Genomic DNA, 72,089 nt, shown 5'->3' on the forward strand with positions numbered 1-72,089 from the left:
GCTTTGAGATGAAGCTGCAGTGACCTAGGGGAAATACAGGGTGGGAAAAGGAGCTTGGCCTGTAATGGAGCATGAGAAATAAGTCATGTGAATTCTGACATAATAGGATTTGAAGTGTTCAAGGAGAACACATTTCTGAATAGATGATTATGCTCCATAGTCATTCTGTCTGGGAGACAGGATCCACTGGCATGACAAAGGCAAGGGAATGGGACATTTACACCCAGAGACAGGCAGTGCTGAGTCTCTAACAGTGAAACTTGTCGCAGCAGGTTGGCGCGTGTTTTGTTCCAAAGGGCATCCATAGCAAACTTTAAGAAAGAAAGAACAAGTTCATGGTGTGCAAGAAAAAAAAGAAAACCAATGCTGCAAATAGCACTGATGTTGAGCCTACTTTTCATATCTGTTATCAGTTCTTAGGGAAAAAGGGGACTTGCAGACAGTAAGAGAGTAGTTGATTGGCTGGCTGCTTCTCCCAGGTCCTTCTCCAGCTACAGAACATATTGATTCAATGTACTTATGCACTGGATAGGGTGTTGAAACATTAACTCCCTTTTTCTCTCCTTCCATCTGATTTTCTTACTTTAATCCTATGTAGCAATTGCATAGATTTATTAGCATGTTTATGATGCTGCAAGCGTATGACAAAAAATATCTCATCTAAGTTAATAAGGTAGGCTAACAGCTTGGTTTATGATTACTTCTATTAAATTGATATCAGTGATGTCCATCTTTATTTTCTCTGTACAACAGAATGAAACTGTAGTGCCATTTGCCACATGTTAAAACCAGAGATACACGCCCAGTATATAAAGAGTGTGTGCAGCAGAAGAGTAACTTGCATTATGTTTAGCTACATAATATAGAGACAGAGATGTGCAGGAATAAAAGGTTGAGGCATGCTGGTTGGCCACCTTCATTACATAAAAAACCTAAAGAAAGCAACCAAACGAACCTTCCACCTAAACATCTTAAGGCTTCTTTTTAAGACTCAAGATAGACTCTAAGATCTAAGACAGTTCTTTCTCAGGCGATGTAAATGACTCTTTTTGTCAGGGAAAATCATGTCTTACTAGAGGAGGGGAAAAATGGTATAAAGTATTTAGGTAAGTAGGGGGCTTGGGGGATGTAACAGCTCTTTTGAATACTGACACTAGTGCAGGGTTCTGTATTTGCTGTAACAGGGCTACTCAATGTGCATGACTTAGGTTAACAACTTGTCCAGAGCAATGTCACTATCCTATGAAACATGCAGAATATTTTTCTCCTGTTCCAAAGGGAAAAATAGTTTCTGAAAGTTCCTGTAGGCATTCTCATGTCACCAGCACAATGCTTATTTTTTGAAATTTTTGAAATGAAGCCAAGACAGGCATTTCGCTTTGTGAAGTACCTTTCCTGACCACAATGTCTAGGACATCTAGGCTGTCTAGCACCCAGTCCGTGGTTTATCTATGACCCTATACAATAAGTTTTCTTCATGGGGTGGTTCAAAGAGTATTAAACCAGAAAGAAACAACTCTGATGGATGTTTCATAACAGAAACTAAAAGACATTTCAAATCTAGTTTTGTTTAAAGTAGCACATACCTCAAAAAAATTCCAATCCTGTCAACCAAGCTGTGTGTAGATCATTGGTAAAAATATTGGATGACAGCCTCTTTATTGTGCAGATTGTAACTAGTTTGTGAGTAAACCCGGAGTATGTCAGGTGCATTGCCACAGATGGGAAATAAGGGATAACTTGTGGCATGTTTTGCACCAAAAAAACCCAGCCCAAAACAAGAAAAAAACCCAGAAGCTAACTCAAAATTTTCTGAACATGTTTTGATGAGAACCTCCCTTGTGTCTGCTTGGCATGGAGCTCAGAGTATTTGTCTCATTGAACACCAGAAATGGTTTGTCCTTTACTTGCAAGATTAAGTGGTCACCAAGCTAAAGGGCACAGATTCCAAAACGTATTCTTCAAGTATCACACAGTGAAGTTCAAGCCTGTGGGAAGCCTACCATGTGATGGCATGGAGACAGGTCCCCTGAGGGCTGGGAAACGAAGCCATGGGAGGAGAACAGGAAGTTAGGAGAGAAGGCAAGTTTTTTTTAAGACAACGAGCCAGGGTAGATCAACTAAGTATGAGCAAAATAAACTTCTACATAGTAAGTTAATTTGCTGTACTACTGTCATATGCAGAAAGCATTACTCGATGTGTTTTAGCCTGCACTGTACGGTTATCATAAGAAAAGTCTGCCATCTTGTGGGAAAATGCGGAAAATGCCTTCACATATATTTTGCCTACATTATGCCAAACGAAGGGCAGGTGCCTCCGTTAACAAGTATTTGGGGGGGGGGGATATTCAGGAGGTCTTTATCCAAAGGGAAGTCGCCAGCCTGAACACTTAATAGTGAAGTCAAAACCTCCAACTGACATGTTCAGTTTTCTGATCTAAAGACCTACATGGGCTTTGTAGTTCTCAGACTGATAAACTCAACCAAGAGATTTATTACTGGAAAATGCCAGACTGGCAGACTTCACCCAGCCAGCTGTGGGCTTCTACAGCAGGCTAACTCGTATCCAGAATAGGTGAGCATAGCCCAGCTAATTCATACCATCCTAATCTGTGAGACTTCAAAGGAAAGAATGTGCAGGTAGATCAAAAGAGATGGAAACAAAAATGAAAGGAAAAAGAGAAAATCAGAAATACTTGCAGAACAAAACTTGTACCACCAGGGCCTCAGTCTCTGTGATTCTTGGCAAAGAGTAAGCCAGCAAGACTCCATATCCAAGAGAATGCAGTTACATTAGCAGTGTAAAAAGAAAACTAGACAATAGCAACAAATGTCTTAGAGATAAAATGCTGTACAGCTAATCCTTGGTTTATTTATATAGTTTGGAAAAGTGATGCTTTTCAAACAGACATTTGGATGTGAGTAGTACTGGGCTGCTGTTGCTCAGGAGTCCTGCTGCAAGAGGCATCACGAGGCAGGGAAGATGAGAGAAGAGTAACATGCATGTGTGAGGTCAGGGCATAAAGGCAGAGAAGAAAGGTGAGGAAAGTTGTCCTCTACAAAAAGAAAGAACAGGTAGTAGCAATTGTGCAGGAAAAAGGTTGTGCTGCAGCCTTTCCCTCCCCAGTGGGTGGAGATAGGGCTTTCTCTTCTGGTGAAGCCTGCCCATGGCCCTGCTGGTGCAGAGGGAGAAGGCCACCTCTTAACCCCTCTGCTCACAGCTGGTTCAATAATTGCTGCACACAGTTTCTAAACTGTGAGCTTAATGAGCTCTGTATAGCCCAAGCTGTTCAAGCTTCACAGCTGGGTTTAGCCTTTGACAGGAAGAAGTGTCAGATGTGTCTTATTAGCTGGTCTGCTTTCCCATGGTCAACCATGTAAATAACACAAAATATGGAAGAAAATTCTACTGACTTGAGTACAAAAGAAAAAAACAAAACAAACAGAAACACAGGTTAGGACAAGATGCATTGCCATAAAATCATATTTGGGACACACATGCTTTAAATTTAAAAATGACTGAGAGATGCTAGACAGTGGAAGGAAAAAGGATATTAAAAAAAAAGACTGTTGGAAGTCTTAATAAGCAACAAAAAAGGAAGTCTGAAAACTTTTCTTTTTTTGATGCTTGGAAACCTTCCTTTGTTATTAACAGTCCCTTCAGATATAACAGTGTCCAATGCAGCAGGGAGATAATTTTTAGTTTAATTTGTTACTTTTACATTCTGAATGTTAGTTACAAAATAAAGAGAAGGTCAAGCATAAAAACAAACAGCAAGTCCATGTGATATGTCCAGAGTGTTGGCACAACCTACTTTGAGTGAGAATAGGTCCATAGAGTGGGGCAAGATTCACACCACTGAACTTTAAGCTCAGATACCAAAGTATGGAGCTTGGTTGCATGCTGTTCCCTGGAAGTTTTTAAAGAGAGAAGGACTCCAGAGAGAGATGTTAAGGACTTCTGTTCTATGTCTGAAGTTTGGCAAGTTGAATCAGGACTTTGCTGTGGCCGTATTCACACTAGGGATGTTTGGTTCAGGACACTAGACTGTATCTACTCTAAAGTAAAACTGCACATAGTATAGTTAGACTGCCCCAGCAATGTTTTCTTCAACCTATTGATCTGCCCTGATTGTGTCAAAGTGTTGTTTGGGTAAACATCAGCATGTGTTTGCTGATGCAGCACTCAGCAGAGAAGGTCAGCCTGGACAGAGTGCTGAGTAGACACAGTGACACTGTCCCCAGGCTAACTCATGCAGAGATAGCTCAGAAAATATATTCTGCAGAGAATCTCCTTTGCCCGGGACTGCTAGGAAGAGCAGGGAATGCCAAATATCAGTCACACTGTTCCCTCAAGTTAGCCAAAGCAGTTGTCCAACACTCTGCCTTGTGGCATGCAGGCTTACCCACTGCCTGATGTGCAGGAAAAGCAGGGCCGGTGTTGGCATCAAGGCAACGCACAGCTCCAGCCTTAATCCTCAGGGCAACCGTGAATGCTGTTGCTTTTGCTGATGTAGGAGAATGTCAGCCTCTAGCGGCAACAAATCCATTGCAGCAGAGTGCAGTAGGGCTTTGGTAAAGCAGACGGAAGGCAAAATGAGCCACAAAGGTGGGACCTGGCCTGAATATTGAGAAGAGAGAGAGAGAAGTAGCAAGGAGTCAGCATCAGCCTGATGTTCTTGTAGGCCTTTTTGCATGTAAAGATGGATTATGTAAACATATGCAGATCACATCATCCATTGGTGAGCTTTACTTGGGAAGGCTCAGGCTTTTAGTTTTATTAATTGAGGCTTCCTATGATGACAGCATCAAGTCCAGTGAAGGAAAGGGGACTGCATTTGAATAAAGGTTTAAACAGGCCAGTGGCAACTTCATATTCCTGCTACTGAATAGCCTCTTTGTCAATTCAGCACAGATGTTTGATTGTACCCTGGTTTATTGGTTTTTTTATGGACAGCTGAACTGGTGTCATATAAAAAATTTGCAATAACATTCTTGCATATTTACTTTAAATTTCTCCCAGTTAGTTTTGACCTTTGTAAAGATATAGCTTATATGTGAGTTTTGACTAAGGAACGTTTTTAGTTCCTGTAGTCCCTGACTAGGACAGGACATTGTGATCATTCACTGGACTTAGGGAGCCCATGACAAGTTGTAGAAGTGCTGGGACAAGACAGAAAGCTCCTTGGAGGAAAAAGGATACTTACAGGATGGGAACCCATCTTTCCTTTCATTAGCATAATCTGTCATGGGCCAGTAGGTGATGTGCACTGGCTACACTACATACCTCTTTTTCTTCTTTGTTTCTCCTGGCAATAGACATTTGACTGGCCCCTTTCCCAGTTCAAGCTATTCAACTTGAGACAGCTCCAAACCGCAAAATTGGATCCAAGTTTAATTTCCCAAAGCTTGGGACAGGGTTTTAATCCCATATCTATTTAGAAAGTTGCTTCTTATAACACAATAATTTCTTTCAAATATCTAGAATATACGAAATGTTGTTGACAAGTCCACATACGACATTATTTCAATTATTTTTATTTGGGTTTTTTTTTTTTTTTTCAGTTTAGCTCTGACTCCCAAGAAGAACTGACATATAACTCCACTGATACTTACCTCCTCTGACTTTCAGCTGGATTTATTTCTTAATTTCCTCAGGAGCCGTGGAAACTCCCAGCCGTATGACTTTTAACAGGCTCACTTTTAAGGCAGATCATTTCTCCTCCCTGCTCCATCTCTCTAGGAAATCTCCCCTCTACTCTTTCTAGTGACAAATTCTGCCGGCATACCAGGTAACTTAAAAAAAAAAAAACCCAAAACAATTGCAGCTCTTGCACATGGGGTGAACTGTATTTTCTCCTTGCACACCCATGCAATGAGGTGGAGAAGGGAGGATATGAGGACCTCCTCATAGCCTTGTTTGGTGCAGGGAAGCCAATTAAGGTCCCAGAGAGTGGGTAAAGGTATGTTACTTATCACCTTGGGCCAGTATGAAGGAAAGAAGTTATTGTATGGTTTAAAACCAGTCCTGGAGATTTTAGATCAGAACTCCAAAACCCTGACTGGCATTCTGTCATAATTTTTATTATTTTCCAGAAAGAAAAAAGTAGGTGACCTTATTTCATCTCCTAAAACTTTTTGCAAGCCACAGCACATTGTGTAAGAAAGCTTTTCCCTGCTCTGCACTGATGACGGCATCTGTTTTCTGAACCTGGATCTAGTTGGTGCTAGGCTGTGTTACGGATGAATTGCACAGGCAGTTTTCTGTCTCTGTCCTTAAAACCACACTGTTTTAAAGAAGTATCCCACAGTATTTTTTTTGGCTGGAGTTTGCCAGACTGTCTTGAGACTTTAGTTTTGCCAGATATTGCTATCATGATCAGTAAAATTTTTCACCGCACTTATTTCCCTCCATGAAGAAAGCAAGCTCAGGTTCCATGCCTTTCTAAAGACTAAATGTTATGTAGGATTTGTGCTGAAAAATCTATGCTGGATTTATATGGCATATGGACACTTATGATGCCACATATCCACACCTAAACTTTTGTGCTACTTAGTGCTGTTTTGTGCCATTACCAAGACCTTCTCAGAGACTGTAGATTATAGTATTTCCTTTATGTTCCCCTATCAAGAGATACACTCCCTGATAAATTTCTTGCTTGCTGACTAGACCATTTTCCTCTGGATCCATGTTTCTTCCATGTGCTGGTTCTTTGAGCCATATCCATCTATAGATGAGTAGAGGAAAGAAAAATAGCTGCACATCAGTACTGCAACTGTTCCCCTACAAAGTCCTAAAATGATTAAAGCTAATGGGAGAGCACTCCACCCGCTTTGTGTCATCACCCCAGTGAATATGGGATGCTTTTAAGTTCCCCCTTCCCATTTCCATAGCCTTTGTTAGAGGCTGAGGTTTGGCCAGGAGCTGGCATCTCAGGTATGTGTGAGCCCTGAGCCTCTTTGAGGGAGCCAGCAAAGAAAATGCTGGAGAAGCAGCTAAGAAGAAACTACTAGAGGCATTCCTCTGAGGCACATGCTGTGAAACTCTAAGAAACAGGGACACAAACAGGGAAAATCTGTGACCAGACACTTAGCAAGGTCACTGATGAACAACTGTCCTTTAAAACCAGGTCGATCCCATTATAGCTCCTCATTCGTTATTCTTTCCATGCTTCCTGAGTGTTCAGGTCAGTCTGACTTATAAAAATAAATGCATTCAACTGTGCCTTTGGTATCACATATTCAGGAAGGAGAGAAGAAGTGTTGTAAAAATCCTCTTGCTAACTAATAACGAGAGTCAGAATGACTGAACCTCAACAGCCAGTCCAGATCAGGAGCTGGGGTAGGAGATGAATCTGCCAGAAAGTTGCAAATAAGCGACATATTTAAACCAGAATTTACTTCAGTGGGAGTCTGGCCCAAGGAAGAATTTCTGGATTTGGCCCAAGCAATATAAATAATGCAAGACAGCTTGGTCAGTTTCTCAACTTTTAACTGGACAATCTCTTTAGATTTAAGGCAAATTTATCAAAAAGCCTTTCTCTCTCTGCTGAGAAGCCAGGCATTGGGAAATGGGACTGTGAAAAAACACTTTGGGGATGTCCTCTCATCAAAATGATCAGTGATGTGATTCTGATTAGCAAATCTCTAACAGACACTAGAAGCAGTGTCCATCCTTGCCCATACCTACAATTTGTTTAGACAAGACTGAGCCACCTGCTCTTCTAGCTGGCTCTGCTTTGAGCATGTTGAACTGAGTTATCTCCACTGATCACCAACATTATTTTTTTCTGCGATTCTATGAATCTAGTGCTATAAGAAGGCTCTAGTACACTTCTAGTCATTCTTTAAATGTTATTAATTAATTTAAAAGATGACATCCACACCATTTCAGAGCCTGTTCCAATACTTATGAATTAAGAAATTTCTGATGAATTTCTGAGTAAGACAGTGCAGGGAAGTACCTACTCAAACTTCAGTGGGATGAAAGAATAGGACAAGTTTATAGGATAGTAAATACCAGTTACACATAACTTTTAATTTAACTAACACGGCCACATATAAAGCATGTAGTTTAAACAATATGGTCACATTTAAAGGCCTTTCTTATTCTTGCCTGGCTTCAGCTCTTCTGTGTAGTTTTTTCAGTTCTAAGAAACAGATGATAATGATTTTCCTATTGCTTACTGACTTGACTCACTGTCCCTTTCACCAAAAGTGAGACAAGCAGTGATAAAAATTATGTTGGTCATGTAGAGATGACATTGTATCTTCTCACCCTAAGACACCCCTAAGCAAGTGTCCTGATCTTATAAATGTTCCTTAGTGTCTACATGTTTGTAATTCCCCAATTTCAGTTGCAATGTCATTGTGCTGGATGTTCGGTCTGCAGGATCAAAGACTTGGTACAGTCATGAGTTGTATGACAAATGAGAATGAGTTTCAAAACTGTTTACATGACTTCAGGCTGAACTTGCTAAGTTATTTAGTTATCTAAACATGGAGAGGATGACAAAAGAAAATTTTTGAAAACCCCTCTACTGGTTGGGAACAAGAACACAAGTTTTTGAATGTCCAAGTCCACAAAAGGATGTTGACATGTAAAGTGAAATTTAGGTACCTAAGTCTAAACTTAAGGTACATACTGCACAGTACATTTACTTTTTTCTGTTGAAAGTGTACTTTTGCTTGAAGTAACTGAACTATCCCAGGACTAAAGAAAAGCGGCACATGTGATTTGCTCACTGAGTTAAAGGGGGCAAAGAGCATCCACAGAGAAAAAAAATGGATTTCCTGCCTAAAAGAGCAAATGCTGAGTCCTTTTGGTTACTTTTTAAAGGAATGACTGCATCATCAAATTTGCCTTGGGACCACTGTAAAAGTATAAGCACTCAGCCAGAAGAGATAAGGCTCCAGTTTCTAATCCCAGGGTTATTTCTACTTCTTTTAACAGATTAAAATAATGATGCTGAACCCTCGGCTTTTGGCTGGGTGAGCCAAGTCAAGGCTCTTCTGCCTGTGTGAGGAGAAGGGCACATGCGTTGATCTTCCTGTGTCACCGGACTGCTGTTGTGCCTGGGGCATGATGGGGCTTTGCATCCAGGCCTGGAATAAGTATCCAGCTCATAGGCAATAGACTCGACTCTTCCCAGAAGCGTTGCTCTTTGACATGCATGCAATAAATCAGCAGTCCTCACTCTGGGGATTTATTTATGACAATGTTTACAAGCGTATTTTTATTAGGTTTACGGTTAATTATTTATTGGTTTTCTATTTAGTTCCTGAGGGGGTGAAGTTGTTTGTTTTCTCACAGCTTGGTGTCACTCAGAAACTACTACTGTTGAAATCCTTATTAAAAGTCTTTTCATATCCTTCTCTCTTTGTTTACAACTATGCTAACTGTAGCAGTTAATAAGCCAGTACCTACTTAATGTTAAGGGCTGCTTTTTATTGTTGTTTTTTAAGCTACAGCCAGGTTAGCAACCCACATTTAATATCCAGTCTCTATTGTCCTGATCTTGGTAGGCACAGAGAGTGAGAAACACCTGCCTCAGAGAACTCAGGTCTTTCATATTATTTACAGACCTACACAGACTTGGTAATGAGCAGTTGTAACAGTGAGGGGAAGCTGGGGTTTTTTTTGGTAATTGTTGGTGAGGTGCTATAAAGAAAGGACTAAGGGCTCATTATCAGTGAGCATTCACAAGGCAGGCTGCTGAGAAATGTGTGTGGGTTAGGGATTTTTTTGTTTATTTGTTTTCAAGAGGAAGCAGATGTAATGTTCAAATATTAATTTCCAGCCTAATCTGTGCCTGGCAGAGAGGTTTCAGGACTCTGACCTGGCTTATTGCCCTGCTAGATGAAGCCTCACTGTTGCCCCTGTTCCCAGGAGCAGCAGCGAGAGCCACCCTACACACACCCTGACAGGGTGGTGCTGCCGTCCTGCACGGCTGAAAGCACCATAACGGCACCGAGCATGGCGGCTTCAGAACAGGGGACTCTTGGGACAGAGGTCCTTCGAGGTGGCACATCAAATCCTGTTAATGCTGCTTCTTGAGGAGCAGAGGCAGCTAAGCTCTCCTGTCCTGCTGCAATTTAGACCAGTAATCATACACTGCAGGTGGGAGGGATGCTTTTTTAATCATGTGAAAATCCAACAGTAGGAAGGGAAAATGTGAGAAAGAATAATCCTCTGCTAAGGAGCTTGCATTTAAATACAAGCACATTGTTTCCAGATTTAAAGAGATCAGTGCAATGTAACATGGATACTGGGCTGTTTGACTCTGGCCTTCCCAGCTCACCGTTCCTAGCCATCACCTAACTGAAATGACCATGCATAGAGGAGAGGCACCACAATTTTCTTTTGCTCTCTGACAGGTCTGTGCATTGCAGTCCTTGTATTATCGTCTGCAGTTATCTCAGCAGGTCCAGCGCAGGCGGAGCAATGCATTTCTCTTCCCTCCAAGAGCACTGAGAGACCTTTTCAGTAGGCAAATATCTTCCCCAAACAAAAATGTTTAGAATGAATCCCTTAAAACTAGTCAGTCTATATGCTTAGCTGATACCTGAGGACTTGCAACTTCCTGCTTTTTGGAGAACTCAGCTCCTGCAGCCTAGCTCTGGGTCCCAACAGACCACTGCAAATCCTGTGCCCTCCTCACCATGGTCGAAAGACTCTTCAGCTTCATGCCCTTTTTTTGATTATTGACTTCAGTACTGGCAGAGCAGATGTCTCGCTGTGGTTTGGTACCTGAAAATAGACTACCATCCTGCAATTATCCATACACAATCCCTCCACCAAGTTGCTCAGAGAGAACTTTTCTGTAGCATCACATTTTTCCAGCTTATGCCTGTCTTATTGTCCCTTAAGGCAGAACGGCATATTCACACAGAAGTTTTTCAGTTGTTGACAACTGTTGCACACTATTAAAAGTTCTCACACTCGGGTTACTCCATAGTGACACCATGTCTTTCACAGTAAAAGCAGATATATATGCTTTTATAAACAGATCTCATCAGTCTGTTGACTACAAGTATTGTCCTGTTTAGGGAGTGGCCCTGCTTAGGTAAGAGCTTCTGTCACACATACTATCCAAGAAGCTAATCTTATGTGAAGTATCAAGTACCATTTGTATGTGAAACAAAGCATTCCTTTCAGCATGTGAAAATGAGAATATTTATGTGTTCAGTGTCATTTACAGCCCTATGGAAAAAGTAAAATCTTGCAAGAGTGTTCTCCATCTCTCCCCTCAATGTACATGTACATGCTATTATTTTGTATCTTTTTCTATGAAATAGTTATGAGCTATGTTTTCTGGATTGGTTGGCTCAGACAAAATAAACAATCATGTTAAGTTCCTGTTCAAGTGTCTTTCCAGCATTTATTTTTCAGATACTGGGCTTTCGGATTTTTTTTTTGCTCTGTAACAGGTGGAGTCAGTGCTCTGTAGTTAGCTCCCCATAAAGTTAGTGTGAATTGGATTACAACCCAGTAAAATACGGCAATTTTTATTAACAGTACTTCAATTAAAAGAGTGACTAGGTTCACTACTTTATAAGCTTTTGTAACTTAATTACCAGCATGTGTATCAGCAGCACCTGAATATGATCCCACATCCTCAAGCAGGTGAAGAAGTCCTAGGCAAAAGCTCCTCTGAGCTCAGTCCTCCACCTGAGGTTAGGTGCAAATTAGTATTGCAGCAAAGACAAGCTCTCCATGAGATACCAGTGCAATAAAGCTTGTCCAGCTCATTAATTTTGGTGTATTTGTCTGTGTCAGACAACAAGGCACTGACTATGACCTAACAAATAAATAAATACTAAATGAGTAAGTACTTTCTTATATAGTAATACATGCATATTTAGCAATATAGCAATTTATATAACAATTACTGCTTCTATATGTATAAAATAAATTATTAAGTACTAAAAGGTAACAACAGAGATTAGGCTTCAATTCTTTCATGTACAGAATGGAGATGTTATATCTAGTTTCATGTAAAAAGCTCATGTTGGACTTCCCAGTGTAAAAGTCAAAAGGTAATTGCAGAGTAGCACTGTATGTATGCTTGTATAACTACTTAATATCAAGGACTTGTAAAGAATACAGTTATTTCAAGCTTTGTACTGCTTTAGTTTCAGTGCTCTTTGAAGGGGACAGGCACAATATGTAAGCATTTTAATAACCACTTCAAGATCACAAGAAGGGGTGTCCGATATTATTGTTACAATTGGATTTACAGATGCTTGACAGCACATAGCACATGTTATATCTTCTTTAATTTCGACGTTTCATTTACCAAAACAAGAGTTTTACGAGAATTTGATACTGTTGTCATTGACCTTTCCTCCTGAAAAAATTTACTACCGTGTTCACCTTCACTATTCCTTTCAGTGGCTCTTATATATAAGGAAAAATAAATCTTTTATTTATGCTCTTTATATACTAATCTGTTTTCCTGTTACGTTTTGACCTAATAAAAGGCTTTTAAAAATGATCAGTAAACTATGCGTATGAAATGTACCATCTGGTTGCAGAAACAAACCTGGAATGAAGATGAGTTATAAAAGAAGAAAAAAATATTATATTTTTTTAAAACAAAGCAAACAAAAAATAGATATTTTGTTTTGAATTCTACCACATCAAATATGAAAACAGCAGGCCTGGGGCAGGAGTAGCTGCTTTCCATTAACCAACAGAAAAGAGGGAGAACTGGAGAAGTCACTACAATAATGAAAGACAAACAGCCATCTCCCTGACACAGGAACAGCATTTTCAGATTATTTGCAATACTGCATCTGTGTTTTGTTCTAAATTTGTGGTGCAATTTGTGTCAGCAAAATTTTCCAACTAATATACCTTCTTAAGACAGCATTGTCTAGGAACTTGCATCACTTCAAGAAGAAATAAGATGGTTTTCAACAAATGGTTTACAGGCTAAAATAAAAGTAGTTTTGAGGATAAAATTACACTTAAGGCTTAAGGTGATCTCATGAATTATCATCACTGAGATCAGATGCTCTCCCTTCCTTTCCTGTGCCTCCTAAACTGCACCCCTCAGTCTCAGCTTCACAATCTCAGCCCCATGCCACACCAGGCAAAGTTGCACGTCTGCTGGTGATGCAGAGGACCAGACATCTCATTTGGCTCAGCAAAAGGTCCAGTAGGCTCCAGAAGTGGAAGGTCACTCACTTGGAAGCAGTGGTAGTAGGAGTTGGTTGTCCCCCATTTAAGCCAGGAGTGAACTGTTGGACTGACACAGCTCTTTGTATGGTATAACTTATGCTCGGGGTTACAATGCAGGAAATACTTAACCCTACTGTGATTCAAAGTTCATCTGAAAACAAACAAGCCCTCTGATTTAAAAAATAAATAAATCACTTAATCCCAGGCTACGAACTGTGGCAGTGATGGGAATATTCTCTCCTTGTTTTTGCCTTTATGTTTCTTTTACATCACTGTATAAGAACTATTAGGCTATCAACATGACTGTATGTGACAGGCACGCAACAAAAATCATCTTGGAACACAGAAGGACTATAGAGAAAAAATGGCCTCTCTGAAACTGGCTGTTACATCCTGGGTTGTTGTCCAATTCTGTGGCACCTGAGACACTCCTTAAGAGGGTCGACTCTTAATGCTTTAGCATAACCTACTCCTATTGCAGTCTGAGAGCTCTGAAAATGCCCTTCACCCCTGTGTGCTCAGCAATTACTACTATCACTAAAAGGCAGCCGTCCCTGATGTGAAACAGTAAGGCCATGTGTGCCATAAAAAAAAAGATCTGTTGAGTGTTTGGAAGGGACAGGAAAGGTTTTCTGTTGTGTAATAGTCTTACACAGTGCAGTTAGCCTAGAAATGACTGTAATTGAAAGCAACTGATTGATCCTGTGAAAATTATTAAAAACTTTTGTGCTTACCATTGCCTTATGAATACTGTCATGCACTGTCACGAGTAGAATGCCTTTAAATAGCTCATGAGATTTCCTGTATTTGTGGTTATTTCCCATATTTCAGAAGCCATGTTTCCCATGTTGCAGAAGGATTCTTCTCAGAAGCACGTGAATAATTAGCTATTCAAGGTGTATCTTGATAAAAGTGGCATTTGTCGTACAGAAAGTATTTATCTAGGAAATGTAGTAATTTGTTCCTTGTGCTCATGCAATTCCTCTATAATACAAAAGTGTGTACAATCAAAAGACTTACCAACTACATCCACAGCTAAAAAGTCAGAAAAATGGATGCATAACCTGACAGTTTAGACCTTCTAAGTTGTGCCTCTCTGCAACCCTCACCTAAAGAAATGAAGCTGTAGAATCGTAGAAAAATTCAGGCTGGAAGGAACCTTGGGAGACCATCTAGTCCAATCTCTTGCTTAAAACAGGGGTACCTTCAAAGTTAATTCCAAAGCCTTGTCTAGTTATGTTTTAAATATCACCACAGATGGATAGTCTCCAGCCTTTCTGGACACCTCTGCACAATCCTTGGGTGTAAATCTTTTTCCTCCTTTCTTACCAGAATTTTCCTTGCTGCAATTTGTGTCTATAGGCGTTTTGTGGCCTCTCACTGAGCATCTCTAAGAGGCTGGCTCCATCTTCCCCACAGCCTCCCTCTAGGTGAGGGAAGACCCATTTAGATTTCTCTGGATCCCTATTTAGGTTTCTCTTCTGCAGGTTGAGCAAGCCCGGTTTCCCCAGCCTTTCCTCATGTCTCATGTCCTTCAGCCCCCTGACCCTCCTCTGGATTCTCGCCAGTTTACTGCTTTCTTTTGTACCAGCATGCCCTGAAATTGGGCACAGATTAAATGTTGCCCTACTGGTACTGAGAAGGGAGTAACCACTTTCCTCTACTTGCTAGCTACTGCTAATGCAGACCAATAGTGTATCTGATGTTTTTCTTTCAGATCATCTAAACTGGAGATTTCCTATTTGTGTTGAAAGCTGGTATTTCAGGCTTCTTTATACTGCCATGAAGAGTGCAGAAATGGTGTGAAATGGTTTTGGTTTATTTTCACATTAAGGAAAGCTGGATTCTCAGGAGAACATTAGACTCTGGTGGCTTGTGGATTAGGGAAAGGCTTTAAACATCTCAGATATAACTATTGGACCTGACACCAAGAAGTATCTGCTGCCATAGATCTTGTAAAAGGGAAAAAAAAAAAGGCACCTTGGAAGGAAGGGGAAGTTATATATGTGGTTTGAAAGGTGTCATTCAGCCACTGGGAATGCTGTTTGATTCAAAACAATCTCCTCCCCTAGGATGCTGGCCAGTCAAGCTGTTCCGTGCAGGGGTGAGTGTGTCTCTGGATCCTGACACAAACCCCCTTGCCGGGAAACCAAAGAATATAACGAGTCCCTAAGTGTTAAAATTTCTCTTCACCCATTCTTTGGCCCGTAAGTGATTTTTCTTTTACTGGGAACTGTATCTAAATGCCACTACTCACCAGGAAGGATGAGCTAACAAATGGAGAGAGTAACATGAGGCTTGGTCTTCAGCCCAGCATAACAAAAATCTCATCAATACAATGTCCCTTTTTCCTAGCTCAGAAGTGAACCATCTCATTTTTTACACAGGCAGGTTTACTGCTTCTTACAAAGTATTTCAGGGCCTCAAAGGCAGTAATAATGTAGTTTCAGAATGACTCTTATGATGTAAATCAATACTGGAGCATCTGTTCAACTGAGGCACAAAAGGATTAATCCTTGTCTTCCTCTTACATACCAGTATGCCACATTTTCCATACTCTACTGTGCCTGCAAATCTTCCTGCCAAGGCTGTTTTCCATAGTGGTCGTAGCCCTGTGGCTGTATTCATCCTGTCTTGCTGAAGAGTCCCAGGATAAGGTAGGGCAACATGTCTGATGTTATGTCTGTGGTCCCAGTCCAGAGCCTTGATCACCACAAAATAACTAGTCCCCCAACTTGATAGGTAACCTCAGTACAGTTTATCTGTGTTAAATGTACAACTTCTTCACTGAGGATAGATTGCTACTAAGTTTCCTTATCAAATTTTTTGGCTTTCAATTTAACTTTTTACTTACTGCAAAACACTAAATTACCACAGAAGTCCTAGAATACCAGAAATGCATGGTAAATTATCTCTCTGCTTAAATGGTGTTAGTAATTACAATGCAAAAATTAAAAGAAAATGCACAATTTCCTTTTAATGCACAATTATGAGAGCAGTTAATTAACTTGAGAGATTAAACATAAGGCATTTACAAATTAAACAGTGTATGTGGAACGGAGAACAGCACCGAGTGCCATGCTTGCTGCCATTTCTGTACTGAACCATTTCTAAGCTTAACTTGCCTGTATTTGGCTCAGCAATCAAAGCAAACATTAAAACACTTGACAGCTAATTTACCCAATAAACCAACATGAATTCAGTCTCTTGCTTACTTACAGGAGCTCATGATTAAGACAACCCCCATAGCAGTTGCTTCCTGGAACAGCTCTGGGAGTCTTCGTTGAGATGTACCTTTTCTAGGGAACCTTAACAATCTAGGGTTAAAGATATAGGGCAAAAGTGAGAATGCTCTTTTTAAAAAGAGTATGTGATTGTTTATCATTTATTCTTTCCTGGGTGGCTTCAGATTAAAGCATTGCAGTCTTGATAATGAGACACAGTTTTATGAAGTGAATTAATCTCATCTGCAACATCTGAAAGTACAGTAGTTGCGGTTAAAGCCTGGTTTGCTTTGCATAGCCATAAAAACAGGACAAACTTGGTATAAGATATTATTCATATACAGTGGCAGAGCCAAAAGCACAGAATACGAAGTACTGTGAACTCAGCAGGTTTTGTGGTATTAAGTTCATCCATTCATTGTGCTGCTGTGAAGGGTACCTTACCTACGCCTGTTTGCTCATATGACTGTGGTCTTTGTTTTAGCGTCTTCAGATTTTCACTTCAAACTAACACTCGCAGGGCTATGCCAGTTCCATTTCAGCAGCCATTTTTTCTCATTTTCAGAAAGGTTGAAAGCTTTTTCATGGTGACACCTGTTTGGGTTGTATGAGACTCAACATGGCTAGAGATATTCTGGTAGATTATCCTATTATCTTTAGAGGTGCTTCATTTTGGCAAGAACTTCTAGTTACCTGGAGGACGTACAGGGTGGCTGTAACAACTGCAACAAATTTTAGAAAAAAATTAGAAGAAACTTGACAAATTCACCATAAATTTGCGTAATTTTATCAAGACCAGACAGCTTCCCAAAGATATAAGTCAACCACATCTTTGCTCAATGGAGCAGACATGGACATGACTGGATATAAATTCATGACTGGTGCTTTGCCATAGCTCAGCTTTCATGACTTTCACGGTTCCCTTCAATGTTTTGTTAAAATGATTAAATTCCAGCAGAAAGATGGCCATTATAGCACTTTTACTTCTGGTCCTCATCCAGAGGTGTCTTCTCCAGCAGCTCAGTAGTTTGTCAGCATCTGTGGAGAGGTGCAGGGACCAGTGGGGAATACAGCAGCAATGTTATGTGGCTGGGAGTGCTTGCACACTGGCATTTCACACTGGCACACTGGCTGTACCTGGAACACTCAATAGTTGGTCACATGGCAGTGTGGAGGGCATCCTAGAACATGTGGTGTTGCAGCAACAGGTGTGTCTGATCCAACTGCAAAGTGCCATTAGTCAGCTGGAAATGCAATACTGGTCAAGTAAGAATGGAAACACTTGAGTATTATTTAAAGTTCAGTTTTCTTTGTAATGACTTGCTTTTTAGCTATTTTTTTTTAGATGATGTTTATTATTTCAGAACACATTAAAGCTTCAAAAGCCTTAACAATTCTCATCTGTAGCCAAATACACACTTTGTTTTTCTGTTTTCATCCAACCACAAGGAATGCAGGGTAATTTCTTGTCTCCTTGAAGTGTTTATAAAAGAAATCACACAAATCTACAAATTTAGCAGAACAGATTTTTTGTGGTCCAAATGTCCAGAATATAGATCATGTTTAATGACTAAGAAAGTATTTCAGATTAAGTAATTTAATATTTTAGTTATGGTATTTATTAGAAATACTTTTTTTTTAAAGTTTTTTTTTGTTTGTTTTCAGAAAGCATGTTCATGGTGGCACCCAAAATAATAGCTCAAATAGCTTTTCTTCTTTTCTCTTTTTTTTACCATGGCTTCAAACTGATGTCTTAAACCTTAGTTAAACTTTGAAATAAGAAAAACACAGCTTGTTCCTCCTGTTTCAAGAAAAAGCTAGAAAAAGTCTTGGTACCAAAACTGAAACAAGCTTTAAGGAAGTCCTAAAGTCTGGCACTATCAGAAGGTGGGAAATGCAGCGTTCAAACGTGATGTGAACCTCAGCTCTACCTGTGCTTAAATTCAAAGTCCAACCTCTTTCTTCAGTTTCATCAGGCTTTAAAAATTTCAGAAATAAAAGGACAAAATGTTCATGATTTTTTTCTCCATTTTTCCACAATTGGAAAGCAGATCTCTTTCTGGCAGAGCAGAGAGTTCACTGACTAGACGCAGCTGTGCAGTGCTCCGTGGCTCTCAGCCCTGTGCCAGGGTGGTAGACCCACAGCAACCAGGCAGACCCCCCTCGGCCAGCTGGGACATCTGCCCACCTGTGGGCAAGGTCCAGTCCATGCCTCAGATCATTCCTTGGATACAGGCAGCACAAGTCCTAGGAGAGAGGGGAAGAGGTTGCAAAGGCTGGGGTTTCCTGCGTGAGGTTTCTTCCTCCTCTAGTGTCACAAGATTCAGGTTTCCACTGACCAAGGTCAGACCTGACATCTTAGAAGCAGCTACTGAAGGTGGTACTCAGGTAGCAATACCTGCATTTCACCCTTTTTTTGCTGGCAGCCATCCGTCCCAGAGAGGCATTCAGGAAGTATTTTCTCAGTGTGGTGCCTTCTCACTTGAGTAACATTATTTTCTTTCTACCTCACAACTTGAGATTTTACAAATTTTTCATAATGTACATTAATTTCTTATTTCTTAACCTTTTTCAGTGCTTCTCCAAATAATTGATCTGTATTCAGCAAATATTTTATTTCTTCTGATTATATGTAGCCCTCACATATTTACAGAGACTGTTAGAAGGGCTTTTACTCTGTAGGCAGAAATTTAGTCTTGCAATCAGTCATATGTTGAAATTTTTCTTTCAGAAAGCAGGAATTCTTTGACTGCAATTGGGGCGGGGAAGGCATTTTAAGTACAAAAATATTTAGGTAAAAAAAAAAAATCAACTACTGGCTTAAAAATATGCTTCTCAAATGTATTACAGAGGTGTTTTCCCTGTCATGTCTTTGAAACATGCTTTATAACCATCTACATAGAAATAGCTCCAGGCCTAGGCTAATGGTTGTAAGGTTCTAAAGAATACGAGACTAATTTTCTAAAGACAGTTTAAACCAAGTGAAATTCATATCAAAACAGCAATTCATATCAAACAGGAACATACCTTCCTGGATAGCACAGACACCAAACATCAATGGTCTAATTTTCTCACCACAAACTGCTAATTAAAAAAAGAAAACTATGTAATGCTCCCTTGTTAAGAACAAACAGTTAATTTAAATAGGATTCATACCTTTCACGACGAGTTTGAGATCCTGAAAATTTAATTTCTGTGTGGGAGGAAGAAGTGTGGGGTTTTTTTCCTTGTCTAAAAACAAGTTTCCTCATTTTAAAAAAGGGGCCTCCAAACCATACTGGAGATTCCACATGTGCCTTGTGTTCCCTTTCCAGATATTGCTGTGGCTGTAGACCACCAGTGCACAGCCAGCTTCTTCAGAGAGCTTCTGTTTCTCCAGTACAGACTGTTTCTGTCACTGAGGGATTACACCTCTGTTTCCACCACTGCCTACCTCAGTTGCACCGGTCAAGATGGGCCATGGTGTACCCACACAGCAAACGCTGACTGGTTTGTTTTGACCCCTGGGTGTGCAATTCTGTGTTAGCCTAATACAGGTGTCAGCACCCCTCAGCAGCACCTGTGGTCCTAACTCTGTGTCTCTCAGAGGTGGGTGGTCTAGAGCACTTTCCCAGCTGGTTGCAGGAAAACTATTCTGCCCTCTGTGGGGACAGGAGTGGAAAGTGAACTGTTGAGAAGAGACTTGAGGGGCTGCAGATGTCCTTCTGCACCCATGTAGGTTGGTCTGTCCCCTCAGAGCAAGGAGAGGGGATGCCAAGCCCAGACAGGTCCCAGGGTATGACCACCAGGCATAGAAATCTGATAATCCAGGTCAGAGGCTGCTCCGTATTGAAGCCTGCTTTAACTGTGCAGGGGAGACTTTGGGCTAAGACACAGCCAGAAGCCAAATAAAACAGCTTTTTCCTTTCCCTGTCACGATGGTGAAAACTAATTTTTAAAGTATGTGCTCATTATGAGGCTGCCCAAGAGCCCATTGGGCGTCTTCCTAATTAATTCAATAACCTTGGGTGGGGTCTTGGATATTTTGGTTACCTTTTTCTGCCAATGGGGTCAGCTGCTTCCTCTGTGGTGATGTGTGTGCACATGGGAGAGAGAGTGAGCACTGAGAAGGCGTTGGCATGTACATCTTCACTGCCTCTCCTGGAATTCAGTAGTGCCCCAGCAGTCTATTTAACAAGCCACAGGGAAACACAGAGAGTAGGCACTTGCAGATATTATAATTAGGAGTAAACTAATGAGAGCATTTGGACAAGGAGGGAGGTAGAGTAAGCAACCACAGGTAAACTGCTCAAAGCCACAAACTTGGCATACAGCACATGGCTCCCAAATCTCCTCTGCTCCTGCCATTGCCCCTACCCCAGAGGTTGATACCAGGAGGAAGCAAGACACTGACTGGGTCACTGTAAGAGGAGACTGTGTGACAAGTAGATAGAGAGAGGTAAGAACATGGGAAGAGCAGCCGTAGCTGCTGGAGAGAATATAAATCCTTCCTGCTTTGTGGCTGCTAGTGGGTCAACACACTGGGGGGAGCAGCATCTGAATGTCCCATCTCCTTTCCTGCAGTCAAACACCAAACATGAAGTTCCTCCCCATTCAGCTATCCATAAAGACCTAACAGCTCTGTTGGAAATATTATTCTGTGATTAAGATGGGACTCCTGAACTGTGTTCGGGCACCTCGCCTGAGAGGGTGTTTCAGGACCAAGCCCTAGTTTACTAAGAGAAAATTAGAATAACGTCAGAGCTATTATCTCCCTGGGACACATGCTCGAACCCATTTATCTGCTAAGTTTCTTTCTGCTTTCCAACTAAAGACAGCAGGACATCCACATCCCCAGAGGGAGGGGGTGGAGGCAATAAAAGAGGTTATTGTCACAGGGGCAGTAACCTGCAAAATCTGCAAAGCTGCCTTCATCTTTTCTCTTTGCTGTCCAATGCTTCAGAAACTTAGCTCAGCTGTTGGTGTTTTCCATTAGGCTTACTGTCAAAATAAAAATGAAAAAGGAAGATAGTGGCTGAAAAAGAGAGAGAGAGGGAGAAGAGAAGGGATCAGCCATCTTTATTTTATAATTTCAAAAAGGATTATGTTAAATTCCTTTTATTTCTGCTTCCCCAGTTTGTTAAAGTTTACATTTAATCTCACTTTGATACTTACCAGCATCTGCTTCAGCATAATCTGTCTCCTTCCCTCCTTCTTCCATTTTGACTAAAGTGTGGCATACCCATTAGATCCAGCTCTTAAAGGTACACAGTCACATTTTGCTTTTCCTTCAGTTATGTTGGCAACAGACAGCATTATGTGAGGAGACAGAGGGAGCTTTTAGAAGGGAAATGTGCATAATTTTGGAACACTCTATGCAGCCGGTCCCATTGCTTTAGTTTAATGATTAAGAAGTTATATAGGTCACAAAAGGAGGTTACTTAATAATGACCTTTACAGTGATATAGACTCTACATTCAGAGATTACTGGGGCATAGAAGTGGTCTCAAGAGGACTGTGTCTGGACATTTTTTCCAACTCTTTTTTCAAGTGTCCTTTGGTTCCTAAACAACCTGCTACATCCAGCCTCTGCTACATCAGTTAATCCCACTATGCCAGTGGCGTTGCAGAGATGTCCTGCTGGGGGCTCCTACAAGTGGGGAGCTAGTACAAACAGTGGGATGGGTCTGGTGTGGTTTTTCCCATTTTCCATCATACCTCCCTCTGACTCTGGTGGTGACACCTAGCCTCTGCAGCCTGGAGGCCCTATGCTTTTGTCTTTCCTGCACTCCAGACAGTGGTAACACTGCAGGCTCTCAATGCTGAGCTCTTCCAGGCAGATTCACATTATTAGAGACATGAATTCTGCTTGATGAATCCTAGTATCTGAAGCTTGGTTTAAGGAGAGGATGTCACAGCCATGTGAACACAAATGTATGAGAGACAGACAGACAGGCATCTTGTTTTGCATTAGGCATTTGCATGTTTCTCCAAAGAGGATATTCATAAAACCTGTACGTAAAAACCTACCACTGCTTTCTGTGAAGCCTGGCATAATGATTTGGCTCCAAGAGAAGCCCATCTGGAAGAGTTTCTTCAACTGCTTCCATAATCCTTTTGAGCTTTGTGAGGTCAACAAAAAGAAGTACTAAATCCAAACCATTCTTGGTTTGGATTTTAGTACCCAAGCCTCACTTAATGAGGTTTATTAAGCCTAGTTCTGCTTATCATATCTCCTGAGTGGAAACCAGGCTTCTTGCCCTGCAAAAGTTTTTCGTTTGTCAAAAATGTTCTGTACGTGTTAAGACAAATCCAACACCTTTCATAGAAAGAGGTTGGACTATGCTCCTTTTCTTTTGTTAAAGTGGTTTTGCTTTGTGTAAGTAATTACTCACTAAGAAGAAGAGTGAGGAAGGTGTTAACTGGGATTATAACATTCTCATGGGATGTGGAGGAGCCAAGCTGGGATCCCTGCCTCAGTTAATATTGGCTTGCTTGAAGGAAATGGAGCACTTACAGTGGAGAAGCCTGAAGGACTCTCTCCTCTTGCAGTCAATAGATAGATAAGGCTCTTGTCTCGGATGTGGGAGTTACAAGGACTTGAATACAAGTTTTCCATACCTTGTAGCAATGCACTGTGAGATTTCATTCACCCACTGAGGACTGGATGCTCTCTTGAAGTTTGAGGAACAGTTACCTCTGTGATTTAGAAATGTATCCTCCCAGAACTGGTACACACATTTTCCCATACCTTGGAAAATTTCAGTTTCATTTAACCATTTTTTTCCCAAGAAGAAACATGCTCATCATGCAGTTCCCTACCACCTCTAGATTATCTGAATCTCACTGATTTTAGTGTTTAGAAAAGGGAGGCAGTACTTTCTCCCTCTCTTCTGCATTATGTGTAAACATTTAGCTTGTTTTCACCACAGGTCATGTACAGGAAACAGGTTCGGTGTAGCCTCCATTACAGTTTTTGCTATTGTGTATTACAGAAACAGCTGGGAACAATGGTAATGGTTCAAGCTCCACTGAACTAAAGCAGCTTAGCAAGAGGGAATTGTTCAGCATACAGCCAGGTCTCTCTCAGTGCGGCCACTGCCATTATAGGGAATTGTTCAGCATACTAGCTAGGTCTCTCTCAGTGCGGCCACTGCCATTAGTTTTCTGGAGGTTTGGTGCGTGTCTGAAGCTAATTAGACTGTTCTGTTGCTTTCTTGACATTTGACAGCACAGCCCAGGATGCAAGGAGGAGTCGATACAGCTTCTGATGAATGACAAGTGCAAACATAAGACAGGTAAGGTCTCTCCAGTGCAAGTGATTCTGTACTATCATGCTTTGCAGTTATGAAAGACAGCTTTCCCTCTCACTGAGGAAGCTGCTCTAAGCAATATGCTCTCTCCCTCCGTATGCATACACACACACATGCGTATAGGCTTATTTGTATAGTTCTTCAAGGAATAAAAAGAAGTGAGAATTTGCTGGTTTTTCATATAGGCTTATTTGTATAGTTCTTCAAAGAATTAAAAAGAAGTGAGAATTTGCTGGTTTTTCCATTACATTTGCTTTCAAGCTTTTGTGCCAAGCTGAGGCAGGAAGAAAGTGAGAGCACTTCAGAGAGAAACCAGCCCACACCCTTCTCAGCAATGAGAAAGGTAATTTGGTGGTGTTGTCACCCGTGCACTGTACCGTACACAATCAAGAAATCTTGGCAGATAAGAACACTAAGCTATTAATTTTGGTGCTTTGTGGGTGCTAGGCACAAGAGAGGCAGCCTGTTTTGGAAGGGATCAGAGAAATGTAGCAGGCAGCAGCACCACAATCTAGATTTTCCCCTGAGGTAACATGTCTGACACAACTGGCAGCTCATTTCTAGTGCTCTTGGATGTGAGCTGCTTCTGAATGCCTCCCTTGTGCTAGGGCTGGTACTAAGCTAAATGTGGGCCTGGTGCCAATGATTACAATTCCCATTAGCTGGAATATACATTAACTTGAGAGGTTGTGGACCTCTCCAGTGAGGGAATAGCCTGCTGTATGCATCCATTATTTTTCTGGAGGAGAAGGAACTCTGTTGTGTGCCTATTATTCATTCACACAATCAGTTTGTTTGGTTTTCTTTTGGGGTTTTTTTTTTGGAAACTGGCACTAGTGAAAACAGTTTTATAAAGGCTCTAGGCCAGTTTCATCACCCCATTGTAAAATTTTAGGTTCTCAAACAGTGTGGCACTGGGCGGCTGCAGTCTGCTGGGGATGAGGATGTGCCCCAGAAACAGGCATCTTCTCAAGCCCAGCAGGATGGCTGGGAAATTTGCATCTACCTCTGCCCCACCACATATGTACGCACAAGGTGAGAGGATGCCCTGTGAGGCTGAGCAGAGAGAGAGGGATCACAGCTGGGAAGAAAATATCTTGAAAACTCTAGTGGGTTAAAGCAGCTGTGAGAGCTCTTTTGAATCCAGGTCATTATCCATGGTTTACACTCACCTTTGCTCCTTTATCCTTGAATTAATCTGCCATCCTGGACAGATTTAAGGTATAAGGATGAGTTGTTAAATCAATGAGCTGTTTCTCCTCCTGAAGCCTAAGATGCAGTCTAGGGCTTTAAGATGCTATTCAGTTTACAGCTGTTTATCAAGAAAAATCCTGGTTCACAAGTGGGAAAAATGTGTCTTGAACAATCATCCAACGCTTCATGTGTTCAGGGTATTGATTGTTACTTTAGTCTGTGCAGCCTAGGAGATTTAATTGGTTCTGACCTCCTTTTGCTCTCCAACCTGTGTGTTATTTTCTGTGCTGTCAGTAAAACTGTCTGTCTCAGCTCTTATCATTATGATTAAGTTGCTGTTTCACAAAGGGAGCCAAGGAAAGGCCTCCAGAAGTGAGGAGCTAGTAGCTGCTGACACTCTTATGTGTCCTCTTACCGTCCCACCACTGAAACAGATGTCTTGATTTTTAACTTTGAGGAGCTGGTCATTTTTTCATTCTCTAAGGCTGCTAAACAAATCTGTGGGCTAGATATCTCTGTTGATTAGGTCATTTGGGAACGAATCAGGATGTGATCTGTTTGAATAAAATAAAGTGAAAATTCCTTTCTCTTCGTCTTTGTGGCTCACTACAATCAGAGGCACAGTGTGGTGCATTTATTGGACACCTAAAGCACCCCAGGGCCTCAGCAGAGGTGAAGGCTCATGTATGCTTGGCATGGTACAGACAGTCTCTGGCCAATAGATTTTACAGTCTAAAGGGATAAGCAGATGAGGAACAAGGGCAGCATTGTCTTCTTTTTTCTTCACACAGGAAACCAAGGGAGAGAAAAATCAATGGTCTACTCAAACTTTACCTTTTGCCTGAAGCCTGCATCACACAGAGAAAGAAAGGTAAAGGTCCCTGAAATCCTCTTGAAAACCTTTGCCACAAAGTTGTTCTCATATTTTAAAACTTTGGTGCTTCAGAAAATGATTAATTGCTTCTCTAGAGGTGTGACATCCAAGCATACTGATAGCACAGAAAAGTAACTCTTGCATCTGTGAAGATCTGCACATTTTCAGTAGATCTGAGGTGTCAGGCACAAGTCAGGCCCCCTGTTTTTTCAGGATGTCTTGAGGCCCTGCATCTTCCCTACCTACTAACTGGTTTAAGGGGCTCATTTAGGCAACTAGAAACTAGCAAGATTTCATTTCGCAGCAGAAATGCAATTGCTTTGTGATTTCTTAATGTAAAAAAGCTTGATGGGTGGTGAATGCTCATTTTGCAGAGGGGAACATTCAGTCTACACACTAGGGTATCTTAAGGTTCAGACTTTGCTTTGCAGGTCACCTGTTGCATCTCTCATTACTTTGCCCACAGGGCTGTTCAAGAAGAACGGAAGAGCTGGACCACTCTTCTGCTTCCATCTGGAGGGAATGGGTTGAGCTGTCCTCTCATCTCACTCCAGTTTTAATCACCTGCAGTCCCCTAAAGAGCCCCACCAGTGCTACACTGGAGTAAACAAGTGGGAATGTCAGTGTGTTAACGGGCAGAAGAAGTTTTTAAAGCAGGAACAACTGTGATCTAACTTTCGCGTTGCACTTCCCATTGACTCAAATTTTAACTCAGGCCTTTTAAAAAAGAGCCCAGTCCTGTTCAGTGCCTTTGCCCGTATGCTGATGCCTTAACCTCATCTGTATCTGGCACTGACTCTTAATCCCATCCCTCTTCTGTCATCCTCTTTGTATGATCCAGCCACATGCCACCCCCTTTTGTCTCTATGGAATGACACTGCATCACACCTCACGTCTAATACTATCATCACATAATCCATCTTTACAGTGTCTCTAATCTCTTAGTTTTATAATTATTAGCCAGAGCCTTTGCATGTCTCTTTATCCCAGGACAGTTTCTGTCCACAATTTCAACAGTAGTGAATTTAGGGTTATACTCTAAAATAAAATGTAAAATCTGTAGAAAGCTCGGGTCTGGCTCTTGGTAATGACGTGTGGTACTGAGCTTATGTTTATCATTTGGTGTTTCTCTCTGCTCCAGAGATGGCATCAGTTATTCTTGGTTTTGTATTGTCAAGCTCTGTTTTTGTTTTGGATTTAACATTCCACAGCTATATTTACCGAAGAGATTTTTTTTCTGCTGTTCTGAGGATTGAATCAAAAAACTCCTCCTGCGAATGTTCACTGCTGTCATTATTGACTTGCTAGGATGAAAGGCAGGAAATGCACCGCATAGCTGACCTTTCTTTATGGTATTAGCAGTGATTTGTGACTTGTGACAGAAGATTCTTTTCTGCTTCATTTCAGACCTTGTCCTACAGTAGCACTGCTACCAGCATTTTCTGTTGCTTAACTGCAAGCCATGGCCTTTGTGTTTGCACTGGCTTTGTGCCATTGGGGCTTACATTGGCAGCCAACAGGTTGCAAAAAGGCAGAACTGACGGAATCTTTGAAAAGTGTAATTTTCCAAAAGGGTTATGCTGCATTACCGAGCGAGGACTACATGCTTATAAGCTGGTATAGATCAGCACAGATTCTCTAAAGCAGATGTAGCTCTAGTGATTTACATCAGCAACTGCCCTAGCAGCCAGCCACAAGGAAAATTAACAGTCTGTATTTTGTAAGGTGCAGCAAGAGAAAGAAGTCAGACTCTCATCAGTGACTTTTCATGCTAGATTCTGCTGACTACCGTATCTCCATGCTCCTTCCTCTGTGAGTTGGTATGAGTAGCACGACCTTGACTGATGCTTGAGGAATTGATCAAAAAGCCCTTGCACATTCTCTTGAAAATTTTGGGAGAAAAAATGGAATCCTTAGTTTTCATTTAGTGCAACACATACTTGAGCAAAGCAGCCTTACTAACACATCAGTTTTATGAAGACTTGATTTAGGAGAGACCCTACATGGCTGGTCTTAACTGTGAGCATGTTAACTTCACTCTGAGCTGTATTCACAGCCCCAGTTTCAGTATCTAGGCTACCTGAATGGTGCTTGGGGAGAGAGTCAGATGATTGAGAATTATTCACATAACGCAGGCTGAAACTCAGAGACTATCTTACCAGTCAAGAGGAAGTACCAAGGAGAAAAGGGCATATTAAATTTTGTGTCTTTTTGGAGCTTCAAGCCAGTGGGAATTATTTGTCTCTGCTTGGGTTTGTAAACATGAATTCTCTACTGACTTTTTATATCTAAAACAGGAGAGGAATCTCTTCTTAGTTTATTAGTTAGTGTACTCTACTAGGATGCAAGAACTTGGATTCATATACCTCTTCTTCCTCAGGGAGCTTAAACTTTCACCTTCTATATGAGTCTGGTGAATAATATTATGTTAGAATAATGTTATTCTATCAATGTAGTGAAGCCTACTTCCAAATAAAAAAGATGGGATATCAGAGTAGGTAGTAAGACCTGCATCTCCTGTGTGAGTGCTGTGATCATGGCAAAAGAGTCATCCTTGTGTTCCTTCTCTCCATCACAACAAAGATTTAATTGCCTCCTGCAGACAGTAACAGATTCAGCAACAGAGCTGAAAAGCTCCATCCCAGAAGGTCCTTTAATTTAGGGCTTAGAGTCATCTCTTGTGGTATGTGTTCACATCTTCTGAGGCAGAGAAAGGATCTGAGCCAGGACACCTTATAAAACAGGTGACTTCTCAAACAATAAATTCATAAAGCAAAATGTGTTCCCCATCTACTTCCTGAATATGTGGGGAAAAAAAAGTAAAACATGCAACATGTGACTTGAGAAGGGGCATTTGCAGTCATACTTTGTAAATATTAAGGCAAGTCTCAATGTTTTGTTTGAAATATGAAATAAGATGTTTTCAAGGTAGATACAGTGATACAAGCATCTAAGGAGCCTCACAGGGGAAGCTTAGGGACAGAAGCAATTCAGATACCTGCAAAGCTGCATGTGCAGAATTTAAATTTGGTTATTTAAATGTAGATCTGAAAAGTATCAGCTCAGCATCTAAGTGCTCTTGTGAATGTGAGCACAGGCAGCGAGATCAAGGTAGCAAGGGAGCTCTGGGGCAGAAGGACAGCTACAAGGTGCCTCAAGGTCTCTTCCAGCTTACAACTCCATTGCACTGTATGGTTAGGTAAGTTTCATCCTGGTTGCTGTTGCTTTGAGGCTCGGTGAGATTCTGCCATTCAAATAGGAAGCTGCAAACTCTGCTGAGGGGCCAGCAAGTGTCATCATGGATGATGAGGTTCAATGGCCAGTAGTCCAGTTTTGAAATAACGTCTTCTCCTGGGTGCTTGTGTAGAGCTGCTTTTTTTTTTTTTTTTTTTTTTTTTTTTTGTGCTCCTAATGGTGAGGGTACCTCTTGGCCTCTTCTAGAAGCTACTTTCTATTTTTGGTAGATATCACTGGTGCTGTATGAGCTGCTGCAGTGCCAGATTGGGGCCTTATATTTTGGGCAGAGGAATAGATCAGCTCTACCATCAATTCATTCAGTGAGTGAGTCACTTTGTGTGTGTGTCTCCATTTATCCATCTCTATGGTGGGAAGGAGACCAATGTCTGTGTCATGCATCAATATTGTTCCACTGTGCTGGCATACTAGCAGGCAGATGCTGCCCTGCCTATGGTGCAGGGCAGGGCTCTGGCTGCAGAGTAGAGCTTCTGATTCAGAGGAACTTCCTCCCCACACACACACAGTTTTCAAACTGAACCAGGGCATGTCTATCAGTATGTGCCTGTTTGTTAGAAGATTTGCAAGGGACTCTCACAGTGACTGAGGGACCAGGGCAGACTGCAACCTCTCCTTGGGTTTGGCAGAAGCTCATCAAAGCCTCAGCTGATGTAATAAGCTGGTGTTCTCCAGTGAAAAAGATATTTTTTTTTTAAGAACCACAAGTTGCTGATGTTGGATCACCCACTGCCTTGTTTCCCCTTTTATTCTCTTTTTGGATTATAAATTATTTCGCAAAATGGGCTACTAAAGAGAACGCATAGGGACACCTCATCTGAAGCACTGGTCATTCCAGGGAATCCCTTGGCAAATGTAGGGTTTCTATGCTCCCAGCCTACTGAAGTTGTCCTTTTACCATGACAGCATCTGTGATGGGAAGGAAAGACACATTTGTGGTACCACTACCAGCTCTCCACTCTCACTGTGCATGGGCCACACAAAGGCAGTTGACAGCTTCCCTATTCGGTCTTCACCCACTCTTTTTCTCCCTACCCTGTTTCCAAGCTTTTTAGAGAGACTGTGTGGGAGTATCAATATGTACAGACTCTCACTGGCAGCATCAGGATGGAGGAATCAAATGGAAAAGCTGCTCCCTTGCTGTCTAGTCATGTTGCTGAGAGTTGCTCAAAAGCCCATTTTCACCTCCGACAGCCTGCCAGAGGCAGCAGTACATCACACCTTTCCTGTGCCTAAAAGGTCTCTCAGATACTGGGAGCACTGGAGGACTTTCAGTTCCAACACCTCAATTTATGAGAACTGGCAAAACATAAATATTCACCTTAACATAACTGTGACAGTGTCTAGCACTACACTGATTTAAGACCTGAATATCAACCAGCTAGCAAACCAGCTCTCAGCCTCCTGGCTTCAGTGGCATGGTACCCTCTCTGACCAGACACATCTTCAGGATGAATTCTTCACCATAAAGCACTTCCAAATCAATCTAGGAGCTTTCAATATTTATAAATAGTGACGATTTCTATCGTGCTTCAGCATTCATTATAATTACAGTGACTCAAACCTCCAGCATAGGTGGAAACTGCCTTCAGCTGAGACTGAGCAACTATCTAATAAAACAAAGTAATGAGATGAATAGAAGCAGTATAGTTGAAGTTTCCTGAGCACGCTTGAAAGATTTATTTCCTGGCTTTGTCTGGAGGACTTTTAAATAGGGAGGATATGACTCTGTGTATATACAACCATATGGGAGCGAAAAAGATCTACAGTTTTAAGGGAGGAAACAGGCATTTACACTTCTTAAGAGGATGCCACAGGGAAAGTGTTTTTTATTTTACGTGTATCTGTTATATTTACAGCTGCATTTCCTGTAAGAAAACAGATGTGAGTTCATCATTCATAGTCTTAAAGTAAAATTTGCCCTACAGTTGTTTTACATGCAGAGAGGCAGTCAAAGATGGGAGAGTTTGTATTTGAGCTCAGACAAGGCAAAGGGAGGATCCTGTAGCCAGATTTGGATTAAGGAGAAATAAACAATAACAGTAAATATCACATAGAAAGTAGCTTCAGAGCAACATCTCCAGGGTCTAAAAAAGGAGAAATCAGTAATAATTTCATACTCGTATATCCCTTTGACCTGTATGCCAGTCTTATCACACATCTATTCTGTCTCTCTCAGCTGCTCTGTTGCTCGTAGGGTGCTTGCTCCAGAGGCTGGAGGTGGAGCAGAAGATCGGGGAAGGAAATTCCTGGGATTCTTGTCCTTTCCCTTTCTAGGCTGGATATATTGAGCAGCAGCAGCGACAAAGAACTAGCAGAGGAAGTGTGTTGTTGCTGGCAGTCAGGTGTCAGAGTCATCCTGCAGGGCTCTTTCTGCAAAATAGCTCTGATTCTGGTTTAGAGGGGGATGGAGCCTGTCTGACTTCCTTCATCCTCTCTCATTGGCTGCTGTTTCCTTAGATGTAAACAATGAAATGATACACCACCTCAGAAGAGTTTCTACCTCTCCTCCCCAAATACCACTGAAAATGTGTTCCTTTGTTACCCCACAGGATTGTAAATTTTCTTGTAATTCTCTTTCATTTCTCAAGCCTGTAATGCACATTCTGAGTGCTGCTTCTCCCTTGTCTATCTGACTTTGAAACATCTTGTTCACAGACCCTGTTGACATTAAGATCACCATGCCAGGGTAGCTAGGCTGATGCAGTTAAGTTAAGGAAGCCATCTATACCCACTATGTTTGCTTGCTAGAGGGCTTTCGCTAAGGTGGTTTATTAAATTAAAGTGTACTTCCTCAAGTCCTCCCTACTGGTTGAAGTCTTCCCAGTAGGCATTACATCACACTATTTTTTTCCTCAGTGGTTGACAGATCATTATCCCCTTACTATGGTGCAGCTTGCACCTTCTTGATGCAAATCATCTTGATGCACATCATCTCAGAATTGGCCGTGCTGGTGACTGGACCCACCTCCTCCAGAGAGAAACTGATCCTGTCCTAAGTGACTTACTTAAACTAAGTATGAACAATCATCCTCTTCTAGCATATCTCTTTCTTTCTCCCCCTCTGTAGGGAATGTAAAACTGGTTTGTTCCAGCTCCATAATTACTGGACAGATGCATTTGAGTGAGCCCACTCCTACCTTTAACCCTCCATTCAGACCCATCCCTAATATGTTCTGGTAAGAAGTTTATAGTGAGAAAATTAGTTAACCACCCTCTGCTTGAATTGTACCTTTTGTCATCTCCTTGGCATGTAAAATACCGTCTTATATTCATGTGCTGTTCATGTGGGAGTAACCTGAGGCACTCTGAGCATAGGAAAATCTGTACATGTAGGAAAAGAAGTGGAGTTGCCTTAAGCAAGACAACCTTATTTGACCCTCCTCCTTCCTTTACAGCTGGTGTTACTTGAAGCTGGGACAGAGAAGAACGAGATGACTGAAGTTAAGGCCAGACTTTGGCATGAGAGAGACAGGAGCTGAACAGGCTTTCTCCATGCCTTCCTGCCAGTGCCCATTAATTTTGAGCCACAGTGCCCACTGTCATTCCAACTCTTGGTCCTTTCCCTTAATTCTTCTATTTATACTTTCTGAGGTGGAGTCTCCTTTCTTATGTGCCAGTTTTACACCAGTGTGTATTCATGGATGTCTGTGGATTTGTTCCTGGCTTACACTCACATATAAAAGAAGAGAATTAGACTCATCAGTTCTAGGCACCAAATGGATTATCCCCTATCCCTTGATTCTGCTAAATACTACTTATGTTCCTATTTTTCATCAGTCTTTTCCAACACACAGCAACCTGCTGTTATTCCAGTGCTGTATTCCCACAAAGCACCCCCTGATGCTGCTGATGAAGCTGTGCCAGGGACAGTACATACCTGCAGCTTCTGCTATGCCGGGTGGCTCTGGGATAAAAGCTTCCCAGTGTTCCAGTGTTGTCTTCCCTGGGGCCAGTGTCGGCAAGGAGACGTCTGTCAGTAGCCTTTTTGTTCAGCATCACCTCTTCACATTCAGCCTGGCTATGTAGATTGTCCTTAGGATTGCTTACTGTTCCACATAGTACCATCGAAGAGAGCCAGTTAAGGATTTGGACCTTCCTGTTCTCTGCACTGGCCAAATGGAGGAAAAGGCCAAGACTTTTCCTGCAGAACTGAAGTCTAAGTGCGGCATTATATGTTCTTAATAAAGGAGCGATTATATGAATCACAGTAGCAAAATGTTCTTGCAGAGCACATGCCCCACTCCCTGACTTAAGCGTCCAAGGGCAGCTGTACATCATTCCAGAGGAGGATTTTGCCTCAGACACGGGTTAGCGTATAGCCCCCTGCGTTACAGAGGAGTAGCTGCAGTGCTGGGATTCAAGAGTATCCTTTAATGAAGTTACTTGTGGCTGTTCATTGGACAAAAATAAATTCCAACTGGCCCATATAACAAATGAAACTCAACTAAAAAAATGTAATGATATTTATTCACACAGCTGCCAGCAAACTCACATGCACCATGAGTCATTCCAGATGTGGATAAAAACAAAGTCTGCCTGTGAAAGTAAGTTTCCTGATCCCGAGGAGACTTGGTTTGGGAGAGAAGCTGCACACTGACTTCAGCTGTACTCAGAAGAACAGACAGGTTCCCCTTCAAAGGGGTGTGGGGGAAGAGAGGAAAAAGCCATTTATTTATTCTTGAAAAGAAAGTAGGTAGGAAATTAAAAAGCCACTATACAGCTAGACATACGTATTTTAAAGAGAAGGATGCTTTGGAAGACTTTGTTGCTGCTGCTGTTCTATTACAGTGCTCATGCTACTGTGACCCACAGATGGAGCAGAGGTAAGATTTAAACATGAAAAACTATTTAAGAGAAAACTTTGAGTGTGTAGATTTGGTCTGAAATTATGCTCCATTATACATATATATACATATATATACAATTTGTCCCTCTCAACTCTGGAATTCTTTTTCTCCATTAAACAGGTCAGCTAAATAATTGTATAGACAAATAGAAAAATACACATGCACAAGTGCATAAAGGTAAAATTATGTATGTATTCTATTATAATACAAATACATACATAAACTATCCCATGAACTAAAACTACATTGTTTTCTCACTTTTTCCTTTCTCTTGCCTTCTACTTTTTCTCTTGCATTAACAGAAACTATAGATCATGAAACCTTAAAGCAAAAGCCTTTGCAGTCACAAGTGGCAAAATCTTCTGCTCCACCAAGTAGATACCTGGTAATAACATTGTGTGACAGTAACATATGAAATGGTTTGGGATGACTGGATGGCAGAGGAGATGCTGGCTTCAAAGCTAGTGATGAAGTCCTTTCTCCTATGGTATTTGGCACAGGTTCGGTAGCTGCTGGAAGTGGAGAAAGGAAACACCTCCCAAAAGATTTCTTTGGTTCTGATATTGAAACTCACAGATATTTAAAGGAACCGGAGTCTGTTAAAAAACCAAGCATTCAGATGCCCCCCTCCCCACCCCAATCTCCCATGTCTTCCTCATTATAGCTGGTTCCTTTCAAGTCTGCTATTTGGGTTTGGTTTTGATTTTGTAGGGGAGGCAATGGCTGAATGAAACAATGAAGAGCTATGCAATTCTGCTAAGGCTGTATGAATGCTTAATTGTTCCTTACAGTTAGTGGGGGCTCACTGACAGGGCATTGACCTGGGACTCAGAATGGCAGGTTCTTTTCCCAGCTTTTCCATCAGCCTCTTGGTTGATACTGGATGAGTCATTATACCTTCGTGTACCTTACTTTTCTCTTACTATGTAATAGAGATAATGATAATGACACCAACTGTCATGATAAAATTCCTTAATCCTGTAGATAAGAGTTTGTCTTTCCAGGGATGACATATAAAAAGGTGAGGAAACCAGAACTAGCTCTGCTTAGATGAAAAAACCCCAACCCTACCTTTTGGAAGAGTGAGGCCACCCTACCTATGAAATGGGAAAAAAAGCAAAAAGAAAGGGGTTAGCTTCCATGGAATGATCACTATGCAATTTAAGGATGTTCTTCACTTTTGCTAGTACACTTATTTTAACTAAATAACAATAACACAACCCTAAAAGGAATCTATGCAACTGTTAAAGTCAATTTTTAATCATCATGAATATTTAAAATAAAACATCAGAACTCTATTGTGCCTTTTGCAAAAGCAGACTGTTTTCAAGCTGGAAGATCTAGGGCTTGTTTTGGGACACTTCAGAGGGGAGAGAAGATTCATTCCTTGTTGTGATAAGGAGTTCAGTTCTCACAGATTTTGTGTACAGACATCTGCTGAGGAGTAAACTAGATTTCTTCTCCACAGCTGCTGAGACTATTCAGCTCCAAATATGTTTTAGAGGCATGACTCCTTCAACAACAGCTATTTTAGAGAACCTCCACTCCCTTAAACTACCTATGTGTCAGCCCAACCGATCCCATCCTAGTCTGCAGTATCTAGAGGGCCAAAGCACTGTCCTAATTTTTTAATTGCTTAGAAACCTAAGAGGAAATTTGAGTACTGAGGCACGACACACCCTTCTGCACACTCAGAGCTCTTCCCTCCCTCCACAGATGACAACTGACTCTTGTGTGGGCTAAACCTTAGTCATTTGTCTTATTTGTCTCTTGATCTGACTTTTACCATTGAAAAAGCAAAGACAGACCAGCATCTGGTCTGATGGAAATGAAAGACAGATCTGCATATCATCTCCCTGTTGACTAGTATTCCAGATTGTTTACAAAACAGTAGGACAAAGGGTCTTGCTTTAATTACCATCAGTTGTTGTTTGCGATAGAAATGAATAGCCAATATTGGATAAAACAAGGTCTAGCTTTTACCATTTTTTCACTAGGGGGCACTAGGGCAGCCTTGGATGCCCAGCCCTTGAAACCAAGTATTTAAGCTTTGGTCAAGAAAAAAGCCACACGTGAGGAAAGACTAACATACTTGTGCTGACTGGGGAGTGGGAACTCCAGACTGCCACCTCCCTCTTCCCTTTGCTTTGATGAGCATCAATGAATGGGAAAAGAAAGCATTTCTGGCAGGAAAACTGAGCTCAGGTTTGTTTGCTTGTTTGTTTGTTTTTTTACTCCCTCAACTATTTGCATTAAAAATCTCACGCACTCCTCAGCCTGCCTAAATCCAGCTGTAGACATTGGTCCAGAAGTCACAGACAAAGCTTGGTCCCTAGGATGGACATGTTCAGAATAATGAAGAAAAGATCCAGAGTGGTGACAAAATAATTTGCTTGTCATCATCTCAGGTTTCCTTGAGCCTCTTGTAGGCTTAGCTGTATGGTATTACCCTCTTGGATTTTGTAAAGCACCTGTCTAGAGATAAAAGGTAATGTTAGGTCCCTACTGAGTGATATTCCCTATGTGATGGTAGAGGTGAGGTCATATTAATTTCTGAAGTTCCCAAATAAGAATTCCAGATCTTAAGATACATTTTTGCTGGAGAAACCAAGGAAAAAATCCTATTCTTTGACATCAAAAATAAATGAAAAAAACCCATGCAGCTGTGATAATTGGAGACTGTCACTGCTTGCCACCCAGTTGTTTTCATCAAACTGCTCTGATGAGTACCAATACACTGGAGAGCAGAAGTTAGCTTCAGCTCTGCATTATAAGAATTGCCTGTTCCCTGAGGAGAAACCCTAAGGTTTTTTACTTTTTAGCACTTTTCATCTCATCTGACTGTAGTTTATTTGTTGTAAGGGCTTCCTGATGCAAAAAAATGGAACAGAAAAAGCAGCACGTTTGATATGTGGTTGCTCAGGGAGTGAAGGTGCAGTATGATTTCTTGTGGTTGTGGCTTCTTGGACAGTGGGGAAGCAGCTGCAATGGTGAGTTTGCCCCTCAGTGGAGGCTGCAAAAGGAGATGTTGAAAGACGCTAAATAAGAAGGTAAAGCTCTTTTCACCCATCAGGGAGAAAAGGATGTATTAGCTATATAAACACCTCTGAGGTTTCATGCTTTTGGGAATGGCTGTGCTGTGCCTTCCAGACTTCAAAAGCTGTATCATAGTTGCATCCAGATCTATCTGGTCAACATTCATTATTTTGTACCCAGCCTTTAGAGCTCGGTGAAAGTCAAATGGTTGTTCCATAACACCAGGGGAACAGCTTGTTCTCTTTTGAGGCTTTCTGCCGAAGGAATTACTTGGAAGAACAGAAGGCTTGATTTCCTTGATTTCCCCACAACAGTTCAAACTTTTAGTATTTCCTGTAGTGTTGTGGCAACTGAGTTTTTGATTTTGATGGAGCAGCTGCTACATGAACAACTTTTCCAGGCTGCTTCTGCTTGTGGGCTTAGCTACTGCAGGCTGGCAGCTCTTCATTGCCAGGAGAGGGAGGACTATGCAGAAAAGAAATAGGGATTGGCTGTCGCTAGAAAGCCAGCCAGTCCTTTTATAAGGAAGTAGTGTTTAACATATCCTGTACTGTGTCATCATTTGCTGCATTCCAGGTTGCTGGTGACCTTGCCATATGGACAAGGGATGAGTGGCTTGGAGATTAGGGCATGCACTGCATTCCCCCACCTTTTTGACCTTATTTGCCTCTCTTTCCCCGACATCTCTTATTGCATCCTTACAGCCAGGCACTCTCCGAGCAACTTCTGGGATTCGGCCGCTGACAGTAACACTTGTTTGACATTTTTGGTTTGGACAGCATGAGCAAAGGGCATGTGTTCATGCTTGAACACAGCATGCAGTTATAACACAAATGGTCAAACACATATACACATATATCCCCAGTGGGCCTTGAGTATACCAGGTTATGGCCTTGGCTTATTTAGGACATGCTGAGGTTTTCCATGGTCTGGTCCAAGGGTAAAAAGAAATTGCAGTAACTGGCCAGATATGAGAACTTTTTAAAATGCAACATCTACTTAAATTCCTTTAATTTCCATAAAGCCATTGTTATTCAATTCTTAAAATATGTAGTGCAGATAAAACAATGAAAAATACGAAATGTTATGAAACAGAGCCAACTCTGTCTAAGCCTTGCTGTGTAAAGAATATTTCTTATTATGGAGAAAATACAATATTTCCTTTTCTCTGTCTCCCCTGTGATCACTTGGAAAATTGTCCCAACTTCCCTGCTTGTTGTGCCCATTCCAGTGACCTCACTGGACCTGCAAAAGGCTTGATCGATCTGTTCCATAAGTCTGTACCAGTTCCTGGGAGTCCATGTTTGTAGGCTGGAGGCTCTGGGGGTTTATTTGCCTGATGCAAGTTATTATGGCACCAAGTATCACAACTGTACCTGTAAAGAGAGGGAGGCACTACCTGAAGGGCAGTCTGGGATTGAAACTCGGAGGAATTAGCTTTGCAGATGGATGACCTATTTATATACCTATGCTTTTACTTCCTGAATCCTTTGCAAAGAGCTGTGTAAGAGATGAGTATAAATGTATGTCATAGACCTAAAAATAGATCCTTAAAAAACAAATTGTTCTAGAGTATAAGTAGTAGGAAAGAGGCATTAGAAGAATATTTTCTGCCCTTTAAGAAATAAGAAAGCAAAGACAAAAATATGTTTTCAAGAAGTTCTGGAAAAGATTTGAGAATTACTGAACTAAGGAAGCAACTAGGATGCCTGTATGGCACAATGGTGTGTGGAGCAGAGATCACAGACTCAGGGCCAAGGCAAACTGCCTGCCTTGCACGGCGCAGGACAGTGCAGGGACTCTAGCTGGTGTCCCAGCAGTGTAGTAATCACATGCATGGCATGTGTCCAGGGAAATGAGCTCTGCCTTTCAACAGGACTCCCCTGGCTGGACACTGATACGGTCATACTGCTTCTGACTCTGACATCTCTGCCCTGTGCTTTGCTGTGTGGCGCAGCCATGGATTTCCTGTTCCTTGTGACAGATCCCGTGGGCACCAGTCGTGGTGGCAGTCTGAAACGATTAAACTGTTATTGCAGGGAGAGCAGGGAGACGACTGAAGGGGCTGAAAAGGGACTAGTTACTAGTACCTGGGAAAGCTGCTTGATGTTGAGAAAGGTAGCCAGATTATAACAGTTTCTGAATGGATTTTACCTGCACAGGAAAAATATCCAATACTGTAGGGCTGTGACTGTAATCAAAATCCTTTCTAGCATGTCCTGGTTCCCCAAATGCTCCCTTGGGCAAAGACTTAATGAATTTAACCTGTGTACAGGGTGATCCCTGAATCAGAATTCACAGTGGATACTTGAAACTGGAAAACATACAAAGGATGCTTAAAAAAATCAAAGTTTATAACCTCTTCTAGGGCAATGATGCTAAACTGTGATGAGATCAGAGGGAGGATAGATTACAGAAGTTTCCACATTTTAGTTTAGATTACAAATGGATACTGTACTCTATAAAAGCAGTCATGCTGTTAGCAAGGAAGGATCAAAGTGATTCAGAGGCTCTTTTCACCACAGGAAGCAGGCAAAAAAATGGCTAAAACTTACAGCTCATACAGTCATGAACTGGTTGACAGAGTCAAAAATTAAAGAGAAAGCAGCTAAACAATTTTGAGGAAATCTAGGTAAGCAACAAGAGGAAGACACATGAGGTAAAGCTGATTTCTCTCTGATATATGCTAGACTAAGCGAGAACTATAAGCTGAAAGTGGCACCAGTAGAATCTTCTCAGTGATCCCAGTTCCATCCCAGTACTGAGGACTGGCAAGTCAGGAAGACATTTGCCGCTGCTTTGATCAGGTTTTTTTTAGGATTCCTGCATGCTGTAGTGTCCCATCTATTTGCCTCAGTCTCATGTATAGATCTGCTATGGTCTGGATCATTTTGCACAAGGGTCCCCACATCCCAACCAAAATCCAGCTCAGAAACACCTCCTGCCAATCACTCCTTATGCTTTCACATGGAAATAGCTCCCTTCACCTTACTTTTAACAACCACCTCACTGCTCTCAATGCATGCTGTTAAACCAATATTCCATTATAGAAGCAGAGCAGCTCTGTTACAAATGAAATACCTCGTGTGCACATGCAAAGACTGTAGAGCACTCTGAGAGTCTCCTCCTGATCATCTTATACTCAACTGCTGGTCCCAAAGAAGAGACCCCGCTGGTACCTGGCATTATGCAAACACACAGAGTAAAACAAAAAAAAAAATTTCCTTTTCCAAAGAGCTTTCAGTGTAATTAAGAAGAGGAAACGTTAGCATCCCTTTTCATTGTGATGCACAAAGGAATTAAATCACTTGCCCCAGATCTCTTCAAGATGACTGTGTGCATGTAGTCCTCTATGTTGTTAATAGTGGTGATTTTTTTTTAAAATTCTGCTTCTGAAGCACAAAGTGCTTTTCTTGTTTTCTTGGGGTACATCATGAGAGATTCAGAAAGCAGAAAGAAATCCTGTCAGAAGCACTGAATAGTACAATGTCATTGAAAGGAAAGTCAGCAGGTCTTAATGAACATCATCAGGCTCTGATTACTCAAATACTGACAGGCAAGATGTAAATTGCTGAGGTAAAGCACTGAGTGGTGAAGCAATTAACTTTGCACGCAGTGCCTGTTCTCAGGTTCAAGGCAGGGCAGGACCCATAAGACTGTTCTAGGGTGCTGGAGATGAACACTGGTGCTTGCCAACGTGCACAGCCTGCACCCACCTTGAACTGGGGGTCTGCAAAACCATGCACTCTCCCTCTGCACCCTGGTGGCTTTGCTGAAGGGAGTGGAGTCCATCCAAGACACAGAGAAGCTAGCTGGGTACATGGGTACATGGACCTGGCTGCAGCAAAACAGAGAGCTCTGTGAGTGTCAGCTTGAAGTGAATAAAACAGCCTGCTCCTTGCTTTAGCTTTAAAAGCACTGAAATGTGCAAACCAGTACCACTGAAGTCAACGGGAGTTTGCCACTCTCAGAAGTGAGGCCACAATCCCAGCTGTTATCTGGGATTTGGATTCCTGTAGTAACCTTGATTGTTAAAACCTTCCAGCTCAAACGTGTTGTTTGTTGGTTGAAGTGTTTTTCAGCAAAATGGCAAAGCTCATGCAGGTCAGCTACTTGGATATCTGGTGCTAGGAAGCAGAGAAGGAAACATATCAAAGCATCACAAAAAGAAAAAAAAAAGGCAACTTGAGGATAAGCTGCAAATAACACTTGTGGGGAGACACGTAGACAAAAGTCCCCAAGGGGACAGCCATCTATGGGGTTTTCTCTCCCTCTGGAAGGACAGAAAGCAGAGGAAGGGATCCTGTATGCCTGTATTGTCCTTATGTCTCTCATTACCTCAAAATCCTGTTTTATTTGGCTATTGCTATGGCAGCTTTGTGATATATCCCCCACAGCATACTTGCTAATACAGAGACATTAAACTAGCTTGAGTCTGCACCACAAGTCACAGGACTCCCTTGCCTCCTCAGCCACTAACCCTTACCTGCCAACTCTTTTATCCCCCCTGAGGTGCTCCAGGCTGCAGCAAGAGCCTGGCTCCTCTTGTCTCACTATCATGGTCCTTGTGGCAGGCCGAGCTCAGTGCTGGGTGTGAGACTAAGAAGAATCTGAGGAGGAGAAGAGCAGAGTTAACTAAGCTCCAATATTCCCAGTTTCCACAAACATTCCTTTCCTCTGGTGAAAGCTTATGTGGGGCCTTTCCTGGCCCAGTTTGCCGGTTAGGTTTGGCAGCTCCCCAGTTCCCCTGAGAGCGGCACGCATACCACTCATCCTCTGGAAATTCCTCCCCAGCCACAGGGAAACAGGTCACCAGCCAGGAGCCAGGGTCCAAACTTTCTGAGTCTCTCTCCTCTCAGGAGGAGCCAGGTGGGTAGCTGAAAAAAAGTCGCTGAGAAAGGGAAAAAATCAGTTGTTCAAAGCTCAGAGGTTATTTGGGAGGAAATGGGAGAGTGGAAGGGCAACACTGTGCTGCAGTCTCGTGTTCGAGACCTAAATGCACAAAGTCTTCTGTGATGCCTGTGTGACCCCTCCACCCCCTTGCATGGCATGGGTGGAGCAGAACACTGGTCAGATTTTACCTCATTGTGAAGAGAATAAACGGCACCTCACTGAATGCGGCTATCTGCTGCGAGACAGAACATCAGGATTTCATTGCCTCCATGTATTTGGCAGGTGGTGGCATACCCCAAATGGAGCTGATGCTTCTAATCTCTTCTCTGTCTTGGAAAGAGTAAAGACTTTCCAGTCTGGCAGGGCTTATTTGAGCCACAGAGAGGGAAGCAAGAGAGGCAAAGGAAAAAGGCAGAGATGCTGAGAAAGAATAGAGAAAAAGCTGGAGGTCAAAATGGCAAATTGAAGGAAGTAATATGAACGACAGGCAAAGAGGAAGTGAAAGGAAAAGTGTGGAGAGAGAGAGAGAATGTGATAAATGTGGGCTGGAAAGATTAAAGCACACATACGTTTAAGATTAGGGTAGCATTCACCCCTTGTCAGCATGGTATGCATCCCCATTTGAACCCAGCCACCAGAAGATGTCTATCTGTCACAGCTGGTCTTCATCTTATCCATCTGCTCCCCAGGCTCATGGGATGGTTCCATTTCTCTGGAGCTGGCACTGCCTTTTTCTCATGTAAGCAGGACTCGTGATTGCTTCTGGTCCCTACCACCCTCTCATCACACCAAGGTATTGAGATGCACTAGTCTGGGCAATTCACCACCAGTCACAGTATAAAAGTTAAAGTAACTGCCACTGAGTTAGGAATATGTGGAGGTCTCTGAATGTATTTTTTTTGTTGTTTTTTTGTTTTTGTTTTTGTTTTTGTTGCATCCCTTGGAAGTTTCTAAACTACTTAGGTATGAAAAAAGACTCTTCCCACTGCCCAAGAAATAGGCTATTTTATTCCATGGAAGCTGCAAGAAACTATTGGGCTACAGCATTTACCATTAACACCAGTCAAACGTTCCCTTGAACACCAGTCATAGTAACAGTGCCACAACTGCACAAATCTTTGTTTCCCCTTATCAACCACTGGAAGAATGGATCAAGCTCTGCAAGCCCTCAGTTTCCTCCCTGGTTTTCATAATGCTCACAGCTATGACATTGGTTTTTTGTTTATGTCTGACTCTAAAGAAACACAAACTAATTGTTTATAGAATTTATTTATTAAATGTAGATTTTATGTCCGAGGGAACTGTTCATGTCTTAAGCCCCCTCCTGAAATAAAAGACATTTAAGGCATGCCTCATTTTTATTTACTGTAATTGTTCACGGCTTGGCACTGAACAAACTCCATTTCCAGTTAAAGACTACTTGTAGACATCCTAATATAGTACAGCATGTGTTCAGTGAAACCATTCATTTGTCATAGTCGCAGCAACTTCTGGTTTTCTGGGTTGCCATGCCAATTTGGCAGAAAGTTTTGGAAGGCAGCAAGTCTAATGATAAAAACGCATATATTCCTTGTTTTCTTGCTTTCTACCACCAGGGTTTCTAATAAACAAAGCTCAAAGGGGCTAACCTACCTTGACTTGTACTTAGGAAATCCAAAGCTTAGTTGGGTCCTCACAAAGATAAAAGGATAGAAAAGTACCCAAAGATTTTTCCACACTGGGGTGCCCCATAACAGGAATCAGATACAATTAGTTAGGCTCAAATGGTGAAGTGCAATCTGTGACTGCCATGTTGGGCTCTCCAGCAGAAGGAGGATGATAGTATGTCTCTGTTTTCACACAGGATGCCTGGGGAAAGCCAGGGCAAAACATATAGGCAGCACTGTGTCTGAGCTCAGCTCAAAGGGTCCCAATATTGATGAATGGACTACAGATACCAGGTTCCTCTGTCAACACCAAGAAGAGCTCAAATCTGTTTTCTGGCCCAGACCTGGTGCTTTTACCTGTATTATGTAACCCTCCTGCCTTCCTGTACCAGGTCTCTGTCTCTCACTGTGCCCCATCTCTCCCTAAAACCAGCTCTGCTGCACAGAGGGAAGGCAGTAGCCACTTGGCTGAGGTCTGGGCAATGCTGCCTGCGGTGGATGGAGAGAATCCTCCAGGAACACAGGGAGATGGGGATTTAGAAGTTTAGCAGTGGGACTGAGAAAGATGAGGCAGTCGCAAGCTGGCAATCACACAGACTGGGGGCTTGTTTTGCCATGGTGTTTTACTTCTCATGTTCACAGCAGGGAAATGCTCTGGTCTCCAGCTGATTAAGACGTCTGTCTTTAAAGAGTCTGCCTGGTAAATAGCTAAGTGTTACGGATACCATAAGAATCACAGAATCATAGAATCACAGAATGACCCGGGTTGGAAGGGACCTCAGGGATCATGTAGTTCCAACCCCCCTGCCTGGCAGGGCCACCAACATACACATTTACTAGATCAGGTTGCCCAGGGCCCCGTCCAACCTGGCCTTGAACACCTCCAAGGACGGGGCATCCACAACCTCCCTGGGCAGCCTGTTCCAGGGCCTAACCACTCTCCTAGTAAAGAACTTCCCCCTAACATCCAACCTAAATCTTCCCTCCTTCAACTTGTATCCATTTCCCCTAGTCCTGCTATTGTCGGCCCTTTCAAAGAGTTTACTCCCCTCCTGGGTGTAGATTCCCTTCAGGTATTGAAAGGCTGCAATGAGGTCACCCCGCAGCCTTCTCTTCCCCAGGCTGAACAAGCCTAACTCCCTCAGCCTGTCCTCATAGGGGAGGTGCTCCAGCCCCCTGATCGTCTTCGTGGCCCTCCTCTGGACCCTCTCCAAAATCTCTATGTCTTTCTTGTACTGAGGGCTCCACACCTGGACACAGTACTCCAGATGGGGCCTCACAAGAGCCGAGTAGAGAGGGACAATCACCTCCCTATCCCTGCTGACCACCACAAATTGTATTTCCCTAGAAAGACACTCCTTTTCTAGCCAGAAATTGTATTTAGAGAGCAGGCTGTTGGACACTTGCTGGGAATTTCTGGATGTCCTTCAAACCCTGAATGACTAACTGCATGTGCCACAGACTGTCAATCCAGCATGCATCCAGCTATGTCAGCTCTAATCTCTGTGCATGCTGCTCACAGCCAGTGTGGTCCAGCTGATGTGAACTCCAAAGCTGAACAACATATGCATGTATGTCCTCCAAAGGAGCATGCGGGGACTCTTAAGCAAAGAGCTCAGCTTCTACTTGCACAAATTTGTCAGTGAGGTGAAAGTAACCAACTCATCACATCTTAAATACTCTATACCCTTTCCCTCCTTTCTACTTACGTGATCAAAGATGGAAGCATACATCATGTCCAGCTGGCTTTTTAGTCCCATCTACAATGTCCACCAGGAGCTTTTCACTCCTGGTTTAATTCATGCTGCCAAACAAGCTATAAACTGTCAAAGAAGCAAATGTATCTCGCCTGAAGAAAAGCAAATGTATCTCCCCAGATGCCTCCGTACATGAATGCTGCTGACCCCAAGACATTCAGCACCTACTGAATGTCTACCCGCTGAGGTGAAAGAGAGTGCTAGTCCTTACTGTAATTCATTTGGGAGAAGCTACTTGAACATACTGTAGTTTACTTATCTTTTTTCAAAACCCAGTGCATCTCCTTATGGGTGCTTTTGTTGACAAAGTAGTGCATGCATTATTTAAACAAAGTTCTAAATTGTCTTCTAAGTGTTCCTTTCACAACAAACTGGAGCACTCACACCAGTGTCTCTGTAACCCAGTTAAATGGGTCACACCTACTAACCCAGTGTGTCCAAAGAGCTCAGCTATGACAAGCTAGTTTGCATTCTGCTTCATCCTTAGTACCTGTGCACTGATCAGAGGTCAAAACAGAACTTAAAGATTGTCAGGGCTAGCATTTAGAAGTATAAAAACAGAGACAAGTAGTCCCTACCTGATTTTGTGGCCAGGCTAAATGTCAATCAACCCCTGTAAATGATTAATTTGTTGTATTAGTGTGCTCCAGTGTCTCAGACAATGATTACCTCTTAGCTACAGGCCAGAGACCAGTAATAAAACTCCCCTAACTTGACAAAAGGAAGTCATATGAAGACTATAGGAGATGAATATCAGTCACATTCATAACTAGATGATCTCTATGAGCTTTCCTGGGAGATCATAATCACCACCAAGCTGAGGAAGAACTGTCATGAGAGTTATCACGTGACAAAGTCCAGTTTTTGCAAGGAATGTTTCTCTAGGCACAAGACAATGGCTGTCAGATGGACCAAAAGATTTTTAATTATCAGCTTGTAATGACAACCCACAGAGCATATACATGCTGGCAAAACCTTTTCTAAGTAAGGACATTTCTTTATGAAAGCTTCTGAGTGTTTGAATTAGTAAGAAGAAAGACCAAATCCAGGAAAATACAGGCTGAAATTTACAATATCATATGGTATCACAACAGCTTATCTCGTGCTTCTCCACACTAAGTGTCTTCTATACTAGTCCCCACTCACAGAGGGGAGTTAAATCAAAGAATATACTCCCAGATGGTTTCAGTCAGCAACGTTAGAGGCTTTCACTGGAAATCAAGTTTTTCTCCCTTTCTCCAAATTTACTCTTCCTAAGTTTAGAGCATGAGATCATTATTTTTTTTTCCTTAAACATTTACTTAGACTGTTTTCCTGTAAGCTATAATCTATTTTACAAGTTCAGCTCAAAAGACTCCAGAAGAGAATGTATGGTAAGGAAAAATAGCACTGAATCAAACACACGGGACAAACTGGCAGGGTGCTCTTGGGCTGGGAGCCATTGAGAGATTGCATCCATAAGGGCAGGAACTGCAGCAGTGAAAGATGTTGAGATTTGAATTTACATCAATTTCAGGAGCAATTGTCAGGATTTTGTGCCTTTCAGGTCCCACTCCTCACGACAATAAGTCATTTGAGTTACTTTGTTGGCTGTAAGATTTCTGTAAGCCTGAATGTAGCCTTCTCTTCCCTCCTATCCTGAGCACGCCTTTCACAGCACAGAGCTCTCTGTGACCTGGCTGCCCACAAGGCAGCATCACAGGGCTGGACCTGACCAACTCAGGTCATCTGACAATCTCATCCACAGTGTCCAGCTGCCTTTAGCAGTTTTCAACACTCAAGGTTCTGGCAGTGCTTTCTGTATTTAATGGCGAATCCAGTTGTATGATGGTCTCAGCTGTATTTCATCAGATTGTGAAACCTGAAAGATCTAGAAATATTCAGATTTCAGGAGAGCAAGAAATAACAACAAACAGTGGAAAAATGACAGCTTTATAAAATGGAAATCTCTTATGTGTGTTTGCAGAGTGGGAAAGCTGTCTATAAATATAACCCATTTTTGCACTAATTCTTCAGATTTCTTTGCTATGTTTCCAGCAACAGCATCAGTATTGTCTTGGCCCACCATTGCATCTGCACACATTGAAATCCACTAGGTAGATTTTGTGGATTATTATATTTGAGTTCCATTAATTTTTAAATATTTTTTCCATGCAGATGCAGAAATTAACGTAATGGGGACCAGACACTCATGCAGGTGTAAATTTGAAAGAATAGACACCTTCTCACCGTGACCCTCACTCACCACTCCAGGAGAGACATGGTTCCCCTGCTTCTTACCCAGGGATACAGTACAGCTTTTCACCCTTAACATTCTGTTCAGGTGGCAAAACTGCTGTACCAGTCCAGTTCACAAACGTAACTGAATCCATCTTCAGGTCTGAGTTACTTTCTCAGACTTTTTATCTTTACCATCACTACTAGAAAACAAAAAATGTTTTGAAAACGCATTGTCTCAAAAAACCAAAACAAAACAAAACAAAAAAAAAACTAATTTCCTCACAAAAATAAGCCAATACCCCCCTGCTTTTTTTTTGTGTAAGACTGATTTGTATGCTTTCTCCATCAGTACACATTAGTGTCATTAAGAAAACCAGCATCAGGTGCACTGACATTTGGAGCTCAATGAACAGCTGGAAAGGCAGCTGGGGTTTCCCTGTTTTTGAAGAACAAATGAAATCCCAGAGCAGAAGCAGCAGAAAATTGGGGTTTACGTATTCTCCTCCTAACAATTTATTTCAACTTGGATGGAGATTTGAAGCAAAGGGGAAGACAATTCTGGTTCCTTCTAATCTGAAGTCATTATAATGTTTATTCCTCCTCAGTTTTGAGCTGCAATATTGATACTTCATGAGTTTGAGGAATAATTTGTTTCACATGTGTGACACTATATGTGGGTGAGCAGTTTAAACACAAACAAAATAATAATTTGTTATCAGTTCAATAACAGTTCCTAGATCCACCGTCAAACACTTGAATTTACTTGCTAGTTGAAACTATTCACAGATGGCTTAAGTGAATAATTCCAGTGTCCCCACCATTTCTTCTGTTTTTCTTCACCTCAACTGACAGCTCCATGATCTCCATGGGACAGTACCCGTAGGATAAGTCATTACAGCACAATTCAGTCAGCAATAACAAGGTCTGCAGTTCAAACTGGACCTTTGATTCATTTCTCACCATCCAATCTTGGAATAAATTTTAGATATTCTTTGTGCCAGTCTAATTTACTCTGTTAAAAGTTCAGGGGGATGTAAGCATAGAAGGAAAAGAAGTGTTTGGCAGCTAGTGTTCCTGTGGCCAATCCTCACCTAGCAATGACTACACTAGTTGAGGTGACCGTCTACAGAAAGGAGCCCATGAGCTTAGTGGTTAGATCAAGGGTGTGTAGGCATGAGTACGGGCTTCTGTTTTTCCTAATCAGGGCTGATGTCCATCCTTATGTCATCCAGGAATTGGAATCATCACCAAATGTCCTAAGAGCAGTAGGACCACACTCGTGCTGGGAGTTTCTCACACACAGGAGAGCTGCTGGCGTAGCAGCTGCAGCGGGGAGTAAGGCAGCTAAATCTCCCAGTCTTTTTTTGGTTTGCTTTTTCCCTTCATTCATGACCAGCCAGATCCCTGGCTTGGCTCACAAAGCAGTGTCGGCACAAAGGGAAGGAGGGAGAGCCTGACTCGGGGGCAGGAGTGCGGGACTGCCCCTTACAGCTGCAGCTGTGATTAGGTCAGCCTCAGTAAAACCCTAGATACACAGTTGCTTTTGCCTGCCAGGAAACCAAGGAAGCCCAACTGAAAAAGAAAGTACCACACAATATAAAAAGGCTGTTAACTACTCGACACCTCTCCTCTGTGCTCAGTGTCTCAGCTCTGCGCAAATATGTACCCCAGAGGTGGTGCAGGGCTGGACCCACCCCTTTGGGATCTGTGGTGTTAAAATCAAAAGGGCAGAGAACTGGAGAGACAGACATGGTTTTGGAGGGTTTTCCTTTCAGAGTAACAATAGCATGATGCATAGAGCTTTTGAAGCGGCTGGAGCTCTCTCTTTTCCTGCAGAGCAGAGCTCTGATTTCCATTGCTCTCACTCCACTGTTCAACAGGAGAGTCATCCACTTCACCCTGCTCCTAGGGTCCTTCCCCACAGCTCAGTACTGAAACACCAACAGCCTACTGCATTTCTTCCCTTCCTCCCTCCCTCCCTCCTTTCTCTGTTCCTTACTGGGAGAAATGGAAGTGTATTGGATCATCATTATATCGCTTCACTTGTTAATTTCTAAAAAACATTTTCAAATGTATTTCAGTAAGACTGCTTTGTGTCTTCCCCTTGCACAAGGGCTGTTGGCGAAAAGTTCTTGTGAGCAATGGGACACAGATAGGGAAGGGGAGGTGATCCTTCAATGAAGACAGGGATATAAAGCACTGATTCATTTCCCACATCTGCCTGAAATTTCCTGTATTACCAAAATTGCTTATTGCCTCTGTATTAGGTCCGTGGAACAGGGTTGATATTTCCTTTCTTTATTGTTGCCTTTCACTTATATAGTGTTCACCATAGCCTATCATCAGTTCCTGGTAATACGGCAGTAAACTGAAAGGCATTTCACTTACTTCTTTCTTTCAGTTTCTCTGTGTGTGTTTTTTCTCTCCATGCCTTCTGTGGCAACTTTACTCCAGCACGTTAAAGGCCTCTCTTGGTTGACTGCGCCTTTTTTTTGTGATCAGAAATAATTCCAGTTAGGAACCCCCTTTTTACATCCAAGGGAAGAAAAAAATAACATAGCATACATTGCTTGAGGCTGGGAAGAGGTGAAAAAGCTGCATAATGGAAGTTCCATATGAGGGAATAATTTCTCAGACTGTATTAGTTAGTTGCTGCTAGTCTTATCTTTGAAACCATATTATTTAAATCATAAAAGAAAAAATATCCTCTGCCTCTCACAATCACAGTGTCAGATGCACCATTTCCTTCTCAAGCAATATCCATTTCTCTAAACATAAAGTTTTTTTGATCTTTCTAATACACCTTTACATTTCTTACTCATGCCAAGTAGCTAGAAAGGCTATTACCACTATAGTTTTATATAGAAACCCTGTTGCATGTTAATATAATCTAACACATCTCAGGATATTTATGAAGCACAGAAGTATAGGTTGGAGTGGGTTCTGCTTTAAGGAACTGAGACCCCCTTTCAGAGTATGTGTATTTCTTAAAAATAAAATAAATTATAAAATGTAACTAAAAAAATTGATTAGGTGATGAACTAAGGAATTGAAAACAAATTTTATTAATTCTAGGTGGTTTAAACTGTTGTGGTTTTTTTTTTTTTTTCTTTTCCTAAGAACAGTGTTGCCTGTTGCCAGCTTTTGTACAGAGATATACTTCCTACATCCTTGTTGACTAAACCGAGACTTTCAATATGGAGCCATTTTTGTTTTAACTATTCTAATTATAACTAAATAAGAGACAAATATCTATTCTCACCTTTATCCAACAAGCAGGAATAAAGAGAGATCACTGTCACTATTAATTTTGGTCTTAGGAGCTAAGATAGCAAGGATATGGAACAGAAAGTAAAAAGAGGCAAATTCTCTTGGTAGCTGCTTTTAAAAATGTGCAGTTCATGTTGATTTGTAATTAAACTGTCTTCTCCATCTCACTGCTATGTTCTCCTAAGGGGCATTGGGATTTAATCTCCCGATAATAGAGATTTAAATGCATTAAAGTTGGAATGCACAAGCCTTTGCATTGCACTTGTTGTCATGGGAGCTACTTATGTGAGTAACTGCAATTCCAGATACAAGTTTCAGAAGCTAGCCTATAGCACTTCAGTGTTTTTTCCTTGTCTTTCCAGGGTTTTGTGTGTGTTTCCCTTATTTTATTCCTCTTATTCTTTCTCTGTCTTCCCACACTTTCAGTTTCTCCTGAGCTAGGGCAAATTGTTCAATCATTTCTAATATAGCAGTTTTGATACAGTAAAGCAAAACCTCAGGAAGCATAGATGAGCTATGCCTGAGAACACTCCATCACAGGGCTGGCCAGTCAAAGCTTGGGTTCTGCCCTGGTAGAGATTGCAGGCCTATGGTAGTACAAGTACTTTGCAAATGGTGAACAAGCATATTTCTGGGGATGAGGCAAGTACAGGACAAGAAGGGTGGGATTACTATGCATAAAACCTGTTCATTGCTTATTAACACTGCACTTCTTGTGATTTACATTACTACTTTCACTGCTCACCACACACCTCTCACAGGTCAACCCCACTTCAGCATGGAGGAAGCAATGCTTCTGGTACCAGGATCTGCGGCAGGCACAAAGCAGATAGTTTTTCAGGGCAGCAAAATATTTAGTGACTTTGATTGATTGCAGGATGATAAGGAAAGGTACTTCACAGTTAGCCTGAGGCAGTAAACTGGGGATAGTGAATTGTTACTCTAGCAATGGAGCAACTCAGCGTAAGGACCCACCGTGTCATCTGACAGAAATAAAACTCTTTACGTATAAAAAATACTTCTGGGCTGGTTGTAAATCCTCATAAGCAAGGTCATCTAAGAGGAATGCAAAAAAAAAAAAAAAAACCTTTACCAAGGGTATGCAAACTTTAAGACTTATGTCCTCTTCTGCATGATCAAGGAGAAATGTAGAGACTGTCTTCAAAACAATACTTCCCATACACTGTTAAAGAAAATCTTCTCGTGAGCATTTCAGGCATCTTACCTAAGATCCAAAGCAACAATGACTTCTCGAAACTGCCCAGCAGTCTCTGCAACAAAACAGGTTCAGACAGAGCAGACCACTCACAATTTTTGTATGGCATTATAATGGCTGCTGAGGCCACCTATGCAGTCACCTTGTGGACAGTGCTGAGTTCACTTGCTTTGGAAAATGCTGGAATTCATCTTGAAGGGTCATCTTCATCTTTCAAAAAAAATCAGTGCTAGTGCAAAAAATGTTTTTCAGGTTATCAACAAATGTCTTCTCATGACAGGAGCCTCTGGATGTGCTGAGATCCATTTAGTGCAAATTCCAGGCAGGTTAAAGAAAAATGTTCTGACACAAGGAAAATTTCCAGCTCTCTAGTGTAACCACCATATGCTCCAGGCTAACTAACAGCAAGCTTAAAAGGGTTATGCATCTGGCCCAGGAGATGGCTTTTTCGACTCCTGCAGAAGCTGGCATCCAAAAAAAACCCAAAGGCTGAGCACAGACATGGATTTTTTTAATTTGCTCTTCTAGCCATATGATGTTTAGGCTAGGGAAAACCTCACACCACTGGAGTATAATTCAAATGCTGTTTCTCAAGGCTTGTTATAGGACAAAACAAAACAGCAATGGCCAATTAATTTATAAAAATATTGTTCTACATACTTTACCATGCCTTCATGAACAATAACCTATAAAATTTTACATTCTCATTTCCTTTAATTTAAGGAGCAGCATGCGTATTTGTTTCCATGCACAAATGCACTCACAGCACTGAATTTGTAGTAAACACTTCTATTCCCTGCTTTACCAATAAGATAAAGCCAAATAGGGAGAAATTGCTGTCGTTATAATTTGGGATGCATTAACTTCTTTCTGTTGAGGTCTAGGAGTCCTGACTTCAAAAGCTTTGAGCAGGAAAGGGAAACTTTCGCTGTGAGAGAGCAAGCTGGATGTACTGCTGAGCTTCTAACAGTTTCTCGCTACTAAGGGGTGGTTGTGAGCTTGCAGTAAAAAGACAGCTGTGGTGGTCTGAGAGGATATGGCTTTTCAGAGTCCTATTAATCCTCCTTACAACTGATGACAAACACATAAAGCAGTTTCAGAGATGGCTTTTCCTTTTCAGATCCATCACTGAACAGAAACTGCTGCTGCCTGTGCAACTGCTCCCTTCCTTGCACTCCCAGAAATAGGGGGCTGGTCCCAAGAAGTCAGTGACTGAATTTGGTTTATAGGACAACTATAGCCAGGACACTGTTTTTCCCAATGCCAACAGGCAAATCTGCCTTTCTTTGCTTGCAAGAAGTCACGAGCTTTGGCCCACAAGTCCTTCTTTTTCCTCTTCTCCTCCTGTCCTTCATTAAAGGGGTCCCACTGGAGCAATGAGATAGCCCTTTTCCATGCCTCTGAAGTCAATCAAAATAATTCCTACTGAGTCATGACCCCAGTTAAACTGTGTGCATGTCCTGGAGCCCTGGGGAGCTGTACATGCTTTAGAGAAATGGCCTGTGCAGGGTCTCATTCATGCTCTTTGCTTCATACCTTTTAATAGGAGAAGAAAAGGGCATTGATAATGCAAAAATAACTGAGTACTCCTACAGCTATGCTCTGTACTTATTGAGCAAAAACATCACAGGCAGCAATTGGGAAATCATGGAGTGTAGACTGGAAAGCAAAACTAAACATCTGTATCCTTGTCAGTGAAACTGCACGGAAAACCTGGGAGAGGATCACGAATGTTTACCAGGTGGCTAATGAGGTCCAGAAAATTCTAGCACAGTTCTTAAAAAAGATGAAAGCATCTTTAAAATAAAGCTCCTGTCAGCCTCAGGTGTGATGTTATGTTTAAACCATAAAGAAATTTCTTACCTGTCATGAGGTAAATAGTTAGAAGCAGGCCAACGAGCTGGGAACCATGGTAGTCCTTAAGGAGAAGAGGAGTTGAGCCAACAGAGCTGTAGGAGACTGGACAGACTCGGGCAGTGAGTGGTGCAGAAAACAGGGACTCCTGCACCATATTTTGACAGGCACTTTCAGCCACCCTTAAGACTAGACTTCTTGGCTGTCCACCATCTTCAGGTACAAGAAGTGTTAGGCTCAGGGCACAGGAAGAGGCCATTCAGGGTCAGGCAGGTGGGCTGGGAGTGGGTGGCTGCACTTGGTCACGCTGCTACCATCCACCTCTAGCCCTGAGGCCTCAGTGGGCAGCGAGGGAAGTCAGATCAGGCAGCATTCCTAAGGCCCCTATGAAGAAGGATTTGGAAGAGGATGAGCCTGGTAGTACATAGATACATAATAGAAAATGTTTTCAGTAAGGATAATCAAAACCTTATTTTCCCTACCTCATCTCTGTGGATATAAGCTTTCTGTTATGTGACTCTTCAGCCCTTAGGACAGAAGCACCCACATCTCAGTTGGAGATGTCTTTACACATTTGTAAGAGAAGTAAAAACAATAAATCAATCAGAGACTCTCCACTGACTTCAGAGATCACTGGGTGGGCTTTCTCTGTCAATACTGATTAAGGATCTCTTCTCCTATGACATTCACAGCTACTGACATTGAAACTAATTGGCTGCAACATCACCATAAAATGACGCACATTGCTCTGCATCTTGCTCTGAAATAATTGCTTGATAGCTTTACAGGGAACTCCCTTGGGGAAGAAAACAGTAAAGAGATGGTAAGTCACAGCAATACTCCTCTGCTGTTCTTTGATACTGCCCAGCTAACTCATGTCAGAGATGGAAGTAAATGAAGAAGTAAAATCAGCAGAAAAGTTTCAAGTTAAATTTGTCATCACTAAATGCAGAAACTGGGTGCAAATCTTTGTCTGTCTCAGCTTTTGTGCTTAACTTGTACGTGTGTTAAGTCAGTGTAGTGAAAATCAGATAATGTTTGCTCTAAATGCTCACACCATCTGGGAGGAACTTGTGGATTGACGGAGAGGACTGTGTAGGGAGTGATGGTGGAAGGATTTGGCTACTGTGCAGGAAGAGAAAGAAAGGGAATGACTGAAATACAACGTGGATCAGGAAAAGCAGATCACCATGACTAATACAAATGAGCTTTGAAAGAGTTTCTGAGAGTGTCTAATAACTATAACAAAGTTTGATACGTTTCGGGAAAAAGATAATGGGATCAGGGAGTCAGAGCTAGCCTAGTCCCTACAGAGGATCGTATGCTTCTGATATGCATACAGAGTCCTTTCTTACAACATAGCAGCTCATGCTCTTATTCCTCTGAATCTCCTAGCATAATCTGTGTTATCCTGGGAAGTGCTGGGTAGAAAAAACTCAGCTGCTTTCAGAGGCATTATCCATGATTCAGCAAGTGGGTCACTACTAAACCAATAATACGGAATTAATTTTTGTGTGGGTCCTTCTCTGAGATTTTTCTGGGTGAACAGTAATGGGCTGAACCTGATGACTCCTAGCTCAGCTCCATGGTAGGAATCTGCAGCTGGCCTTAAAGCTAAAAGCGATCCATGTGATGATAATAAGCATGACAGTACTGAAACAAGATGCCACAGACACCATAGCTCAGGGAGCATTTGAGATGTAAGCCATCTGTATATGTAGAGGTACTCTGCACTCTGAGGCTGTTCCCACTAAAAGGACATCTAAAAGAGATAAAAATGAATCGTCATCATTATGGACTGGATTTCTGCCAGCTGCTTAGTAATTAGAGTTTTAATTGCCTGATAGTAAAAGTTTTAATTACTCAGCAATTAGTGCATGAAGTTTCAAGTGCTTCACATGCACTCAATTGCATTCTCCAATTGCCAAAAGCAAAAGATGGAGTAGCTCCAGTGTGTCTCAATAAAGATCTGAGCAAGAGGGGTGAACATCAGTGATGGAGCAGCAGCAGAAAATGGGTATAGCCCCAGTAGACAGTGGTCAGCCAAGCAAATACTCTTGCAAAGCAGAACGTGCAGGTGGCTTGTGACCTTTCCCAAACTCGTCGTGTCCTCGGCTGGGCCAGACAAGATGCTCAGGTGGTAAAAGCATTGTGATGGGGAAAGCCTGCTGCAGAAACCAAGTCCTTTTCAACACCTTCTTTCGTTTACTGGATGCATTCATTCCTTCAGGCTTTTACTCACTTAACCTGAAAGTACTGTTCAATACTTTAAACAAGTTTTAATCTAAACTCACGTCGATTCAATACGAAGCACCTAACACTGTACGTCTTACCAAAATGCCTGTTATCCCTCACTGTAGGATGCATTTGCAGTTAGTATTCAGCTGCAGTATGTTTATTGCAATTTAACAAACTATCTTATCTGTGCTGTATGCCCTAGCTAATTCAAGACCAAAATACCCTTTGCTGGGTCAAGCAATATATACCTGGTATTATTCCAATTAATTTTCCTTATGCCAGATAGTAGAGGTTCTAATTAACCAAATCTCTGAGGGCCTGGTTTCTTTCTCCTTGTGTTACTAGAATTTAAATGTCATTAAGTCAAACTTTAACAAAGTCAACAGTTGGCAACAGCCCAGGAAACATGACAATATTTAGGCTACAGAGTCTAGAAGGAAATGCATATTTGTGATCTTCTTGGATAGCCAAAGAAACAAATTGTCTGAGGAACCAGGTAGTCAGAGATCAGGGACAACTTTTCCATAAAATAATTGCAGTTGTTCCAGATGGGGTTTTTTTGCATGCCAGCATGCCCAGCAGAAAGAGCTTTAAATGACATTCATATTTTCTACAGACAGCATGCAAAATTCATCACAAGAACTTTGGCAAAAACAAATTGATCTAGGAAAAATATTTCATGGGAAAAAAATCTGGTAGACAGAGGGTGGGATTAAAGTTTTCAGAAACTCAAAATAAGCTGCATGTTCTATTAAATGTTACTCATAATTGTCGAACTCTAAATTTTAAGGGGGAAATCATAATGCCTTTCAAAAGGTTGAGGTTTTTTTTGCTTTTTTTTTAAACCAATTTCCAAATTTATCTATTGGTAAGCAACAGTTAAAGTTGGGAAGTGAAGTTTATGAGGAAATGTACTGATAGTCGGAGAAGCACAGCTTTAATAAAAATTTCCTATTCCTGAGTATTTGAAAAAAATCCAACTAATCCTAAGTATGGTTACCTAAACATCAACATCTAAGTCTCTTACACATAACGTCAAACAAAACAGGGTTTTCCCCCTCTACTCTGAAAGGAACTTACATCTTTTCATAATACCTAGTTACCTGGTCAGTAGTCTACTTAGTAACTCAAAGCATTTATGTGGTCTGTAATGTAGCATCAGATGTTTTCTATACTCCGATTTGTACAGGTCATTGACTACACAAGCACTCTACCTCACTGAGCTGCTGAGTTCAGTGACTATACATAACTTTTCTGTCTCATTTCCCTGAGACAATATCTGTAGTACACTTCACAGAGGTAAATAAATACCTGATCATAGTGGACTTTGTTGTTTCTACCTATAAAACTGTGAAATATTGAAGTCATAATAAATTCATATTCACCTCATTGAATGTAGCTGTTTTGTCTAAGCTGGTAACAGGTTCAATGAATAGATATAGGCATTTCCAAAGGGAGAATCACTCCTTCCAGACACATATGCCCAGGACAGATGAGGTGATCTACTGTCTGGAGGAGCTGTGTCTGTCAACTAAGGAGAGATTAACTTTTAGACAGTTGAAACCAGCAGAAATGTAGGGTCTTAGAACCGTGACAGTAGGAGAATGGCCTGAAGAAGGTAGGCTGTGTTGAGGGTCAGTGTTAGTTTCCCGTTGCAAAGCCAGGAGAAGAATAGTGTCTATAATACAGTTATCATTATTATGCTGTACACCATGGCTGCACCTCAGAGTCCCAGGCTTGGATTATAAACCGCTCTGTGTTAGACACAGCATAGATGGATACAGGACAAACAGCTAGCCTCCATCCCTAGTAGATTATAGTCAAAGCACCTCCATCCCTAGTAGATTATAGTCAAAGCAGTCCATGCTGCCCATTTTATTTACAGTGAGAAGTCATACTGTACGGTAAGCCTTTGCAACACACAGTACTTTGGTTGAATCTGCTATTGAAAAGTGCTTCCTCTTTTCGATGTTTGCCACCCTATATAACCTCTCTTCTCCCATTTTTATTTTCCAGCTATGCTTTTCCCAGCTGCTCAGCGATTCAAGAGGTCCTCAGCCGCCTTCCTTAACCCAGTGCTACAAAACTCACTGGAAGATGTGGTCCTGCTTTATGAGGTTCAGTATGTGGGAGCAGATGGTACCTTATGTCCTAACTAAGACTGGGGTTACTGTCCATACTGGGGTTATCCATTATCTGTCTTCATGTCACTCTTACTCATCCCAGCAGTAAACCCATTGCTGAGTATGTAATAGCTCACCAGAAAGGAGGGAACAGACATGTATGTGACAAACTCAGCTCTTTCAGCACTTAAAGCAGGCAGCAGTTGCCTGCAGTACCTCAAACGTGGGTTCTATCTCACTGACAGGCAAAGTGAAAACCAGAGCAAATGGCTTTCTACTGAAAGCAACTTTCTTCCGGAACAGTTACGTATGAACAACACAATGCATTTAAATTCTTTGGTCAAAGTCTCAGTCCCAAATTATTTGTTCAAAGCAATAAAGCCACAAGTATCAGTCCTTGCAAAGTAATCCCAAGGGCATGACTGCTTCACTTCAAAATAATTCAGGTCCCCTCTTTCACAGCAGTGGACACTGCAGATGTCAGTCACAGTCTGGAACAGTGTCATACAGTTGCCTGAGGGAAAGTGTCCCACCGGAAGAATGTGCATGGGTCAAATCGACCTAGCCCACACCTTGATAAACTAGAATTGGATATCCAAACAAGGAAGATGGGCTGGGAAGCCACTGCTGTGCTCTCTCACACAGAGCTAGGCCAGCACTGCTATCCCTGGCAGGGTAGAGAGCCTTTCCTAGTTGTGCTGCTCTCTCCACCTCTTTAGTCCCCATGTGATACCAGCAGCAACCCATGCCTGTTTTGGACAACAGAAAACTACCTGCTTTTTCCTTTTCCTCTTTCATTTCCCCATAGCCTGCCTCTAATTTTCCCAGGTAGGTAACACAGGAGTCCAATGTTCACACAGAGACTTTCTGGGCTACCCCACCTCCAGCCATTGCAATGAGAGTTTTTTCTCCATTTGACCTAAAGTAAAGAGCTAAGGACATTCACATTTACTCTGCCTCGAGTCTCTTGGAGAAGATAAATAGCTTTCTGTGTTCTGATTTTGTACCAGTTTCTTTTAGCTGAGCTTGACATTGACAAAGGTCAGAGGATCTCCATCAAAGATGAGGAGCTTGCTTCACTGAGGAAGGCTGCTGAGTTTGACACCATCTGCAATGAGATTATCCCCAAGAGCATCACAGAGATCCGCAGGCTGAGTAGCAGGCTGTCTTCCTACCCACGGGTCCTCAAGAAAGAAGACTTTGAAAGGACAGTGCTGACCATGGTCTACACAGCCTACAGAGCTGCTCAGTCCCAGGGGCACCAGAAAGACATTTGGGTTGAATCCTTTGTCAGTCTTTACAAAGCCCTGAAGCACGACTTGATGTTGCCATACAGCAAAGAGACATCATCATGGGAGACTTGATGCAACGGCAACTCAGCCAACTCTTCTGGTTGATAAGGGACACGTAGCATGTCCTGAACTTTATTCTGTAAAGAGTTTAGTAGCCTGCTTCATGAAAGATTATTTGTTTTCAAGCTCCCTCTTGTGGAATCCACTTTATAGTTCCACGTTAAATGGGGAAAAAAAGTTATATTCAGTCGTGGGAATCTGATTTTTGTGCTGGCTTGGAGGCATATTCTATGACAGTCAAAGAAGGCAGTCTGGTGTACCAGACAGACATGGCCTTGTTTCATCCTCTGGGTTTCCCATAAGCAATACATAACTATACTGTGCTTATTGTCACATATCTGGGTGTATGTACTGGAGAATGCTGCTTTCTTAGCTGGAAAAGCAAGTTCATATTTTGGCTGGTCAGTAAAACAATATTATAAAGAGTTTCAATGGCCCTCTGTAAAAGGAAGATGTTTCATAACTGTCAGCCTTCAGAAATTATGCCAAATATTATTCATTCCAAATATTCTTGTAAATAAGCACTGTCTGATTCACTTCATTTGGCTGAGCCAGTTTTTAATTGCAATGACATTTGCAGAAGACAAAGAGCATTGTGAACACCAGCAGCAAACAATGCCTGTGAACATATTCCCTGATTCCTAGATCTGTGCTCCGAAACAGTCTGCAATGATTCTTTCATTATTTGCACATGACTTTGCTTCTGCTCCTTGTTTTTTGAAGGGAACTTGGAATTGTCCTCAGCAGAAACGAAAGCAAGACAAATGGCCTGTTTAGTTTAATGATGATACATTTTTCCTTGGTCTTGCACTTGAACACAGGTCATCCATGCTTCAGAATCCTCCTGAGGCAAGGGAGGAAGGTGCATTAAAACATACCTGGTGCTGAATTTAGCAGTGTGGTTCATTTTTGATGGTAAATTATACATTCACTTGTGTTTATGTGTGAGCATGTTTATGCATGTGTGTGCATGTAAGCGCTGAGTACATGGAAGAATCCTAACTTGTTTAATCAGAGAAAAATTGCATCTGATCACTTAGCAGAAAAGGCCATTCACCAATCCAGTGGTGGGAATTATGAATTTGGGAGCAGTGGAAAAGCAGTACTTTTTACAGCAGAAATTGTTTGTAGAAATAGTGCAACTGATTCATATAAACTGCAAAAAAATCATGGACAGAAAATGGACAGAAAAAGGAGATATATCTTGTCAGATAGATGATTAGCAATGAAAAATACACACTCCTATAAAGCAAATCCCCTGATTTTTGTGAACAATTTATACGAATGTTGTTTCTCTATTAGTATTAGAGGTGCTTCTACTTCCAGAGCATGGGAAAACAGCTGAACATTTATTTCATCCTTTCGTACCAATACTCTCTATCTCTCTATTTGCATAATATCTCAAGGAGACAGTCCCAAATCACAAATCTCTGAGGTTGTAAAAGAGAATTGAGGATTGCAGCCCCAGTTCTGAATCATGTTTAACTGCTTTGCATCACTTGAGTAAAAGGAATGAACTCTTCCGTGTCCCTTAACAGGGATACTCCAGTGACCGGAGCTGAAAAAACCCATCCAGCACCATGTTGCTGCAGCAAACAGCGCAAGCAGTCAGAGCACCACTGGGTTTGGCAATCACTCGTGGGAATGTGGAACTACAGCAGCCTTAGGGATAGGCTGGAAATAACATAAGCAGCTGCATTTATAAGCCCTGGACAAAGGGCTTATAAAAACCTGTCAGTCCTGTTTCTCCCAGCAGTTTCTGTAAGTGTATGCTTGAGTGTGCATGTTTCCATTCAGATGCACATACGTGCAGGTGCACTCTTATATCTGAAGATCATTGTTGGCCGTCTTCAAAGTCTGGCTGGCATATGGCAAAGGAAACTGAAAACCTCAACCACAAACGTACGAGCCACAAGTATCTCCGTCTCCTCTACTTGCACACACAGCTCAGTGCCCACAAAGCAGCCTTGTGCTACAGCTCACATTCCCTTTAAGCCTTCAGCATAAACACTGACGATGTGTTTGTGTTTTCTTCCCACACCATGCTTTATAAACACATGGAGAAATGCCACTGAGCACACTCTTGCCTTCCCAGCTGTTTCTTGGCTCCCTGAGGCACCACTCGCTGGAAGAGCCTGGAACCAGGGCAATTCATAAATCCCTTACAGCCAGTGACTCCAAGTCTGCAAAGATAACAAGAAAGAGCACCACGGCAAGCATTAATTGCTAGCAGTTACCATCCAGAGAAATATGTCCCAGCCACTCTCCTCACCCCACAACAGGACTGTCCAGCAGTCAGAGTTTACTCATCAGTAAGTATCCCATAGAAAAGAATTACAGATAATTTTGAATATCTGATCCCTATGGCATACATACCTTACAAATTGGTAATTAAAACCTTTATCTCCTCAACAGAAAACATTCTGAGTTTGCTTCACTCCTCCCATCACTGTGTGTAGTGTAGGAAAAAGATTTATTTCTTGGGAATGTGCTTGGACTGCCCAGATTAATTTAACAGACTGTCAATGTAATAATAAAAATATTCTACACAAAACTAGCTGGTTTTGTATTGTATTGATTTCAGCAACAGATTTACTATTTAGCAGCTTGCAGCTTGAGTAATTGGTTATCTCAGACTGTGAAACTCTTCACTGGAGAGAAGAGGGAACAGCCCTTCCCTCTGACCAGCAGAAGGATGTAATAGATAGGAACCAGAGTGCCTCTTTTTTCCAGAGTTCAGGTGCGAAAGAGAACTCTGCCTCAGGGTAGGTCTTTGGGCTTAGGGATCTTCCCTCCCTCAATATTGCTTAAGATGCAGGTGTAGGTTGCCTGCTCCCTAGCTCAATTTGCAGCGTCACTTCAGACTGAGTCATGTTTATAGACAGTGCTTCTCTCACAGAGTGAAGAGCTGTTGGCTCCATTTATCCACCCTTTGACCTTGCAGATCATGAAAAATTGAAATAAAACATAGATTTTTTTTCATTTAAAATAAAACATTTTAATTTTTTTTTAGTATTACATACATTCTTTTAGTTTCTCTGAAACAACTGGCAAAACAGATACAAATTTCCTGGCTGTATTGGCCAACCAAAAATCTTCTGATTAACTAAATTTTTGCTTCCAGAACTAATTGCTAAATTTGCCTGAAGGGTCACAAGGTTCTGTTGCTTGATGAAAGTTTCAAGGTACAGAAACTTTACATAGTCTTAGATACAATTACATATTTCAGGAAGAATTCATCCTGCACATCCAACTCCTCTGCAGGTCTGCCTTTGCCAGTTCTCCAGGACTCAGTGTCACAGAGGCATCCCAGTTCAGTCTGGGGAGCTTAGTTTGCATCTGATTAGCAAAGTGTGGGGAGATGATAGGCAAGCAAGGTTTGGGAACATAGAAAATCCTATGTGTGTGGCTTCTTCCTATGAGATACAGGGTAAATGGATGACCGCCCACAGGTTGGGCATGAACCCAGCCAATGGATTCAGTCCTAAAGCTCCGGTTCTTTCTGCCCCACAAAAAGCATTAATAACAGCGGAGTTGTAGAAATGCTTCTCCACTAGAAAATGAGTAGAAATTCTAAAAATTCTCAATTTGAGTCTGAATCCTACTGTTACTGAGGGCACATGAATCAGTAGAGAGATCAGCCCATGCCTTATGAATAAGTGACATTCATGAATCAGGATAGAAGAAATGTGAAAGACAAAAGATACTGTTTAGAAAACAATGATTATTTATTTATCATCAGTACTGGGACCCTGAAATAATAACAAATTGTTCAGTAACTTAAAAAAGGTCTTTTTGTGTGTTTGTGTGCAGGTCAGAAAGAGGAGGCTGCTGATTTTCTCAAATGTTCTGACTGGGTTTTGGACAATGGGTGGAGCAACTACTACTTTCTCCAGTCCTCATTGGTGAATTAGAGTTGCACGAAGGTTTTTAACAAGTTTTTTTCTTGAGACCAAGTATAATCTGTGTTGGAATTGCTGCCCTGTGAATTCCAAGCTCAGGGCAAAAGTAGGGTAAAGGTAGATATAAAGTAGAAGAAAAAACTATAACAAAGAGACAAAATCTGTAGGAGCTGCAGGTTTTCTGTTTTTTGGTTTTGGTTTGTTTTTGTTTTTTGGTTTTTTTTAGAAGGAATACCTCCAAGTTTGCTTCTGTGCACCGAACAATACATTTTGGTTTTAATTTTCCATCAGAAAATAAACCTGTATTTGAGACATTCAGACTATCAAACAGGAGGAAAAGAAGCAGCCTGAAACATACCTCTCCCGGTTTATGAAGACAGGAATTACATTGCTAGATGATGGAAGAAAAAAACTTTCCAAAACATGTGGATAAGGATGCAACACAGGTACACTTGTGATTCTGAATCAAAAAGAAAAATTGTCAAAAGATCAATATGCTTGAACTTGCAAACCTCTGCATGTTATGGTGTGATAATAATTTGGATGTGCTGGTGAGCCCTACATAAACCAAATATCTTTTTAATTGAAAAAAAAATATTTTCAGAACAACAGATTGAAGAATAAATAAAGTTATTTTAGGTGACTGGGTGGGGATAGGAAATGAGTCAGTGAGAGACCTTTCAGGGAAATCCAGGCACAGGTGAAGGAAAACGTGGAGTTGAAGTTGAAGTATCTGAGGAACTGGAGAAGAAACCCAAAGGGAAGAAAGCTACCAGAAAGTAAAAGAGTATGGCAATGATGAAGGAGATTCTCCGATCCAGAAATCTCTTGCTCGTTGTTCTCATTCCACTTCTGCTGCTTCCTCTGCCACTTTTATACCCCAGCAGCGTAAGTAATTTTTTATTTTCTTTCTAACAAAACCTCTGAGTGCAGGAGGTAGTCATGCTGGATAAGTCTGCAGTGTGCAAAAAGAAAGGCAAAGAACCAAATAAGCATAGCTCTTAGGAGACTCAAGGACTCAAATCTAAGGACTGGGCAGGTCACTGAGAAGTCGTCACAGTAAGAACTAGAGCTACCTCAGGTCATGTCACAAGCAGAGCTGAAGAACCAGGTGAAGCTAGTAAAGCACTAACTTAAAACAGAAATATTGTGTCCCTTCTTTTTCTACAATAATGTGTGTATGGAAGGGGGGAACAGAACGAATACATCCACAAATTTTTCTTTAAGGAGAGATTTTTAAAGGAATACTTTTAGTGTCTTTAGTTTTTAGTAATATGTATGCATGGAGGGACCTTCAATTTAGTGTGGGTTTATGGAATAGCAATTCAGGTGAGGCAGGAGCTAGGACTCAATCATAGATATGTAAGACCAGACATGGCACTGAGTACTCTAAAGCAGGTGTAGGTACCTCTGCTGAAAAATTGCAGCTCTGGAAGTGGCTAATAAATGGTGGCTCAGGGACATACACAAAAATACAAAAGAGGGGATTGTCTATACTTAATACACAGACTAGGGAATGGGAGTGAATGCAGCTGCATTCCTGACATTGTTTTGGAGCTACTGAGTACCCTTGGCCATGTGGTTAACTCCTCTATGCACGTCTCTGTGGTTGTAAACCATTAAATGACAATGTTTTCCTACCTTATACAGATGGTGATGTTTAACTTATCAAAACTTGCAATGTATTAAAAATTCTGCACCTGGTGTTTCCATAGTCCTAGACATAAATCTGGCCAAATGGCGCAGCAAATTCCATTCCTTCCTCTACCCTGCTAAAGATTAATTCTTCCTTCTAGTATCAGAGGATTTGTTTATTTATTTTTATCAAATAGAAATTCTAAGGATTAAAAATTGTATAGCAGTTTTCAAAAATAAAACTGTAGTATTTTATTTGGAAAGAATAACAGGATTCATAGAAAGGGAATGTTCCTACACCACTGAACTGTATGTTGCACTTTAAATTAGTTTTCCTGCTCTGAACTTCCATGTGTATCTCAGCTGTCCTCTTATAGTAGTTTTCCATCTTTTCTCTCTTGAGCGAGGGAATAAATAGCAGACAGTTGTGCTCTGCTTCAGAGAACAGCAGGGCTCATCATTTCACAGAAGCTTGTTTTAAAAAAGTGTTTAATCTCCCCCAGTGTCACTGGAAGGGCAACGTAAGAATTGATACTCCCCAACATGCCCAAATGGCAACTGTAACTGCGGTATGCTCTATGTCCCTTGAGAACCTCTTTAGCAGAGATGAGATTCACTGCACTAAAATTTATCACTCATGTTTGCTCCCTACTGGATTTAGAGGCACGGGATGCAGTAAGGAAACTCTCTAACAACCAAGGGAATTGCAATAGCATCATATGGGTTTTCCAAGTTCACTGACAGCATCGCTGCAAGAGTTGCTATTATACAGTAGAAGCTCCTCTGAATTATTACTCTGCACCTCATGGTGTTGCTTTACTGAAAAGTGTTATGAAAAGCCATCAGTTGATGTTTTACATCCAGTTTATATATACATGAATGACCACAGATGGTAAAGTATAAACATGAATCTGACCCAGAGTTGGACAAATGTTTATAAATCATTAAGAAAACATCTACACCAAATAAACTTAGTTGACAAAACATTATTCACGTGGTTTAATGTCGTACTTACTTTATTACAACTCATTGACTATGAGTGCTTCTTAAACCTGAAGATTAAACTTGTCACCTGCTGACTTACCTACATTTTTCATTTATCAGACAATTATATTAGTTTTCTGTCTTTCTTATAGAGATCAGAATTACCAGGTGTTTCATATTTGTATTTCTGCAGGGAATCAGCTTGCAGCTTCTTTGATGATAGCAGCACAACTCCAGAAATGTCAAAGCAGCATTACATGTGTAGTGGCAAGAGCGATCAAAGGGAGAACAAGGACTCAAAACTGTTTGTAGATACAGTTTATGAGAATAATGTCCACATCTTCTTTAGTATTATTCTGTGACAAGAAATGGTTGGGTGAAAAATAAACTTGAGAAAATTTGCTTTAATTCTTCTTCCCTTTCCAAATGTTATACCTGAACTATGACTTGCACAGTAGGCTTGGGACATGCATAAGTGCTTTTCAGGTCATGACACATACAGAAAAAGACATTGTTTACATTACAAGCTGTGGGTCTTTTTCATTTTGTCTTTATTTCCCTCTTTGTTAACAGTGATGTGGGAACGTTTTTGTCTCTTTCTTTTCATCTTTATCCACCTTTTCACATAAAGCCACCAGTGATACCATAAAGCATGCCACATGAATACAGTCAGTTGTGAGCAGGGTCTCCTGTGACCACACTGAACCCAATCAAGGACACATGGATGACTCTTCAAAAGTCAGTAAGAGTTGCTGTAAGCTGTGAGACCTGCAACATCAGCTGATGTTGACACTTTGACGTGCCAAATCAGCAGAATGGACACTAAAGCATATAACATGCTCTGACAGCCATGGATGCCATACTTTCATTCACTTTTGTTTTTATTTACACAAGTTGAAGGGAGGGAATTTTGGTGTGATCCCATCAGCAAAACGATGGTAATACAGAGGTTAGACTACCTCCTCTTTGCACAGCTTAACCACATGCCTGCATGCAAGATATGTGATACACATCCTTAATTGGACAAATCTCCAACACAGAGTTTATTCTTCTTTTTGATCACTCTGAGACCCTCAGTTGTTTTAGTTACAGAAGTTTTGTGCATGACCCCTATTGTGGAATTTTTAGCCATGGCTTCATTTCAACTCCTCTTTTCCCATAAGGGACTGACTGAAGATCCAACCCTCCAACCATCACATTTTCCTATTCCCTGCTTCAAGCCCTGAGGTGGGCTTAACAGTAATTTTCAGGTGTACAACAAGAAGTAAGAAGAGTGAAACAGTTAAAATTATACAGCCACTACTTCAGTCCTGTACTTAGTAGCTCTGGCAACCGTTAATTAAATATATAAATTCAGTTCAATTAAATTGAAGAGATTAGTATGGTTTCACTTGGAAATGAGCTGGTTTAAAGCACTGAGAAAATAAATAGAGAAAGTTGCTAGACAAGCTGATTAAGTTTTTAGTGAAGATTATCAAACTTAGCTTTCCTAGTACTTGCTACCTGCTTTTATACCATTCAAAAATGTGCTTGATTTTAGTTTTGTTTGTAAACTGGTTACAGCTTAGTGTATCGGAAACACCAAGACTCAGTGCCTATCCCAGCTATGTTTTGATAGAGATTCAACTTCCCTTTGTCCTATTGAATTTCCACTATCAGGCTACTTTATTGTTACACACAGAGAAGCAATAGAAAATGACAATCTATGCTCAAAGAAATTAAAGATAAGTATATTTTTGGAGTGAGAAAATAGTTTGGAATCAGGTTAGGATGACATTAATTTTATGAAATTCATCAAAACATATCTCTGAGATCTTACACCTGCACTGCTTTAAAATAAAAACCAACGCTTTTTCACTAAAAGCCATTTTTGTCCTCAAACAACTTCTGGATGTAATACAGAGCCCACGCAGACAACAGTTTGTTAGCAGAAACTAGTGAGTTAGTGAAAAAAAACATGCCAAATAGTCACTAGGTCACAAAAATGACCCCATGCTCTGCTCTTTGGGGAATATTAACCATGAAGTATAATGTAGTTTAAGGTGACTGAGCAGCAAGTTGCCTAATGTTTATGATCCAATCCATCAGCTCCATGACTCTCATCTAAAATAGTTTTGTCTTCCTGATAGACATTACTAAAAATCTCTAATGCCTGTCATCTCACTTTTTAAATTATTTCAATACTTAAGTCAAAATTATTGTTTGATTTTTTACTGACTGATCACTTGAAGTTGTCAAAAACCGAACACCAGTCTTCGGAGTTTCAAACCGCATAGCAATTCTATTTTATAAAATGCATGCCTCATAACCCATGAATATTGAAAAAAACCTCTGATCTCATCCATTCTAAGCCAATCTTCTCTAGCTTCTCTTATAACTTTTCTTGGTAACAATGAAGCTACAACTGCAACACAATCTTTTATTGTAATATTTTGCTGAAGAAACTGATGACAGAGGACTAGCAAAACCTGCACCAGAGAGCTGAAAACATAAAACACTGTTCTGTAACAGTTAAGGAAAATAAACAAATATGCACATTTCTGTGTGCTTCAGAGTACTTGTCCATCCATAAAGGAACAATCCAGAGCTAAATTTCTCCAAAAGCCTTTCAGATATTCTTTGTAGTCTCTAAAGTAATTGGAATTTATCTGATTCAAGGAAATTATTTTTCCTAATAACCTTGTTTCAGTTATTTTGGTGGTCCTGCTTACTTGAATCAGAACTGTTTAATGTTACACTTTTCTGCAATAGAGGTCAGAGGAAAGTCTGGCAGCTAATTTAAACCCAAGCTTCTGAGCTTGGCTGCAATTTTTAAGCAAGTAAAGGAAAAGGCACATAGCAATCCATCTCAACTTTTTCTCTGTGCTGTGTTCTGCCTGTCATTACTATAAGCTGTACTAAAAAAGTGGTTCTTTTTCAGGGGTAATGTAAAAAGGACATGTATAACCATGAATTTTAATACAAGCTATTGATTCATTCAATTGAATCCAAATCCCTGCATAGCTTACTTTAGACTTTACCACCTTGTTCACAAAACAGATTGCAAAAAAATGCAGTGTAATACGCTGTTATTGTTTTGTGCAAGGATATGTGGGAACTTCTTGAAAGCTGCTTAATTTGGGAGTCATGAACTTAGGAAACAAAAGTTGTGAAATTATATTTTAGCACACTCAAATAGAATTTGTGAACAGTGAATTTTCTAAACAATAACCATTGTGATCTGTGAATCCATATGGCTTGATAAGTTCATACAGAACATCCAGTGAATAATGAAGAACAGGTAGATTTATAGCTAGTGTGAATCAGTGCAGACTACTAGCTTCCACAGAACTCCCAGTTACATCCAGTACAGAATCAAATTTGAGAAAAGGAAAGGAAAAACATTTTCCTGAGGGTAATTTCTGTAATAATTAGCAGGAAATATCTCCAGGTTTCTAAGCATAACTAACTAGAGAACTTCACCATAAATAAAATCATATCTATCTAAAAAATGGACTAGGAGACTTCACTATTCAGCAGATAGAACCATTCTGCATCATATAACAGCTCGTCATGAATGCTCAGCATGATGTTGTCATGGCTTTCTCTACCAGAACCTTGGACAGCAGCAAATTTGTTTGATTAACTCTGTTAACCCATTGCCTCTGAGCCCTTTGTGTCTGTGGTCTTCTCCCAAGGACCTGTAGAAATCACCTGACAAAATAAAATCAACAGACAAAAAATATAGGTTTGCACACTGCTTAAAAAAAATAAATTTTTCAGAGCATTTCCTGAAAGAGCCACAACATAGCTTTAACCATGCTATGGCAAATGTGAACATTCTAATTTGATCCTGAAAACTGTGGGTTCCTGTTCTTGTCCACTACTGGAGTGACCTGTGTAGAAATACCAGTTCCACAGGCTCAGTCTGAGGAGTCATGGTCGAAAGTTTGGTAAATATTGGATTATGAAATTCAAACAAATCCATAAATGCACTTGGAACCATTATTTTGCTGATAAATATATTTATCCCAATGTCTTACCATAGGCGACATGCAAAACCTTCAATTAACATCATCTTCTGGAACCTTCCTTTTCGATGGTAGTCTATATTCAGTCCCAAACAGCTGCACCTTAAGAGGTCCTTATCCAGTCCTTGTCGAGTTTTTTAAGTTCAGGTACCCTCAGTCTCATGAGTCTTATCAACACATTCCCAAAGGCTTTCACAGCAGGCGGTGTGGCAATAATATGTAACCTCCATGCTTTCTCCCTACAGGAAGCCTCATGTGCCTATGTGCTGATCGTGACGGCTGTATACTGGGTCTCTGAAGCGGTACCTCTTGGTGCAGCTGCCTTAGTTCCTGCTTTCCTATACCCACTTTTTGGAGTCATGAAGTCCAGTGAGGTCAGACCAGTGTGCACTTTTTTATAATTTTGTCTTCTTACTCTGAGTTAATTATTTGAATAAAACCAGCCTTAGTGGCTAGAAAGACTAAGAGGTGTGGGAGGAAGAAGTGTAAATCTTGTAATGTGTAACTTGGGCTGACCAGCTCATTCTTCTTCTGAAGGCAGATATAGGAATAACTATATTAGCCAAGAGGGGTGTCCATCTTGTCAGCTACTGCATCACCAACAATTCTCAAAACCTATTGCATCAAAGGATCCCACCTTTCCCCTCCTCCAAAACCATGTAAACAGCAGTTATGAGATAAACTGTAAAGTCTCCTTCCAATTATATTTATTAGAGATCATGTATGAGGCATGAGGTCGCATATTCTAAAAAAAGTTACCATTTACTTTATAAGACTAGAAAATTTTGTTATCCAGGGGAACATCTTGTCCTTTTTCCGAGCTGTAACCTTAGTGCTGCCTTGTAGCTGTGAGTTCTAAGGCAAAGGCGCAGCTGTACAGCAAGCCGAGTGATGCAGTCGATATAATAGAGGGAAGGGATGCCATCCAGAGGGACAGGCTGGAGAAGTGGGCCCATGAGAACCTAATGAGGTTCAAAAAGGCCAAGTGCAAGCTGTTGCACTTAGGCCGGGGCAATCCCAGGTACTTGTATAGACTGGGAGAAGAACTCCTTGAGAGCAGCCCTGCGGAGAAGGACTTGGGGGTTCTGGTGGACGAGAAGCTGGACATGAGCCAGCAGTGTGTGCTTGCAGCCTGGGAGGCCAACTGTGTTTTGGGCTGCATTAAAAAAGGGGTGGCCAGCAGGGAGAGGGAGGTGACTCTCCCCCTCTACTCTGCTCTTCTGAGGCCCCATCTGGAGTACTGTGTCCAGGCCTGGGGCCCCCAGCACAGGAAGGACGTGGAGCTCTTGGAGCGGGTGCAGAGGAGGGCCACTAAGATGATCAGAGGGCTGGAGCACCTCTCCTAGGAGGAAAGGTTGAGGGAACTGGGCTTGTTTAGCTTGGAGAAGAGAAGGTTCCAGGGAGACCTCATTGCGGCCTTCCAGTACTTGAAGGGAGCCTATAAACAGGAGGGGGAGCGACTGTTTACATGAGTTAATAATGGCAGGATGAGGGGGAATGGTTTTAAACTAAGAGAGGGGAGATGTAGGTTAGATATTGGAGGAAATTTTTCACGCAGAGAGTGGTGAGGCACGGGAACAGGTTGCCCAGAGAAGTTGTGGATGTCCCATCCCTGGAGGCATTCAAGGCCAGGCTGGATGGGGCCCTGGGCAGGCTGCGCTAGGGGTTGGTAACCCTGCCCACAGCAGGGGGTTTGAAACTAGATGATCTTTAAGGTCCTTTTCAAGCAAGGCCATTCTGGGATTCTGATTCTGTACAAAGAAGTCTCTTTGATCAGTTCTGAATTTGCTTACTTATGTTCTTGGTTAATGTTATTTTCTTTTGTGATATGCCAAGAATTTATTTTATTTCATTTACAGCTTCTTTTTTCCTGCTTCTTTCTCTCTCTTTTTTGGGGGGTAAGAAGGCACCACGCTTGATTTATAAGGACTAGAAATATAGGCAAGAACACAGAAGAATATATAGCAACCACTAAACTGTTGAATTTCTAACACAATCTTGCACTGGGCATGCCCATAAATGGATGGAGTCAAGCACAAACCAAGAGTTTTATGACCTTCCTTATTCCTCCCAATGGTGTA

The 72,089-nt window shown here is 41.4% G+C and overlaps 2 protein-coding genes across 2 annotated transcripts in view; both read left to right on the forward strand.

Annotated features, from left to right (window-relative positions):
• Positions 1 to 33,674: 33,674 nt before the first annotated feature.
• Positions 33,675 to 59,549, forward strand: FAM180A (family with sequence similarity 180, member A). Its single transcript, XM_010082889.1, has 3 exons — positions 33,675 to 33,848; positions 58,019 to 58,119; positions 59,136 to 59,549. The coding sequence occupies exons 1-3, from the start codon at positions 33,773 to 33,775 to the stop codon at positions 59,487 to 59,489; spliced, it is 531 nt and encodes a 176-aa protein (XP_010081191.1). The 5' UTR covers positions 33,675 to 33,772; the 3' UTR covers positions 59,490 to 59,549.
• Positions 59,550 to 64,168: 4,619 nt separating this feature from the next.
• The window catches only part of SLC13A4 (solute carrier family 13 (sodium/sulfate symporter), member 4), a 27,865-nt gene continuing 19,944 nt past the window's right edge, over positions 64,169 to 72,089 (forward strand). The window contains exons 1-2 of the mRNA XM_010082890.1: positions 64,169 to 64,267; positions 70,254 to 70,382. Of these exons, the coding sequence (XP_010081192.1) occupies positions 64,169 to 64,267; positions 70,254 to 70,382 (228 nt within the window). The remainder of the gene's footprint in view (positions 64,268 to 70,253; positions 70,383 to 72,089) is intronic.

Source organism: Pterocles gutturalis, unplaced genomic scaffold (genome assembly GCF_000699245.1).
Source record: "Pterocles gutturalis isolate BGI_N339 unplaced genomic scaffold, ASM69924v1 scaffold6105, whole genome shotgun sequence".
NCBI lineage: Eukaryota > Metazoa > Chordata > Aves > Pterocliformes > Pteroclidae > Pterocles > Pterocles gutturalis.

Excerpts from the sequence above, each read along its gene's own strand:
- FAM180A (XM_010082889.1), top strand. The coding sequence starts at position 33,773 with ATGCTTTGGAAGACTTTGTTGCTGCTGCTGTTCTATTACAGTGCTCAT. Across the intron at positions 33,849-58,018 it reads GACCCACAGATGGAGCAGAG|CTATGCTTTTCCCAGCTGCT; the intron begins GTAAGATTTAAA and ends TTTATTTTCCAG. Across the intron at positions 58,120-59,135 it reads ATGTGGTCCTGCTTTATGAG|TTTCTTTTAGCTGAGCTTGA; the intron begins GTTCAGTATGTG and ends ATTTTGTACCAG.